Genomic DNA, 69,129 nt, shown 5'->3' on the forward strand with positions numbered 1-69,129 from the left:
GATCCCTGAGAGGAGCCACCGTGCTGCAGATCACCCTGGCCCTGGGATGGAGGGTGATTGAAGGTGGGTTTGAGAGAGAGGAGGCCTGGACAGTGGGTGAGAAATGAAGAGGGAGGTGGTTGGCAGGGCAGACACCCTCCTTTGGGGTGGAGAGCCAGAGCCAGGTAAGGAGCAGATATGCCAGGTTCTTCTCCAGGCGTGACTCACCTTGTTTCCTCCTCCTCTTGTTGCTCAATCCCAAATCTCCCTGGGAAATACCTCCTTGACGGGACCAAGTCAGTGCCTTGCAGGGGCAATTGACTCATGAGGGGTGGAGAAGAGGGAGGGAGCAGAGGATAAATAGCAGCCTTGCTTCCCGGGCTCCTCTCTGCATCCCCCCACCTCCCCAACACCATGCGCCTTGCCAGTCTTCTCAGCTCCTGCTGCCTCCTACTGCTCCTGGGGGCCCTGCCCGGATGGGCAGCCAATGATGACCCTATCGAGAAGGTCATTGAAGGGATCAACAGAGGGCTGAGTAATGCAGAGAGAGAGGTGGGCAAGGCCCTGGAAGGCATCAATAATGGAATCACTCAAGCTGGAAGGGAAGTGGAAAAAGTTTTTAATGGACTTAGCAGCATGGGGAGCCAGGCCGGCAAGGAGGTGGACAAGGGGATCAACCACGGCTTGGACAAGGTAGCCCATGGGATCAACAATGGCGCCGGGCAAGCAGGAAAGGAAGCAGAGAAGTTTGCCCATGGGGTCAACAACGCTGCTGGACAGGTTGGGAAGGAGGCAGACAAAATGATCCATCATGGGGTCCATCATGGGGTCAACCAGGCGGGAAGTGAAGCAGGGAGGTTTGGCCAGGGGGCCCACCACGCCATGGGGCAGGCTGGGGATGAGGCTGGGAGGTTTGGCCAGGGAGCCCACCATGCTTTTGGTCAGGCTGGGAAAGAGGCAGAGAAGTTCGGTCAGGGGGCCCACCATGCTTTTGGTCAGGCTGGGAAAGAGGCAGAGAAGTTTGGCCAGGGGGCCCACCATGCTTTTGGTCAGGCTGGGAAAGAGGCAGAGAAGTTAGGTCAAGGGGGTCACCATACTTTTGGTCAGGCTGGGAAAGAGGCAGAGAAGTTTGGTCAGGGGGCCCACCATGTTGCTGGTCAGGCAGGGAAGGAGGCAGAGAAGTTTGGTCAGGGGGCTCAGAATGCTTTTGGTCAGCCTGGGAGGGAGGCAGAGAAGTTTGCTAAGGAGGGCAACCATGCTTTTGGTCAGCCTTCGAAGGAGGCAGAGAAGTTTGGTCAGGGGGCCCACCATGCTTTTGGTCAGGCTGGGAAGGAGGCAGAGAAGTTTGGTCAGGGGGTCCACCATGCTGCTGGTCAGGCTGGAAAGGAGGTGGAGAAGTTTGGTCAGGGGGCTCACCATGCTTTTGGTCAGGCTGGGAAGGAGGCAGAGAAGTTCAGTCAGGGAATCCGCTACGCTGCTGGTCAGGCTGGAAATGAGGGAGAGAAGTTTGGTCAAGGGCTTCACAATACTGCGGGCCAGGCTGGGAAAGAGGCAGAGAAATTAGGTCAGGGGGCCCACAATGCTTTTGGTCAGCCTGGGAGGGAGGCAGAGAAGTTTGCTCAAGAGGGCAACCATGCTTTTGGTCAGCCTTCGAAGGAGACAGAGGGGGCCCACCATGCTGCTGGTCAGGCTGGGAAGGAGGCAGAGAAAGTGATCCCAGCGTCCCAGCATGGACTTAGCCATGCAGCAGAGGAGGCGCTGCAGTTTGGCCAGGATCCTCATCCTGTTGCAGGGCAGGTTGGGAAAGAGGGAGGCAAAATGACCTATAGTGTCCATCCTGGTGTCAACCAGGCTGGGAAGGAGGTGGAGAAGTTTGGCCAGGGAGTTCACCATGCCGTTGAACAGGCCGGAAAGGAAGCAGACAAAGTGGTCCAAGGGGTCAACAATGGGGTCAACCAGGCCGGGAAGGAGGCAGAGAAATTTGGCCAAGGGGTCAACCATGCTGCTGGTCAGGCCGGAAAGGAAGCGGAGAAACTTGGCCAAGGTGCCCACCATGCTGCTGGCCAGGCCGGGAAGGAAGTGGACAGGTTGCAGAAGGATGTTCATAATGGGGTCAACCAAGCCAGCAAGGAGGCCAACCAGCTGCTGAATGTAGGTGAACAGGGGCGGGGAAACTGGGGAGAAGGGGGTTGTGGGAGGGAGAGGTTAAACCCTGGGATATTTGGGGAGCCCGTATGTAGCCTTTGGTGAAAGATGCCTGGGGCAGCCATATAACTCTGTTCCCCTTCTTCCTCTGCATCTCCCTTACTAAGGAGCTGGTGGTCAGCTGGTCAGCTGGATTAAGCCATTTTATCTGTAAAGTCCCACCTCAGATAATGTGGAAGGAGCCTAGTCCCACCTGAAGGGAGTTTCTCTCCTAGTTAAGGGGGCCTGCAGTGAGGGTCACGGGGCTTCTCCTGGAAACAGGAAACAGTTATGAAATCAGATCTCTGAAGTGCAAACAGAATGAGTGTTGAGAAAACTCAAGATTGTAACAGGGAGGGTGAGGAACAGCTTTGGAGATGAGCTCTGTTCTGCTTCATCTTCATAACAACACTCTGAGGTAGTCAGGGTGAGGATGCTGACTCTCCGATGCTCAGATAAGGACAGGGAGGCCCAGAGAGGCTAAGGGCATTTGCCAAGGTCATGTGGCAAGTGCACAGCTTTGGCGACTGGCAGGTCAGGTTCTCCTTCCTCTGCACTGCTGATCAGGGAAGGCCTCTGCCCACGTATGTAGAGGAAACACGTTGGAGGCCAGGTAAACAGTGACACTGACAACAGAGCAGGTGACAAGGAGGGACCTGGAGGACAGCCTTCTCCGACCTCCACCAACAGTCCTTGGGATCAGCAAGCTGGGAGACCATCTTGAGGATGGACCCAGTCTCAAAGCCCAGAGTCACATCCGCTGTCAGGCAGGAAGCCAGGGGTTGAGGGGAGGGAGAAGGGGGGAGAAACAGGATAGAAAGGGAGGCAGAGAGGGTCTGGAGTCAGGCTGCCCAAGCAGAGCCAGGAGAGGGTGGTCTGTTGGAGGATTCTAGGTGGCCCTTGCTAGGGGGCGGGTGTGGCTAAAGTACCACTGCTGAGTGACTGGGGATGGGGACAGGGATAGGGATCAGCCCGAGTTAGGGTCGAGGCTGAATTGTGTGTAGACGTGTTGATTTGGGGTCGAGGTCTGTGAAGGTCCTCGTATGTGCACGGGGGCTCTGGTTCTCCTCCCAGTGAAGCGCCTTCTCAGTGGCTGGGAGCCTTTATCTAGCACCAAAGCCAAAGGGAGCCTGGGAAAGACCAGTCGGGAGATGACAGATCTCCTTCCTGGGCTTATTCCCATCTCCATGAAATCCTCATGGCAACATGGACTTTGGGTTTTCTCTCTGGACAGTGAGCGAGGAGGCCAAGGGGTCAGACTGTGCCTCCCCCCAGCCCGAGTCAACCTAGATGGGGGCAGGTCACTAGGGAACAGGAACTTAGGAAACCCTCAAGGGTTGGGGGGTGGTAGTGACCATCTGGGCTTGTCCACAGAGCAGTCATCAAGGAAGCGGGGCTACCGGCCAGCACGGAGGGGGCGCAACCACTACATTAGCATCTGGAGTAAGTCTTCTGGGCACTGCATGCACTTGGTGGGGGGAGCGGGGAGTCCTGGGGTTCCACCTAGGATGGGGTGGAGGCTGGGGACTAACCCTCTCGTCCTTGAATTTCAGGCCTCGGTCAACAAGCCCTTCATCAACTTTCCAGCCCTGTGGAGGGTGAGTGTCTGCAGAGTTTCTACCTCCTGCCTTGCATCTGGAGAGAGAGCCTACACCCCTTTCCCGTTGCCTGCTCGTGGACGGCTTTCCTGTGGGCAGACTCAGACTCTGCGGAGGCCACCCGACCTGTTCTCCCAGCTCTGGTCTTCCCCTTTGTCGCCTGCTCTCATGCCTGTGCTCAGCTTTTGGGTGCTTTCCATTCTCACAGAAGCTGGCAGAAATAACTTCCAGAACGCTCGCACAGAGGCAGGGGGCGGTGGGGGTACAGCTGCTGAGTCCAGCCTTTATGTGGCCACCTTGCTCCCCTCCATCTCTCCCAGCTGGCTCCCCTCCGCCCCCGCCCCCCCCCAGTGAGCCCCTCTGCTGCCCTGCTCTTGCTGCTTTGCCTCAATGTGCTGGGTTGTGGGAACTTGGGGCTCTGTTCTCTGGTTGAGAGTGTAAAGGCTCCTGTGGGGTCCTGGTCCTCTCTCTGGGCTAGAAGTCCCAGCTTTTTCTTTGTATTTAGTGCATAAGTTGCCTGAGACTGGGGTGCACAGCTGGGATGCCCCATCTAGGCACCTGGAGCTGGAAGACATACCCTTGTGGATCCCCTGGCTCTGGGGTTGACAGAGGATCCTCTGACATAAATGCACAGGGCTTCTCCATTCCTACAGAGGCGCCCAGCCACTCGGGAGGGCTAGCTCCCTGTCTTCCAAAAATCGAGATAACACCTTCCTTAAGATATTCCCAGAACATAAACAATTCCCAGGCCATAGTAACCAGTCTTCCTCTCCGTGCCCGGGGAGGGTGGGGCAGGGCTCCTGCTCCTCTCAGCTAGAATCCTACACTCACTTCCTCTCTCCTCTTTTCTAGAGCGTCGCAAACATCATGCCCTAAACTGATGCCCTGGCCTTCCTGAGCAGATAAATGTTCCTCTTGTCACACCAGCTGAAATAACCCGGAGGAGCTGGGGGTGGGCATAGATTCTCGGAGTCCCTTAAGGGGGCTGTACTAAGATTTGTGAATAAAAGTGACACACTGTCCTCTTCTCATCATGGTCCCCTGTGATCCCTAAAGAGGGATGGGCGGGGATGGGAGGGGGGACTTGTAATTCTTCATCTTGTTCTTTGCTGAAGGAATTGGGGGATCACTGCTCAGGATGGGTTGCACTGGAGATCTCAGGCTTATTGACTTGAAGAGGGCAGTTCACAGGGACATACTACGCTTTGCTAGTGTGCTTGGCACTGGGAGGGCACCCATGCAGGGAAGCCACTGCCTGTGAACAGCGGAGACGGGAGCACCCAAGAGAGAATGGAGGAGCCTAGGTGGAGCCCAAGCGGGTAGCGTACTCACCCAGGGGGTGTGTGGCACCCAAGGAATAACAATAATAGCTTGTATTAATTGTGCAATAAAGACGTGCGGGGAGCTTGGCATGAATGACATCACTGAATCCTCCCAAGCACCCAGTTAGGTAAGAGGTACTGCCACTGCCTCCAATTTATAAGGAGGCACGTGGAGGCTTGCACAGGTTGGGAAACATGGCCAAGGTTACATGGTCAGTAAGTGGACCCAGTGAGTAAGGAAAGAGGACAGAGAGGCGCGTGGGAAGGTCTCTCTGGGGAAGGAGAGGGGAGGGATGAGAGGCTCAGGCAGGAGACACATTAATGACCTGAGGGAGGGACTCTACCAGTGACAAAAGGTGTCTGGAGGCAGCTCACTGCCCCCTAGGGGCTACAGTTTCCTGCTGTATAAAAGGGGAGTGAGGCATCTGCAGGGGAGGACCGCCATGTTGCTTCCAGCTTCCAGATTCCCTCAGTGGTGAGCGGCCCCAAATAAGATCCAGTGCTTTTGCCTTTGGGAAATTGGCCTTCCCAGAGATGCATAGCCTATGAAAACAAACCTGAGACAGAGCACTAAGTAAGTGACCCAAGAGGGAGGGGAGGGGCCTGCATTTGCACAATAAAGGTGATATTCCTGACACTTGAGATTCACTCTCCTTTTCCTTGTTGGCAAAATAACATTTTATTCCATCTGTTTCTTCTCTGGCCTGCAATATTTTATTTTGAAAATATTTCAAACATACCAAAAAGATGAAAGAATTTTACAGTGGACACCTGCTCTCACCACTTACATTTGGCCGTTAGCTTTTTATCATGTTTGTTTGCGCACACATCTATGCATCTAACTGTGTTATTAATATATTTTTGATGCATTTCAAAGTAAATTGCAGACAGCTGTTGGCTGCACTTTGATAAATAGAATCACTCATTCGTATGAGGCATTTATTGAGTGTCTCCTTTTACGGCACTGTTTCCTATGCACTGGGGAAGTCCTTCCTGGAGGCAGGGATTACATTTTCAAAGACAGTATTGAAGGGTACCATTCATTCTCTTATCAAGTAAAAGCTTCCATTAGCTGGATTTTGATGCACACTTTCTGGCCGGCTCTGTTTAGAGGGGATTCCTGGAAGGACAAAGAGACATGAAACAAACTATGAGCTGATGATGGTCCCTGGAAAGCGAGAGCTCTGGGCTGATTTTGAAGGGTAAAGGAGACACACAGGGTCAAGGGTCTTCTCCTGCCTGGAGGCCTTTACTTCCGTCCCCTCTGTGGGGAATGTTCTCCATGCCTCTCGGTCTCCCAGGTTGGCTCCTCCTCACCCTCAGGTCACTGCTGCCTTGGCCATCCATCCCAAACATCTCCTGCCCTTGTCATTGTCTCTCCAGGTACCCTGATCTTGTCCTTCAGGTCACTTGTGACAATTTGTAATTGGATTACAAACATAACTTGTCTAACATCCATTCCCCACTAGACTAGGAGGTTTAGAAGGTGAGGTCAAGGTCAGCACAAATACCTGGCATTTGAGCAACTGGGCCTGAGCAGACTTGGCAAAGGCCATGGAATAAGGGTGAGCAAGAACTGGGCTGCTTGGCCAAGAAGGGTGGGGATAACAGAAAGGGCCAGTTTCTGCAGATGATGAAGAACAGGGAGAGGAGTTTGGGAGGGACTCTCGTAGCGTCTTTATTGGGTGCTTACTGGGTCTGCGCTAAGCACTTACAGACATGATTCATCCCTTCCCCACAACCACCTCATGGGGCAGGCACCACGATCACCTCTTCCTGGATGATGGGAGATAGGCTCAGGGAAGGGACAGAGTTGCCTGAGGCCACTCAGCCGGTGGTGATGGCAGGGCTCTAATTCAAGAGTGCTTCCCTGCTAGTAAACTGCTAGTGAGGTGCCTGCTTCCCCATGATCTTCGGCAAGGGAGAGGGGCTATTTCAAAATAAGTCCTCTTTTAAATAAAAAGCATTTCTGCCTTTGGCCTGCTCAGGACATGCACATGTGCATATGTAAATGTCAAAATTAAACAATCACCAATAAAGTATTCTAGCAATACCAACACCCCAACAATCCCAAGAATACGTATTGAGATCTTCTGTCTGCCAAACCCTTTTCTAAAATCTGTTACATGTGCTATCTCAGTTGATCCTCATGTTCGCCCAGTTTGACAGACAAGGGATAAAGACGGATAAAGATCATGACTAATAAATCAAAACTACATTGAGGTTCTATCTCACCCCCGTCATAATAGCTGCTAAAGAGAGATCTGCGTTTATCGTGGCGCTGTTCACAATAGCCGACTCATGGAATCAGCCTAGATGCCCATCAACGAATGAATGGATTAAAAAGATGGAATTTCATTCAGCCATAGAGAAGAATGCAATCATGAAATTTGCAGGAAAATGGATGGAACTAGAGCCCATTATATTAAGTGATATAAGCCAGACAGAAAGATAAGTATCACATCTTTTCTCTCCTTTGGGGAATGTAGGGAGGGTGGAGGACGACATAAAAGATGAAGGGTTGATTAGGGAAGAGGAAGGGGACTCAGGAGAGGGGAAAGGTGGGTTAGAGAGAGAAGTAGGAAGGGTGGGTCAATAATAGCATATTATATACATGTATGGAAAGGTCACAATGAATCCTATTAATTTCTATCATTAATATGTGCTAATAATCATATTAATAGGAAGAAGAAAGATCAGAAAGTAAGAATAAATTCTAGAAAAATAAAACAAAAACAAAAAGATCACGGCTAGTGAGTGATGCAGCTGGATGGGAACATGAGGTTCAGGGCAGGTGCCCAGGAGGCAGCTAAGCTGCAGATGCCAGTGTGAGGCCCCGACCCGCAGAAGGGAGCAAAGGCATCCCCCAGACCCAAGGCCTCATCTGCACACTATACTTGAGTCCAGCCTTCATGCTGTTCCTGACGTCTCCTCCTGGTCTCTTATTCTACAAGTCTGTCCCTGCAAAGAACTGCACCTGCGCCAAAAGTCAAAGTCCTTATCTGAAGACAGTTTTAGATTACAATCATAGATCTATATGTACATTTTTGGTCAAGTACTTGTGTTTATTGTGCACAAAGTTCATACTACATTTCATAACATCCAAGCTTTCTAGATGTCCTGAGGTGACAGTGTATCATAAAAAATAGAGCCAGTGAATTAGCCAACTTGTAAATTTTACATCTTTTTGTTATACCTGATGGAAAAGATGCATCCTGGACATGGAATTGTGATGCCCTGGGCAGTGAGTATGAGGACTGTCGATTAGGCTGCAGCAGAGGGGCAGAAGGAGCATGTAGGGAAAGGCAGGAGCAAGTGCTCAAGGATTTACATTTTGCTGTGACCACTGGTGTGTGCATCTTCTGTACTGTAGGAGCACTTGCATTCACTGGGAACGTGCTTTTTTGCTAATATTTTGATAGTAGAAATCTCAAAATGAACCCTCTTAGAAACATGTTTGGAGTACTCTGTTGCTTTGTCTCATTGTAAATTGAGGATTAAGGGAACACATTATTTTAGTTGTAATTCTGCCAATATGTCTCTCTAGAGGCTTGTTGCCATTTTGGTTTTCAGTGAAGTTTTTGTCCCCAAGAAAGGCAGGATTACAATTTTTCTTACAGGTTGAGTTGGTATAGTATATTCTTGATTATTAAAGCTCCTCATGTGGCTCTGGGATTTTGATTTGGTGATATTCATGGTGTATGTATTGGATATGGAAAATGACAAACCCCCAAATAGTGTGGCCTGGGGAGAGGGGATGAGGGAGAAGGCAATTGATCCTTTCCTTGATCCTTTCCCAATACATTCTTTCCCAGTGATAAGAGGCCAAAGCATTGATCCTTCCCCAAATAAATCCTTTTCCAGATACTGACCATTGACCCTAGACACCCCCATCTTGCCCAGTAAAACAGACCCAAAGTTCCTGAGTGCCCAAATTGACATATTCATTAATTAAGTCACCTCTCAGTGTAACCTGTGTAAGCACAGCTCCCCCTGGCCAGGGGCTCATTTTCCACCAGGAAAGTGGGTCCATCAGAGGCGTGACTCTGTTCCCGAATAAGAGCTTTTGATGATCCATGAAGTTCGCATCCGGTCTGATCCTTTTGTGCTAACGGTATGGAAAAGCTCGATACACACTGTGATCTCAGTCACACAAAATGGGACCCTTGTGTGTGCACACAGGACACATCTAACTAAGTTGCTTGTGGATGACTCTGTTCTTTGCTTGTGTTTTTCTGTTTCCTGTAATGCACACATTAACTTTTAAAAAAACAAAAGATCACAGTGGTCCCCCAAATCCCAGAATCTAGCCCTTTGATGTCTTTTGATCTCAACTCATCCCCCACCCATTCATCCTGTGCTCCAGCCATAGTGGTCCTCAAATAGAGTAAGCAGACTCCAGTCTCAGGGCCTTTGCACTGCTTGGAATACTCTCATTCCTGAATATTCCTGGTTTGTTCTCTACTTCGTTCAGGTCTTAGCTCATTTGTCACATGAAGCAGCCCTTCTCTGACTACCTTATTTAAAATACTCCTCTGTCTTCTCTATTCCCTCCCCACCACTATATTTTTCTTTTGCAGTGATCATTACAATCTGATAATCTTATTGTCCAGCTTAACCCACCATGAACTGGAGCTTCTCAAGGAGAATGATGTTGATTTTGTTCTAGCTGTATCCCCAGGGCCTAGAGTACGCACGGCACAGAGTGACTGCTCCATAAATCTTCGTTGAACCAATGAAGTAGTGAATGAGAGAGAAAAGCTGAAACCAGAGGTTTCTTAGACAAGACATGAGCGTGTCAGATTGGGGGATGTTACTAGATACAAGAAAAGAGAGGCCTGGAGATGCTGGAGGAAGCTGTTTGGAGGAAGATCTGGGTCATGGTTTGACCTCCTACATCTTCTCACATACGATCTTTAGTGTGGTGTTTAACCACTCTGGATCTCAGATAACCCATTTGTAAAATGGGAATGACATTGATTTGTGGAGGTTATAGTGAGGGTTCAGTGACATCATGAGTGTGAAAACACCTAAAATTCCATTTGGTTCACAACAGAATTGAATAAAAAGCCTTCAGACTGAGTCGAGCTGGGCGTGGTGGAGCACGCCTGTAATCCCAGCAGCTCTGGAGGCTGAGGCAGGAGGATCGTGAATTCAAAGCCAGCCTCAGCAAAAGTGAGGTGCTAAGTAACTCAGTGAGACCCTGTCTCTAAATTAAAAAAAATACAAAATAGGGCTGGGGATGTGGCTCAGTGGTTGAGTGCCCCCGAGTTCAATCCCTGATACCAAAAAACAAACAAACAAACAAACCAAAAACCAACCAAACAAACAAAAATCCCTCAGGTCCAGGATGTCTAAGGGCAGTTTTTTCCAGAAGGAAGAATATGATGGTTTGTGAGAATTTAGGTGGTTTGTGAGTGTGAGTTTGAATAATTCTGAATCACACAGTAAGAAACATATTCTCAATGAGTTTTCAGGTTATGTTAATGAGGAAGACTCAATTCTGCGCCGGCGTGCCTCTCTACCTGTTGAACTTCCTGCTGTAGTGCAATACCATTGTTTGCATCTCTGTTTTTCTGGAATTTCTATCTGGGGAGAAGTGATTCTGACTTTCCACTTGCATAGCTGATGAAAGCATCCTCTTAAAATATCCTTAAGTGGGAAGGTAAGCTGGCTAAAGAATTCTGGTATCAATATATTACTGATGAAGAATGGAGAAGGAAGGGGACATGGGTACAGCACTGTGAAGGTGGGGTCCACCGAGGGAGTCCGGGACAGTCAGTGTCCTCTGCCCTTGATCCTGATCTGTGGTCGAAGGAAGCAGTAAGCCCAGGGGCTGGGGCTTCCAGTACCAATCTTGGGGGCCCAGATTCCTTCCTGCATCTCATAAATTCAACTCCATTCAGAGGACAGCCAGAGGGTTTTGACAAGCAGGGTGGGGGCATGAGACACTGAAATGACAGAAAAGGCTCTGGGGCCGGGGCTCAAGAGTGAGGCAGGTCTGGGCTGGCTCAGGGTGTCCTCTCTGAGTCCAGTGTCTATGTCCTTAAATGGGATAATAATAGGACCTATTTGTATGATTCTGAATGTGCTTAGTCTGGTGCTGGGCACATAGAAAGCCTTTGATAAACTGGAGTTGCAATTATTGTTATTTTTGTTATTATCCCCATCACCACTATTATCATCATTACAGAGTCAGAGACGGAACAACAGGGAGGTGGGGGCTGAGGACAGGCAGGGAAGGTGTTTACATGCTAAGAAGTGTTGGAAGTTACAAGTCGGGTGCGGGTGTCAGGGTGGAGAAAGAGAGGAAGGGAGAGACTGACAGAGAGACATTGAGAAAGGCAGATGGAAACCGGCCCCTCCTAACCCGGTGATGAATCCCAGTGATACGAGACCGTGCCAAGTGGGAGGACCTGGGGCCCCTGGGAACAGAGAGGCAGCCATACTTGCCAAGCAAGGATGAGGCCTGGGGAGGACTCCCGAGATCCTCATGCAGGCTGGACTGAGGATAAGGGCCACGATGGCTCCCGACCTTGTGCTAACCCTGCTCCCTGACCAGCACTGGCTCCTAAGGGAGGATGAGGGGTGGGTGCGGTGAGCTGATGCGGTCCCTCCCCTCCTGGGTGGCCATGAACTCACACAGGCACAGGGGTAAACAGGATGGAAGCCTGGGTCAGCTACTCCCTCCCTTGGTCCTTCCCTCCCACTCTCCCCTGGGGGTGGCTGTCCCGCCCAGCTCCTCATCTCCACACCCAGCTCTCTCAGCTGAAAGCATCGTGGACACCAACTCAAACATCTTGAGGACCACTCTCAGGAGCCCGCCATTCCTTCTCGAACCTCAGACCCTCCAACACGGCCCCGAGGCTTCCGGTGCCTCTCCATGGGCTGGAAGGGTATAAAGCACCTTTAGGTGGCAGTAGGGGTGGGGGAGATGGGAGCAGTGACGGCCAGCTGACACTGAGAAGGGCCGAGAAAGGGCACCTGCCTCTCCTCCTAGGCCTGCACGAGTCTAGGCCAGGGCCCTCCCAGGGGGCTTCCCCTCCTTGCTGTCCTGCTGGGGTCCTGCCTTGATTCCTGTCTCCCATGTGCCCCCCACCTACCTCCAACGCCTCCAGGAGATACCAACACCTATCTCCTTAGATGCCCCTGTCCCCACCCTGCGCCCCAAATTCCTGGGTTGGGCAACTGGAACACTCTTGTATCCGTCCCATTCCAGTTCTCCCTCCCTGTGCCCGGGCTCCCTCTCTGTTTCGACAGACTCTCAGACTCACAATTACGGCTCATTAGCCTATCGGTGGCTGGCCCCTGAGTCACCGGGGGAGGAACCCTGGCTGCCCAGCCCTGTCACCTTCTCCCAACCTACAGTATAAGGAGTAGTGACAGGGAGGAGGACTCTGGGAAGGCAGGGGAGTCTGGGAAAGGAGAGAGAAGGCTGTGAACCTGGAGGGAGGGAGAACAGGAAGGCAGTGGAAGAGGAAGGCAGAGGGCACGGGCCAGAGGAGGGAAGGGGTGACAAGAAGCAGATTGGTGGGACAGAGACGCTCTGGGGAGAGAGAGAGGGAGCCGGACAGAGATGAAGTCACACGGGTCCTTGGCCTGCCTCCTGCTGGCCCTGTGCCTGGGCAGCGGGTCTGCTGGCCCACTGCAGGGTGGAGGGGAGAGCGTGGGGCAAGGGCTGGGAGACGCTATTAGCAATGGAGTTGGGGAGGCCATTGGCCAAGGAGCCAAGGAGGCAGCCAGCTCTGGAATCCAGGATGCCATTGGCCAAGGGGGTGGAGAAGTTGCCTCTAGAACCAGGGAGCTGGGGGACACTGTCAGCCACAGGCTTGGGGAAGCGGCTCGGACCCTGGAGAACACTGGGAACGAGGCCGGCAGACAGGTGGAGAACGCCATCCACCACGGAGTGGATGCGGCCCGCGGCGCTGAGGCTTGGGTGAGTGGCTGGGAGTGGGCAGTGGGCTGAAGATGCTGGGGGTGACTGAGGGATGAATGGGTTTCTTATCTGTGGCTTCTGGGCAGTTTTTTGCACATTATGTACCCTTCCTCTGCGTCTATGCAGCCTCTCAACCTGGTCCCTGCTTTTTTTTTGGCTCCTGTCCATCTATGGCTGTTTGGTTCCCCCCCCCCACACCCCCCATCAGAGTCAGAGACGGCCACACTGAGTGCAGATGTTCTGTCTTTGCAGGGAACATCCGGAGGCCATGGCGTGTTAGGCCATAATCAGGGCAATCTTGGAGGCCCAGGGTCTCCCTGGGGTCAGGGACACCCCGGAGGCTCAGAAGGCAGCTTCGGAACCAACTCTCTGGGAGGGTACTCAGGCCAGGGAGGCAGTGGAGGGTCACAAAGCTTTGGGACAGATGCTCAGGTAAACTGACCACCCCGCCCTGCCGCCTGCCCCGCCCTCCTCCGAGTCCTCACTTTCCAGCCTCCCTGGTTCTTCCGGATCCCACAGTCTCCCCTTCCCTGCAGGGAGCAGTGGCCCAGCCTGGCTATGGTTCAGTGAGAGGCAGCAGCCAAAATTCAGGGGTAAGAAGGAGAGTCTGGGGACAGAGTGGGCATCTGGGTGCAAGTGACAGAAAGAGGGGGAGTGACAGAAAGGAAGGAGAGGGGGAAGGGAGGGCTGGGGTGGCGGGAAGATTGACTGGGGAGAGGTGGGTACAGGAGGAGCCTGGGGAGAAGGGAGGCAATGAGAGGGCGGAGAAGAAAGGAAGCCGAGCCGCAGGCAGCGGGTGGGGCCGGCCTGGGAGAGGAGCGATGGACACTTAGCCAGGTCGGCCCCTTCCTTCTGCAGTGCACCAACCCCCCACCCTCCGGCTCCGGTGGAAGCTCTAGCAACTCTGGGGTAAGAGGACGGGCCGCTGTGGAGGGAGGGGACATTCGGCTCCCCTTGCCCTGGCCAGAGGCAAGCGGAGGAGGAACAAATCATGGTCCCTGTCCCCACCCTCCATCCTGCCCCTCAGGGAAGCAGCAGCTCACAGTCAGGCAGTGGCGGCAGCAGCCACGGTGGCGGCAGCAGTGGTGGCAGCAGTCACAGTGGCAGCAGCAGTGGCAACAGTGGCAGTGGCAGCAGCTCTGGGTCCAGCCGGGTAAGTTCTGCCCCTTGTCTGAGGGCAGGGATGGGATGAGGGTCCTGGTGGCGCCTGCGGAGGAGATGGGCTCTGGGTCCCCTGGAAGCCACCACAGCTCAGGGGTGGGTGGCATCATAGGCAGTCATCATCCTGGGGCTCCCCCACCTTCCCAGTCCAACCACAGGGCTCCTCACTCGGGCACGTCCGGTTTACACAAAAGCTTCCCTATCTACTCCTACCTACTCTACTTCCTTCCCTCCCACCCTACCACAGCAGGGAGGTCCTACCTCCTGTCTAACCTCTATTCCTTGCCCACGGCAAGTCTGAGTGGAGTTGGCAGTGGGGGAGGGAAGAAAAGAGATGGGCACAGAAAAATACGATAGTTGTTTGGGAAGCTCTCAGAACACGTGAGGACGTGCACAGGGCTGTGGTGTAGACGGCACTAATAACTGTGGCCACAGGTGGGGCTCCCGCATGGTGCACGAGAGGCCAGGAGGGGTCTGCCTTAGATGAAAGGCCTGGAGACAGGGGGCCGCACAGGCTCCTTGGGGGTTTGGGAAGGGTGTCAGGCCAGAGAAGGTCAGAAATTATGACAAACCCAAATAGCAGCTGCTTTAACTTGCTGCCCCTTATATCTCTCCCTCTCCCCCTGGCTAGGAACGACAGCCAGAAAACTCCAGGGAATTGGATCAAAGCTTTTCAGTGTCCAAGGTAAGGACTCGACAAGTCCCATTTCCTTCCTGGGTTCCAAGGGGAGGGCTGGGGCAGAAGGAGCCCACCTGCCCCCTGGTGGCTGGATGGCGGCTCCTGGTGGGGGCGCGGGGCAACAGCTGAGATTCCCCAAATCATCTCCGGCTTCCAAATACACACCTGGTCTTCTCCGTGCTCAGAACAACTTCCCTCAGTGACCAACTGGCTAAAGATTGACTGGGGAGAGATGGGTACTGGAGGCGCCCATCTCTACACCACAGCCCTGTACCCGTCCTCACGTGTTCTGAAGGAAGAGTGAAGTCTCACGGGAGGGTGTTTCTCAAAAATCCATAAAATGACTGGAACGCCCTGGTCCCTCTGCCAGCGTGTGACCCTTGCTTTTCCTTGTAGGGATCCGACTCCGGCCCTTCCTCAGGCAGCAGCAGTGGTGGATACAAGCCCGAGGTCAGTGGCTGGGGAGTCACCTGGGCACAAATCTCCCTCAAACTGTGGGAGAAAAACAAGAGGGGTCAGCCCTTGCGGGCTGAGGAGGGCCAGTTAGAAGCCCCGTTTTGGGGCTGGTGGTTGGGAGGGGACAGAAAGTCTTCCCTTTCTCCCACAGTGTGACAACCCAGGGAATGAAGCGCGACAGGCTGGAGGATCTGGGAATCAGGTGAGAGACAAACCTGTCACTGTGCCAGCTCTCAGGAGTCCACTGGGCTCAGCCCTATTCCCTTCAACTTGTCTCTGGGGGACTGACAATTTAGGTGGAAGAGACTGAAGGCAGATTCTTAATCATACCAAGAGCCTCCAGGGTCATAGTTCGTGGTGACTCTTTTGTGATACACCACACTGAACACCACAGATGGGCCGTGGGGCACGCCATGTGAACCCGTGTTTGGGAAACAGAATCATTTCATTGTCCCATCCCCGGCCAGGGAGCAGAATGCAGTGAACTCTGGCAGAGAAGTTTCCTGGAGAACACATTTCCTCCTAGTTGTTCTGGGAATCTGCACATTAGGGTCAGCGGAGTGTGAGGCACGCACACTTAGAGCCCTTGTGCAAAGGTGGGTTCTGACTCAACAGGTCCAGGTGGGGCTGAGCTTCTGCAGTTCTCACCAGCTCCCAGGGATGCTGCCCTGTGGGACCACACATTGGTGGCAGCGAGGAACAAGGCCAGGAGGGAGAGGATGGGGTGGTTGTGGGCAGCCCTCGGATAAACTGGCTCTCTGAGAGCTCCTCAGGTATTAGGATGCTAGCAGCCCCCACCCTTCTTGGGGTACTGGAGATGAGATCAGGGGTGCTCTACCACTGAGCTACATCCTACAAAAAACTACAAAAGATAAGCCCTTTTTATCTTTTGACACAAGGTCTCCCTAAGTTGCCCAGGCTGACCTTGAACTTGTGATCTTCCTTCCTGTCTCAGCCTCCTGAGGCGCTGGGATTACAGGTGTGCTGGAATCTGCCCAGCAGGGTGCTAACCTTGCGTTGGTTTACAAGTTTAAAATTTTTTTATCTCAGTTTGTAACTCTTTTTTTTCTAGTTTTTTATACCCCGATGTCTTAAGGACATCGAGAGTCAAAAATCTCCCTGTTTTCCTCTGTGGTTTCTGCTCTTGGTGTACAGCTTTCAGGCCAACTCTTTTCCAGTATCATCAATACTTATATGATTTCATTTTTCCCAGTGTAACTCTTTAATCCCCCTGAACTTTACTTTGCCTCTAGTGCTCTAGCCCCACCCTCAGCCTAGCCAGACAGGTTCGCTGATTGGAGCTGGGTGGGCCTTCATGAGGGGCAAGCAAGCCAACAGCAGAAGGGAGGAAACGGATAAGTGTGACTGATGTTTCCACCACTAGCTACCTGATATTTCCAGCCTCAAGTGTCACATCATTTCCACTGCTGATTTCAGATGCCACTAATAAATACCTTCATGTTTGGGGGGAGCTCCTGGGAGTTCTGTTTTGCTGAATAGATTCGTCCGTCCTGGCGCGGGAAACCACACAGCTTTCCTTACAGTAGCTTATGGCCCATGACTGTCTATCAGCACCAGTCCCCTGCTACCACTGATCTTTTCCAGTGTTTTTCTACCTGCTCCTAAATGCTTTATCCTTCCAAATTAATTTTAAAATTATTTTGACAACTTCCCAAGTACTTTTAGAGGAATCGCATTGTCAACACATATATTTTTGAAGATGGCCCCAGGATCTGGAACAGGGCTCTGCATCTCACTGTCTTATCCTCTGGGGCTTCGGTGGAGGACAGGGAGGGCCCAGCCGTTCCAGGAACATCAGGGTAGAGAGGTGGTGGCCTTGAATGTAGCGGCTGAGTCCCTAGTAAAAGGGATGAATGAAGGCCAGCTCTCTGCAGCAATGTGAGCAGAGCCTGCCTTTCACAGCCCGGATTGCATGTTAGCTCTGGGAATGAGGAAGTGGCAATGGAGGAACCTACCTCTAATTTGGGAGGAGACTAAGGGCTCTGCTGGGCCACCTGGGCTCCCACTGGCTTGCCAGCTGGCATCCCCTTTCTTCCCAGTGCAGACATTAGCCCATCTGGGGTCCTCCGGTTTGAATCAATTCAGTCCAACAACCTGGCTTGTTCCTGCTTTGAAGCCAGGGGAGAAATGAGACCCTCCCTGTTGCATTCTGGGCAGCTTGCAGAAGCGAATATAAACAGAGAGGGTGATGTTATCCATCAACACCATAAGTGAGCAGTGACTTGGTCCCTCATGGGAGGAGGCTGAAACAGGATCTTCCAGGGAAGATGGAGTTCCATGGAGAGAAGGAGCTCGTTCTTGGGGTCCTGGGAAGTCTTCCGTCATGCTCGTGTCTTAGTCCCCTGATTCCTGAAATGTGTTACCTGCACCCTGCTCTTCTGCCTCTCCTCCCCACTGACTTCTCCACGTTCTGTCCCCCTAGGAAAGCAGAGAGAACAGTCACCTCCTTGGGGGGTCCAATCATCAGGTGAGCCGGGGGCAGCCAGGACTGGCTTTAGCAGAAGGAATGGTGGGGCAGGGGACAGAATGCCAAGGACCTGGGGAAAGAAACAAAAATGTCAGTTTCTTCTTGTAAACTGCTTTGAAACTGTGTCGGTTGACCATTGGGAGACCAAGAGGGCAGTCGGGGATCTCCATCCCCCGCCTTCATTCACTCATCCCCTCCCTTCCTCCCAACTGGGATCAGAGCCTTAGTACTTTTGCAAGGAGAAAACATACTAAAGTAACAGAAGAATGGCCAAGGAGTCATTGTTTAAAATGATATTTAAGAGGTCAGTGTGAAGAAGTGGAAAGTTGCTGAACTTTGGGTTAGAAATGGGGGTTCACTTGTCATCTCTGCATCCTCAGGCAAGCCAGTTAACCTCTCTGAGCTGAGGTTTCTTTGATTGAAAAGGGGATAGTGAAGTCTGACTCGCTCACCTCCCACAGTTTTTATAGAGCTTTCTGTATCATAACCAGACCAAGGTAGTACAGAATCCAGACAGGGAGACAGATCCTGAGGCCAGCTGCTGGACACCTCTTGAATTTCAGTTTCCTCATCTGCAAAATGGACTCAGCTCCTGCATAGGAATATGGCTGGATACCGCACAGTGCTTGGCGCATGCCGGGACCACACCTTAGCTGCTCTTGTTATGGATGTGTTTTGGGATAGGAGAGTGTGGAGGCAAGAGTGTGAATCTGATTCCACGGCCTGGGTAGGGCTGTCTAGACTCATCCTAGGAGGGCTTTTTGAGGTGGGACTTTTAGGTAGCATGTAATGAAGAAAAGCAGGTCAGTTTCCAGAGAGGAGCAGAGAAGTGTGCGCAATGGTGGAGACTGGGCCTGCGCAGGTGGGCAGATGCATGCCCAACAGAATGTGGGAGCCTTACACTGAGCAGTCCCTTTCTCCCACCCAGGGGCAAGGGTCCAGTGGGGACAGTGGAAGAGGTGATGCTGTCAGCGGTCTCAATACTGTGGTGAGCAGAGGCACTCCTTCGCCTTGGGCTTGGAACATGCTGTCAAGCCCTCTTTGCCTCCCCTCTTGATACCCCATCTCCTGCCCCTGCCTCTTGTTCACAAAGTGACTTCTTGATCTCATCCCATTTCTCATTGGTTCCTTAGAACTCTCAGACGTCTTCTGGGCTCTTCAATTTCGACACTTTCTGGAAGGTGAGTTCTGTAAGATCACTCTGCCCTGTCCCTTGGTCCTACAGTGTAAAATCCTCTTTCTATACCAACAGTCGGCAGAAGTCCTTGACTTCTCCTGGTCTGAAGCCCTGAGCCGAGTACATCCTGACGTGATTTGGACATTCCTTTTGTTTTCTTTGCAGAATTTTAAATCCAAAATGGGTTTCATTAACTGGGATGCCATAGAAAAGGTAAGTTCTGGCGGGTCTTGCAGTCCTGATCTTAGTGGGAGGGGAATACAGGTTAGAAGCGAAACCTTTGCTTGTTGAGCCAGGGGAACAATAATGATGGCCACTAAGAAGGTATTCAGGCAAGTGCAAAAACTCAAACCCAACCCACCAACAAATCTTGGGGAGGGCCAGCAGAGACATGAAAAGACAGGGAGAATTTGGACACAATTGGGAGTCGGGAAGAGGGCGTGGGATGAGCCTCTTTAAGGCCTCAACATGTAGACCTGACCCAGTTCTGAACCTCAGGTTCCCCTCTAGAGCTGGAAGGAAGTTTAAGGAAAAGGAAGTTTAAGGAAAAGGAAGTAGGCCTGATCATAAGGCACAGATTGCATGGGAGTCAAGTAGCCCTAAAAGGCCACGTGGGGACTGACACACCCACAGGAAAAAAGGCAAAGGAAATAAACAGCTGCCCAGTGCCTGATGGGTGACAGGCATTAGTCTGGGTCCTGTGCATATGTAACCTTAGAAGATAGTTGGCACCTAGAACCTCTTTCTCCTTCCTTCCTTCCCACCCCTCCCTCTTGGAGCGGAACCGCCCGGCCAGGCCCATTTGACACCAGAATAGCAGTATTGGGGGTGCTGGATGGGAAGGGAGGGGACGCAGGGGCAATGAACAATCCAGACACACTCCCTAGGCAAAAGCTGTGACTTGGTGGCCCACTGCTGTGATTTGTTTGAGCCACTCTTTTGGATTGTGTTAAAGAATGTGAATTAGAGAGCTAGGGATGAGGCTCAGTGCAACAGTGCTTGCCTGCCTTGCATAGGCCCTGGGTTGGATTCCTAGCTCCATTAAAAAAGAATGGCTGGGCTCAGTGGCTCACATGTGTAATTCCAGTGTCTTGGGAGCCTGAAGCAGGAGGACTGCAAGTTCAAAGCCAGCCTCAGCTGGCTAAGACCCTAAGCCACTTAGGGAAACCCTATCTCAGTAAAAAATAAAATAAGGAATGGGGATGTGGCTCAGAGGTTAAGTGCTTCTGGGTTTAATCCCTGGTTCAAAATGAAAAAAAAAAAAAAAAAAAAGAATTATTTGCCAATATTTAAAAGCTGAGACTTCACTTAATGATTTGGGTTTCTGTCCTCTCTTGAAAAATGTGATGACCTGAGGCCTCCTTTTCCCTGGGGCAGTAAATGACAGGTGAAGGGTGAGGAGCTGCTACTTTTTGCCCTGGGCTCTTGATTTTCAGGGGTGACACTACCCCACTGACTCCCCTGGGAGCATGAGGTTCTGAGCCCTAGTGTAAAAGGGTAAAGCCTCTGACCCCTGCCTTCCCAGGACGTGTGGTCTTTCTGGGAGAAAGGGGTGGTGATAAGTAGAATGACCCAAACCCGGGAAAGGTGACTCTGCTCTCTTGGGAATGAGGTGGAGTGAGAGAGGAGAGGGCAAAAGGTCTCCGCTCCAGGGAATTTCTGGTTTGAATGAACAAAATAAATTCTCTAATTTATAGAGAACAGTTTCTGGTAGGGGAAAGACTCCTTGCTGTGGTGCTTAGGGGCTGATGGGAGAGCCAGGGGACACATCACACTTCCCACAGGACCAGGACAGACTGCCAAGCATTTTTGTCCATCTGTTGGGGCAGCGAGAACGTGATCACAGTTAGGCAGGAGGGCAAGGGCCAGTCTCCTGGAGAGGCAGGTCCTGCAGGAAGAGGGACAACAGGGCAGAGAAGGTGTGGAGCACGGTCCTCCTTCACAGTGAGGATAGGGAGCTGAGGATGTCCCCAGAGTGAGCAGTAAAGACAGAGGAGCCCCATGTAATGCTCCAGGTGAGGCGTGAGGGTTCTCAGGCCAAGCTGGGCTACCTGGATTTGCCTAGTTGACAATGGCAGGCTAAAATGTCCCTAGAGATTTCTGGAACATGCTCCATGTTACCCTGCCTTGGCCACCATGCCCCCTAATTCATGTTCCTCAAGCTCCCTCTTAGAACCTATTTCTTTGCCCAGGACCAGAGGAGCTTTCGCATCCCGTGACCTCCAGACAAGGAGCTACCAGCTGGATGGGAGCCCCCGCTCCCTTCCTAAACACCGCTCCCTCATCCCCAGTCTAGACCCTCACCCTTGAAATAAACCATAGCTGCCCCCCCACTCTGGTCTCTGGTGCTTTCTTCCGTCTCCACTGTTGTCTGGGGCTGGGGAGGGGGGTGCACACCCACAGCTTTGGGAGATGCCAGGAGGTGGCACTGCAGGCAAGAAGGGGTTGTAGGGGCAGGTCCTGGTCCCGAGGTTCATCTACAATTATGTTGTACCCCTAAACCCGGGAGGGGTATGGGGAGAGAGACTAGAGGCTCTGTGTTAGGGGAGGGCAGGTGGGTTCATGGCTCAGAGATCTAACTTCTCTCTCCCTCTGTTTCGAAAGCAGTTTCTGGTGTCCTTAGACTCCCAAGTTCCCTCCAAATCTTAGTCACAGTGAGGTTCTGAAGGCTGAGAAGTGTCAGGAGCCCGAGTCAGGGCTCAGGTGAGCAGGGTGGGGCACCCTGCTAACCTGCTCCCCACCTTTCATCCACAGGGCCGAGTCCCGTCCCCCAGCACCCGAGCCCTCCTCTACTTCCGCCGCCTCTGGGAGGTAGGAGAATTCCCACGTTCTGAAGAACTGGGGATCACGGTCATCATGTCCTTCCCCATGCCTCCCTCAAGGCAGTTACCTTCGGTTCCTGCCCATTTGTCCCCAAATTGCCTTTCTTTTCATTTTTTGAGATGGGTCATCTCACCCAAATCTTATCACCAATGCCATCTCAAAATGACCAGCCACAATCTCCTACAAGCTCATCTTCACTAAGTTGCACCCAGCCTCTCAAGTCCATTCCAAGGCCACCTGGAAATCTGCCCCTTTGCTGCCACTTCCCACCCTCTGGGTATTGCCCCCTACCCCAAGCCTCTCTCATGGCTCCTTCTCCCTCCAGAATTTCAAACAGAGAACTCCTTTCTTCAACTGGAAAGAAATTACTGAGGTAAGGGGGGGCAGAAGTTCTTTCAAGGTGAGGAAGCTCAGCACTAGGGGACCTCAGGAGCTTGGGGCCTTTGGCAGGTGGCATGCTGATGTGGCTGTCCCAGTTTCTTCCCCTCCCTGCTGAGGGAGGGTGCCTCCTTCCTTCCCCACCCTCCTAAATTTATGCAACCTTGAGTCGGGGTGGGGTGGGAGAGAAGCCTTGCGTCACTGAAGGAGCAGGGTGGGAGGGCCTCCCCAGGATAAAAGCCCAGGCTCCAAGGCTGAGGCCTCCAGAGGCACAGAATCATGAAGCTAGCCACTGTCTCTGCTCTGCTGCTGATCCTGCTAGGCTTGGCCTGGCTCAGGGGGAGCCACAGCTGGGTGGGTATTTCAGGGTGAGCAGGTGCAGGGAGACCATGGAGGTGGGGGGGAGAAGAGGGATCTGGGGCTGGGGTCAACACCTGTGCCAAAAAGTGGCACTGGGGAAGAAAGACTAGGGGAAACTGGAGGGAGAATGAGAGTACGGGGATCAGATTAGGTTCAAGTGTGTGCAGGTGCAGGATGTCTGAATATCTGAATCTTGGGGAGGATGAGCAGGACCTTTGGGGCCTGTAGAACACCACACCTTGGTTCTGCATGGCCATTGGCCTTTGGGAATTAGAACCTTTGGGCCCCAAGGCAAAGGTCGTCCACCTGGGCCAGGCATGTGAGACTCTACAGGTGGGTTAAGGCCCTCGGCTGAATGTTGTTATGCATGCAGGTAGGGCCACTGTTGTTATGTCATCTGATTTTTCGAGAAAATCTAGAAATATGATTTTTAATTGTTTGCAACTAGTCTTTTTTTTTTTTTTTTAAATGAGCCCTAGCAAAAAATGTCTGAAAGCCTATGGACAACCAGTTTGTGACCTCAGTGTCGCAGAGTAAAGAGTGGGGTTAAGAATTCAAGTTAGGTGTGAATAAGGCAGAATTAGGTTAGGCAGGATTTCCTGGTATTGTTCCCCCCTTTTTTGACTAGGAGCTAACCTAATTATTTAGCTTCAGTAATAGTAACTGGTCCTTCCAAGGACCTTGCAGGGAAGATCATTGGTGCAGGGATTAAAGGGCCTATAAGGGAGTAGCAGGGGTTGGTGTAGACAATTTTTTGGTAGGCTGTGGCTAAGGGACCTGGGTCTGCCCCAGAGGAGCCTGTGTGGACTCAATTCTTGCCTTTCTAGTGCATTCTCGGGCCAGAGTTGCCAGTGCTCCCAGTGTGTGGGTGGGTGTGGTGTTGCCCAACCTGACTCTCCACCATCACTCCCCAACCCTGAGTGTGGATATTTATGTCCTACATCTATCTAGGCCACTGGCTTAGGATGGAGGGGTGGGTTGTGTGAGATGGGGCTCCAAGAGGAGGGCAGGTCCTAGGCAGCAGGATGAGAGAGCCCTGGAAACCCAGCAAGGCTGAAGGACCATGAAGATGCTACTGTGGCTTTTTTCTCCCTCCCAGGATGCAGACGTGTACACATTCCAGAAGAGGGCTGGCGGTGCTGATCAGGTGGGTGTCTTTGTCCTCAGACTCCCCTGGAAGGCCCTTGGTCCCTCTCAGCCCTATTCCTGAGTCTGGCCGATCTGAAATTCTCTCTTTTACTCCCCCACCCAATAGTTTCCTCAGCCTGGCTCAGGAAGGCAAGAGGTGCCAGCCGTAACTTCCAAGGCAAGACCTGCCCCCTGATGGCTTGATTTAGACTTCTTCCTTGGTCTCCGACCCTCACATCCCAAGTCACACTTGAGGAGTTGGGAGAAGTACCAGGGAGGGAGGAGGCAGGCCCTTTGGGCTAGAGAGTGCAGTGGGGCAAGGGCTGGGCTCTGGCTGGCTGGAGCTGTCTATGAAACCCATCACAGAGGGGAGAAAGCAGGTTTCAGGAAACATCCAGCTGGGGCAGGGCCGTGGGGGGTTTCTTCCAGAGCAAAAAGTCTTCATCCTTCTCCTTCCCTCCCACACCCCACTCCTGTCCCCGCCCACTCTTGCTCCCACAGAACTACAATTACAACCAGCAGGCATATCCCACGGCCTACTACGGGCAGGTCAAGACCCCTGCTAAGGTGAGACTTGCCACTGCCCTGATTTCTCATGGTGGGGGTGTCTCTGCAGCGGGGAGAGGCAGGGGCATTTACTGTAGGGCCCATCCTGTTCACTTTGACAAACAGGCCTCCACGTCCCTTCATGAGGGAGACTCAGGTGCCCTGAGAGCAGTTTGGAAGTGGGGGGGCAGAGGGAGTGGTCACTATTCCTCACAGTTATGGTCTCAGAGGAGGTTCAAAGGGGACAGTTTAGAGCAACAGAGAAAACTGGGAAGGATCTGAAGATCTTTTCGGAGACAGAATGTGGCTCTAACAAATTATATCCCGCCAGGAAAAACACACAGGTGGCTTTTCTTTCTTTGTAGTGTTTGCTCTGTGTCGACTTCTTTTTTTGTGTGTGTGTGTGTGTGTGTGTGTATGAGGGGGTAGGAGAGCAGACTGGCACTTTGGGGTAGCTAGCCCAGGAACTCTTGGTGGGAAACCAAATCCTTCATGCCTTGAAGGAAATAAAAGAAAAAAAAAATACTTACGAGGTTTTTTTCGCTTAGCTGTAAGGAAAGCAATCTTACAACAGCAGGAAAAGAATATGCTAGATACTAATTAGCCTGGCAAAGAAAAATAGGTCAGGGATTTTTCTCTCCATATTTCCAAACAATAAAGCCCTTGTCCCTCCTGTGGTCATGGTGTCCTCAGGGGCCATATATGTATGGTGCTTTCCTAGTGTCCTAGGGACATCATGGCTCTGTATATACTTAGGATGATAAGTCAACTGTGGGAACAAAACCATAGACTCAATGTCCAGTCAGACTGAAGGTCCTTGGTGATAATCCTAGCTTGTGCCTGCCCCTGCCATTGGGCTCTTGGTGATCCCTGAGGACAAAGCAGTGTAGCCGCCACTGTAGCCCCATGTCACCTCCTCTGATCTTCTCTTTCCAGGGAGGAGCCACGATTTCTTCCTCGGTGAGTAGGGGGACAGAGAGAATCAGGGTCCAGACAGAAGGGGCCTGAGGCTAGAGAGGGTGGAGGGGACAGTGCAGTGTGCACTCAGCCACTCTCCTCATCCTTCAGGCTTCCCGGGTGCGACCCGGCCTGCTGCAGTGGGTGAAGTTTTGGTAGGTAAGTGTCAAGCACAAGGCGGCCTCCTCCGAGCTGAGGCAGGGTCACCTCTGGGGCGGGCTGGGGTCTTGACAGCTCCTGGAACCTCAGTCAGCTACCTGAAGTCAGTTTTCCTCTGGGTGGATGCTGTAAGGAGATTCAGGAGAAGCAGACGCCATTGTGGGGTGTGGAAAGAAAAATCACTGAGGACACAGGAGAGCACCTGTGAGTGCCGAATGAAGGGCTGGAGAGAGCGGGCACCGCACAGCGAGGACAGGGAACAGTCCGGGGGACTGTGGGTAGAAGTTCCCAAGTGGGATGAAGTGAGGCTCTAGGGGGAAAGCTGTTATTGATTAACTTGGTGGAGCCACAAAATCTGTTTTAGGTAGGAGCTAAACGTGAGGGAGCTGCAGGCGGAACAGGCAGGACAGCAACGAAGCTGCTGAGCCTGGAGCCAGAGGAAAGCGGATCAGCCTCAACAGATTCAGGGGGATCACATTCGATCACTTGATCTTTTTTTTTCCCCCTAGAAAACCACTTTCAGTCACTACTGAGACCTATACACACCTGTCGGCAAGGAGTCTGACTGAGCTGCTCTCCAGCTGCCCCAGCCTGAGCCGCCCCGGCCTGGGTGCTGACCTCCCATCTTCTGGGCCGGACCTGGCTCACCTGTTCCTTGTTTCTTCCCACTCCACCGTGGTGTCTCCGTCACCACCAGCCTCATGGGAGAAACCAGATGCTTTCTTCATTTGCTCCATTTGTGACATGAAATCACCGTGACAATTTTGCAGGGGGAATTTTCTACTCTTGGGTTTCTCTGGGAAATAAACCACGAATCTGGTTTCCCTGAGACTTTCTCAAGTTGTATTCTTTACCACAACATCATGGCCTGAATCTAGGAGGATGGGAATGATTTAGGGTCCGATGATCTGCTTTCCTGCTGAGAGTAGTATCCAACATGGTGTGCTGAGAGATAAGACCTGGGTTTTAGTCCTGACTTGATACAAAGAAGCTAGCTGATTACATCATGCCTGTTTCCCCATCTATCAAAACAAAACAAAACAAAAAACTTTGACCAACCTATATCTGAATACCATGCTTACTTTATTTGAAGCAGTCACAGGTGTTAATTGTGGAGCAGGCTGAACAAATGTTAGCTCCAGGGTGGCCTGAACACTCGACCCCCTCTGTCTGGTTCCCTATCGCTTGTTTGCCTCAAGTCTGAACACTCAACCCCACTCAAGCTGGGACACTCAATCCCACCCGTCTGGTGCAACAGAAGCCCACATGTAGCCCCTGCCCAGTCTGCCTGAAGGCAGAAGATGACACCCTAGCAACTACTGTGTGATCCAGTCACTGTACACCAACAAGGCAGCTTGCAGACCCAGAGACCCTGTTAGATTTAAGCAGCACAGCAAAAGGGATATAAGACCTTCTCCTGCCAGAACTCTCTAGCTTTCTCCCTCTCTCTTGCTTTGCTTCCCCCCCCCACCTCTTTTTCTTCTCTCTTCCTGCTTTCTTTCTTTTTTTTTCCTTCCTTCCCTGTCAATCAGACACCACCACAATAAAGATCTCTTGGAGGGACTGGGGTTGGGGCTCAGTGGTAGAGTGCTTGCCTAGCATGTGCGAGACCCTGGGTTTGATCCTCAGCACCACGTAAAAATAAATAAAATAAAGGTATTGTGTCCAACTACAAAAAAAAAAAAAAAAAAAAAAAAGATCTCTTGGTCGCTCCGAGTGTTGTGGTCACTTTCCTTTCAATAGGAAGTTGGATGTTGTTCAAAATGAGAGGACCAGTTACACAAGGCGGGATGTAGGAGCAAGGGCTGCCTGGGACTATGCCTGGGCCATGTGAATTCATAATGCAGAAGGAGATGCAGTGGGAACAGGGTCAAAGTCATTACCTTATCAATCATACAGCCACTCCGATTTTCCAGGATAGAGAGGGAGGGATGTAGAAAACTTCTGCTCCATTAATGTACCAACGAAAGAGGCAGAAGTGCCTGGTGTGGGCTGAGGAGCCCTTGGGACAGGGCTGTAGAGTCTGCAGTTAAAAATCTGAGTCCCATTGGGCTGATACATCATGCCCCAATTAAGAAGCCCCCTCCACTGCATCCCCTGAACATCCCTGCATTAAGCAGGAAGTAAAAGGAAGACATGAACCCCGCTGCCAGCCTAAGTGATCCCTCCCAGATTGAAAGTTCTCTAAGGGCACAACACCTGTCTTCCTTCTGAGCTGCCCCAACCTAAGCACAGGGCCTCAAATAATTGATGAATAAATGAAAGAAACTCAAACTGACTCAGGGAAGGCAATCTGTTCAAATTCACCTGCCTGGGAGAAAAATCACAACTACTCCTTTGCTTTGTGCCCCTTTCATTTAAATTGTGGCCACTGGTTGGTAGTCATTTACTGTTCCATTCGGTATGGAGGGCCTTGCAGTACCAGCTTCCAGCCACAGGGGGGAGAATGCCAGCCTGTCCCAGAGAGGAGACTCAATCCTTACCTAATAGCACCCTTTCTTGGGGGTGGGTTGGGGAACAGTCAGAACTCAGGTCTCTTCAAGCTAGTCTCTGAGATACTGAGGGAGAAGCAGAGGTGGCCAAGATGGTTCCAGACTCTTGGGATGTTCTTGGTCCAAGGGGCTGAAATTAGTTCTTTCAAATTCCAAGTAACATGTGAAGCAGGCTGCTGTCCTCTGGGGGAAGGGACCCTCCAGTAAAAGGCAGTCTCCCCTTTCTCCTGCCAGGGCCTCTACAATAACCTTCTGAAGCCCCAGTTTTCTTTTGTGTCTTCATAATCCATTCTCCCATGACAGCCAGAAGGATTCTCTGCTCCATAAACTTTTTCATTAGTCTTAGAACAAAATCCCAGCTGCTCACCCAGGCTGTCATTTGGCTCTGGCCTTCCTCTCCAAAGTCAACTGGTTCTTGCTGGGAAAGACCCTCAGAGGACATTGTTGTTACCTGCCTCTGGATCCGAAGATATTCTGAAGGGCAGTGCTTCAACTAAATTCTGGTTTTTTCCCCCCTGAAATTTTATTTTTAATTTACTTTTTGTTTATTTTTTTCAGGTCTCAATTTAAATTTCCCTCCCAGGCCATCATCTCACCCCGTTTTCTGCACAGCACCTGTCATTCTCTAAAGTTGTTTATTTATTTTTTAATTAGATAGTGACCTGTCTTCTCCCCTGGAACATAAGCTGCACAGGGCAGGTACCTTGTCCATACTGTCCATCCTAGCACCAAGAGCTCAAGTAGCCACTCAATAAATACTTGTGGATTAATAAATGGGAGGCGGGATTGGAATCATGTGGGATCAATCCAGGAAGTCTTCCGGGGAGAAGTTTAAACAAATGGCACACAGGGTGGGTGGCAAAGGAAGAAACCAGACCTGCTGGGCAATGTGGCTTCTTTCTTGGGTGTGATGATAAAGTTGGCAGAGGGATGAAGAAGCGAAGGGACAGGGTTCCCTGTTGTACTTCCTAGTACCCCACACCCTCTCTCAGTACCCAGGCCCCAGCTCCCCTTCTCTTCAGGGATTCTAGGCTTTTTACCCACTTGTTCACTAAGGCCCCCGAGAACTCAAAGTCTATCCCTTCAAAATCCCCTCCCAACACCCAGGAGGTTGGCTCCAGCCCCGTGTGTGACTGTGATGTAGCAATCAGGGTTGGGCTTCACCTCCTACCCACACTCAAGTTCTGGCAGATTAGGGGTGGGGTGGGGGCAGGCCTGTGCGAAAACAGGAGTTTACTGGTATTTCCACAGAGGAAACGGGGAAATCAGCCATACCTGGAGATAATGTGTTATGGAACCAATCTGGGTCTCTGCCCAACTCCATTACCCTGGGTAATGCATCCAAAGCAAAGCCAAATGCTGGGTGAATTCCGTGCCACCTATTGCCCCAACTGCTGTGACCTTCCCCCATTGAGAACCCTCTACACCCTCTCCCCCGATTCGCCCAACCACTGGACATTGGGCACTTGGGGGAAAAAACAGACTGAGGCAGTATAGATGGGGGGGGTGGTGGGGGGAAAAGGAATGTGGAAAAGGGACACTAGTTTCTAAGGTCAGCACTTGCATCTTGTAGAGACATTATGCTTGAAACTCTCAGGAAACTGCCAGATGGAAACAGTCACAAGTCCAACACAGAAGTTTAACTTTTTTTCTTCCAGCACAGGAACAGAATTTCTTTGGTTGAGCACCTGAAATCGTTGGCTAGTGTTTACCAGTATCATGTCAAAAGTATCTGTCTTTAAACACCAGTACCAGGACTGGAACTCTGTCTTGAAACACATACTTGGAGTAGCAAGATGCTCAGACCAGAAGAGGCATCTGGAAACGGAGGCAGCTGCAGGTTCATTATGGGTGCATGGTTGTTGGGTGCTATTAATCTCTTAGGTCTTTGTGTTCATTTGCTAAAAGTGTATAGTTTAATCCATTGAATTAATGCACATATGCTTGGAACAGCCACCTGTGGCTGTGCAGGCTGCACAACACAAAGGACATCTGGCAGATGTGGCTAATGAGGCTTAACTGCAGTCTCCCCCTTGCTCTTGGGGCATGCATAGACCCTTTGTAGGACACTCCCCACAGTATAGCAAAGGACCAATTCAAGTTCAGACTCTGGAATCCCTGAGTTCTGATGCCGGCCCCGCCACACACTGGCTGTGTGACCTTGGGTAAGTTATTTAACCTCTGTATGTTGTGGTTCTCCCACCTACAGAATGTGGGTAATTACAGTACCCAGCTCATAGAATCTCTGTAATATTTCAATGAGCTCATGCATTTAGCACAAGGCCTACCACATAGCAAGCCTTCGGTAAATTGGCTAATATTACTATTAATGCCATTAAGTGGAAAGAAAAACAACGAGAGGTCAATATGTTGCAAAAGATCAGACTCCAGAGCCAAACAGATGATGGTGTTTGGAGCATCTGTGCTTTGGAGTATCCATGCCAGAACTAAAATTGGATTCTCCATTTGCATGTCTAAATGAACTTGATTTACATAATATCTGTTCTCCTTTGTGTGATTCTTCATTCCCTCCACTCCTGAAGTTGACCCTCTGCTGACAGAATGGTGGTTAATGAGTTTCTCCAGTCTCTGTTTATTAGTAAGAGTCTCTTATACATAAAAACTTGTGTCCTCCAGAAAACTTTTTTTTTATTGGTTGTTCAAAACATTACAAAGCTCTTGACATATCATATTTCATACATTTGATTCAAGTGGGTTTTGAACTCCCAATTTTACCCCAAATACAGATTGCAGAATCACATCGGTTACACATCCACATTTTTACATAATGCCCTATTAGTAACTGTTGTATTCTGCTACCTTTCCTATCCTCTACTATCTCCCCTCCAGAAAACTTTTTGAGAGGAACTCCACCCACCTCAATCATTCTTACTTGTCCCCTCCAGTAGCACCAGCTGTACATGACATCTACTGCCACACGGTCATCTATACTTAGTGAGACTCCCCAACCATTGTCTCCTCAGGCGGCTCTGGAAAGGGGGAGATACCACCATACAAACAGGGGAGGCTTCCCTTGGTTAAAGAGGGGCAGGGTGTCTGGGGCTGGGCTATGGAGGCAGCATGGGGACCGAGGTGCCTAGTCTCTGGGGTTCATGAAAGTTGTTCATGATGACATGGAGCCCTTCTACCCCAGGCCTGCCGCTGATATGTATTGCATCAGGTTGGGGTAAGGAGACCCACCCTCAGATAAGGGCTTGCTTTGCCCTGACAGCACCGGCCTCTGTCCCAGCGCCTCCCTGTTACACCAGGAACTGGTTGGGCCACCTGAACTTCACTGTGGAGAAGGTTGCTTCATTAGGCTGTTTTGTCACTTTAAGGTGATACAAATCCCAAGCAAGGGGTGGGGTGAGCTCAATGAGATGGATAAGCTCAATGAAATGGAGTAGGCACTCAGAGTTCAGGAGATCTAGATGCCACCTCTAATCCGGCTCTCCAAGGCTTGTTTTTGCCTCTTTGTGTTTCTCCGTCCCCCTTGCCTTTTCAGGTCAAGGCAGCCATCCCCCTGAAGACCCAAGAGTAAAAGATGGATAGCTAAATCATGGGAGGGGTCCAGGCACAAGAGAGGGGAGCAGAGAGCTTGGTAGAAGGCTGCTTAAGAGTCAATTCTAGCACCCTTAACATGCCTGTGTTCTGCGTAAGGCATGGTGCTAGGGGAATAGAATGGTGATTAAAATATAGTTTCTGACTTTGAGGCAGTTACATTCTAAGAAGGAAAAGAGACGGATATCATTTACTCCAGGTACAATACTGGAGAGATACAAATGAACTGATAATTTCAAGAGGGTGAAGGTGTGTGCGGGGCAACAGGGGATGGTGGGAGAAATCGAGGCGGCCTCAGCCAAGGGGAATGTTGCATTATGAGAACTGGAGATGAGGGAAGGGCACTTTAGGAATAAGGAACAGCACAGCCAGAGCCTGGAGGAGGAAAAAGGGACGTGTTTGTAAGGAGTCCAGGGTTCCGATATATGGGGCATGGGGTCGAGAGGCAGATTGGACCTGAGCATGGAAGGCCCTCAGTGCCAGTCTAAGGACTTGAGAAAGATTTGGAAGGGTGGGAAGAAGAGATCGAAATAACAGAGGAACGAGAGTCAGAAAGAAAAGAGACAAAGACAGGAGGAGAGGTTGCTTGGATGGCATTGCCAACGCTTTGGAGGGACAGGTCCAACCTGTCTCCATCCCATCTTCATTCGCATGAAGAGACCCATTCCAAATGCCTGGGGCAGAATGTGAATTGAGAAATCAAAGGCAAATGGGGAACAGTCCATGCCACCCCCTCCTAGGCCCCAGGGGTGGGCGACATGATCTGGGGGTGAGTCAGTGGGGTGGGGACCCCACTTCAGCTCATATCCACCTTCTTGTGAATATAAAGGGCAAGCGGTGAGGCCCCGCCTCAGAACACCCAACTTGACATCATGAAGGTCCCAGTTCTTCCAGCGGTGGCTCTTCTCGCTCTCCTGGCGCTCCACTCCACCCAGGGGGCTTCTCTGGGGAGTCCCGAGGTGAGCACATCACCAGCATCTGTTTTGTTCCTAAGCCCGTTACTGGCCTACCTCTCAGTTTCTTGACCTTCTATCCACTGCGGGATAAATGGCTCTTATTTTGGGGATACTGTCAGGAGCTGAAAGGAAAGCGGGGGTGCTGAGGAAGGAAGGAGAGGAGGAAAGGAACAGAGCATTCCTGGGAAGACATTTAGGGAGAGAGACACTTACATTTCTGGAAGGGATGGTGCAGTGTGGGGTGGAGGCTAGCTTACAGAATCGGGGAGCAGATGATCTGGGTTCAGCCTGATCTGTTTCCTTTATAACCTTAGGAACTACTTCCAGGTGACAGCAGGCTCCCACCACTTTATGATCTAGTCACTTATGATCCAGACTCCTTATGACCCTGTGCCCATCCAGTGAGGAATCCTGGGGGCCCTTGACCCCTATCTTATACCAAGGTGGGGGAAGGATATCCCTTCTGGATTTAAAAGTCTAAAATAGGGGTCCCAGAGTAACTGCTAAGGATTCCAGCAAGTGGGCAGTGATCAGGGTTGATCAGAGTGATCAGAGCACTGTTGGGGTCTCAGACGAAGGGAAGCAGACTTGCCCAATCTAAAGGGGGGGGGGTGGACAGTCTTGATTCCATTTGACAGCTGCTTGGTGGGAAATGGGCCTAGTTTGGTCAGAGTTTTAAAAATTTCAGGAGAAACTGGAAATCTGGATTTATTTACAAATTCTTCCTTATTAAAAAACATTTAATTCAAACTAAAAAACAAACATGCCAAACCACTATGATGATATCTAAGCATCTGGATCTAGCCTGGGGGCTATGTGTTTGGGACTTCTGAGGTGGGGAGGAAGGAATGAAGAAGTTGACAAGACTGGATGCCCTGAAGACTGGGTACCAATTGAAGGAGGGAAATGGAGAATCTAGTATTGGTGGCAATAAAGCCACAAAGCAAACCAATCTCAATCAATTAAAGGCAGGTAGCTCACCTCTGTAGCTTGGCTCCTAACTGCATGCTAATCTTCCCCACCCAGATCTATGTGCTAAGCACGGGTGTTTCCACAACACCCCAAATCAACTATTCTTGGAATTAAGTCAGCTGCAGAACAATCCGGGCTAGTTTTCTTGGAAGGAGTCCTATTTTCTCCACCCTTTCCATCTGCTGTCTATTGGGATGTACTTCCTTCTACCTGCCATTCTCCAGGGCCTCCTTCCTCACTTTGCACATCTGCCAACCATGTGCACCACTGGAACATCACTGTCCAGTGGGTGAACACTCTGAGGCCCTGTGGTGGAGAATGGGTTGTAGGCCCTTGGGGAATGGCTGGTCAAGAGGGACATGGTAGAGACAACTGCTACCATGTGATCATTTGCCTTTAACCCTAACCCTAACCCTTTCTTCTTCTAGGAAGAAACTACCATTGGTAATTATGCACTAGGACCAGAGGTAAACAATCTGTTTTCCCATACACCCCAACCATGAGGGTGTCCCCTACCTTTGTGCTCTCAGCAACTTTTTAAACGCTTTTTTGTTGTTGTTGTTTTTGCCTAGGACATTAGCCCTCAGTTTCTGAACATCGACAAGTTGCGATCTGTAAGTAGGCCTCCCTCAGTACTGCCCCCAGGAATACCCACACCATAGAGGGGATTAATAGCTTACAAAGTCTGCCTTTTTCAAAGGGTGGGACAAGTTCTGTCCTCCCCTGGAACTCATCTGCTTCTGGCCTCTCTTTCTTGCAGGCTTTTAAGTCTGATGAATTCCTGAACTGGCACGCCATTATTGAGGTAAATGCTTGGCGCCCCCCCACTCTCCTTGTTTGCCAACTTTCCAGGGCAGTGGCACCCCATTCTAATTTAGCCCTTTGGGTTTGTCCTGAGTTCTAAGAGAAAGTAAATGCCATGCTTGGGTGCTTCCCAACACGTTGTCAACCAAAGTTTCCCCAGGAGGCTGCCTTGGTTACACTCTATTTTCCTAAGATGGCGATTGGGAGACAGAGCCACAGAGAGGTTCAAAAATCTTGACCCTAGTCAGGATTTTATTTGAATCCCCTCATCCTCTATGGAGAGTCAGTGACAGAGTTGGACCTAGAGCTTCAACTCATGAAGTTGACTTTCAATGTGACTTCATGCAAATGTCTTCAGTTCCCTGAGCCTCAGTTTCTTTCCTCTTCTGTGACAGGATGATATCAGTACTTACCTCAAAAAAAAAAAAAATCGCTGTGAAACCCAAATGTGATCATGCCTGCAGAGCAGGTGGTACAAGGCAGACACAGACTAAGGCCTCTGGGGATACTGGCTCTAACTGTAATGGTAGAACAGAGATCCAGGTCACTTCAGGAAGCTCATTCGTTGAGTGCTTACTGATCCCTGTATGTAGGACATTATTCTTATTTTCTTATCTTCGTCTAGGCCTTCAAGAGGACATTCCCTTTCTTCAACTGGGATGCCTTTCCTAAGGTAAGGGGGTATCCATTAGGAGGAAATGGAGGTTGGGGTGAGGGAGGAAGTAGAGGACCTGGGAGGGAGAGTGGGGACAGTGAAGGGAAGATAAACCTTTTTATCACCAAAGCTAAGGGAAATCTCAGCTGTTACATTCAGAGGAAAAAGGAAACTTTGACTGGGCCAGAAACTCATTTCCATCAGTGCCCCATTCTATATTTGCTTCCTCACGGGGACTCCAGCACCCAAGGTCCTCAATCTGACTCTAGCTCTTCTCCTTCCAGTTGAAAGGACTGAGGAATGTAATTCCTGATGCCCAGTGACCATTCTATTAAAGACTCAGGACTGATGAGCCCCTGCTGGAAGAGGGGATTGGAGTGGGATCTGATTCCCAGGCGAAGTAATCAGTGGTCTGCACATGCATAATCCAAAAACACTCCTTTCTGGCTCAATAACTCCAATAAAAAGTATTCCATCCCAAGAGCTCCTGAATCTGTGTCTCTGTCCTTATTGGGCACTCTAGGACTCTCACTAGTATGCTTTAGACAGGAATTATGGCCAATAGGCAGAAATCTTGAATTCTGAGAGAATAATAGGTAGAGAGACAGGAAGAAACAGTAAGGACATTCTGTTACTGAACCAGGTCTATTTTTCCTGCTGCATAGAAGTGACAAGTTTCACAAAAGAGAGGAACCAATTTTGTGGCAATAGGAGACAAGCTACAAATCTGCCTTGCTGAGAATAGGGTTTAGGGTGTTTATGGGAAAAAAAAGGGTGGTGTGAGGCACAGGGAAAGGCAACTGAAGGTAAGGAAAGGTGAAGTAATCAGTGATCTGCACATGCGTAATCCAATTTCATGGCTCTTCATAGGACTCATTTTGAAAATGTCAGTGTTGGCATGGTCTGTGGGTGGAGCTTTTGGCTTTCCGATGTTAAAAGGTCACCCATTAGACACCTGTGTGGCCCAAGGGAAGGGGTAGGTGGCTTCAACTGGTTTGAGCTAGACTAAGCTATCTCCAGATCCCTAAAAAACAACTTAAACAATGGTCACCAAGGTGATCATACATCAGAGGTGTTATTTTCAATAAAGCTAGCAGGGTCTATAACTTTATTGTTTAGCTAAGGAACTCGTAAAATCAGTGATGAAAGTGAGTAACTAGAAGCAAGTGAAGCTAGAGGGTTTATTTATATCTTCTCTGGGTTTAAAAGAAAGAATGTGCTCTTTCATTTAAAAATCTTAAATGGAGGAAGGACAATGGCTTAAACCTTTTACAAGAGAACATTTTTCTTTTATTAATTTCATTATGGGGATTTGGGTACAGAACCAAGTTGGCCAGAGATACCCTTGCATCTTGGCTCCTTAGTATTGGCCAAAGCCTTGAGGAGAAGTCCACCATGAGGCCTGCGCATTGGTTTCATTAATGAGGTTCTTGGCATAAAAGTTAGCTAGCAGAGATCGAAATTAAACACACAGACTCAGTTACCTTTTTCTATGACCAGGTCCGAGACGGCTCCCCTCTCTGGCTCCAACCTCGAACCACCCGTAGGGCAGCAAGGATTACTCAGGGCTAGCAGGAGAGAGAGCGAGCACACCAGGGAGTAGCCTTTTATTGGGGAACAAGAAATTCAGGGGATAATTCCATCCGATGAAGGTTGAGGGGGGGCCGCACTCCAAGGTCAGGGTCAGTGATTGGGCCCCCGGGGTCAGTGGTCAGTCACACCCCCAACGGACAGGTTCTCTCATCAGGAGAGGGCCGGGAAAATTCCGACACAGCCAGAAGCCTCAGACCCAAACTGGGAGTCACCCAGTCACGCGTGAGGATGGCTCTCCACAGAGAAGAAAACTGAGTTTCTTAGTAAGATGCCCAAGAAATCAAACCTCTTCCCTAACTGTAGGTACCAGAGCCTTCCTACCTTCTGAAAACTGGATTCATTTTATAATGGCCATTTTTCAGAATAGATCTGTCTGCAATTCAAGGTTCAGGACCAAGCTGAAATCATGTGAATCCCTATGAAATCCCATTTTTGGAATTAGGTAGATCATAAATAAAGAAAACTACTGGTGTGACCTTGGGCCTTTCTAAGCCTCTATTTTCTTTACCTATGAAATGAATGAGGAAGTAAATGAAAAATGATAAAAACAGCCTTGTGGTGCCATTATGAAGGCCAAATGAGTTAAGTGTGTAAAGCCTCCTGCAGAGGGTCAGGCTAGGAACTCAACAATTTCTCATTTCCTCCACTCACCCAGTTTCAACTGGAGAATTACCATAATGACCTATATTCATTCACTCACTCACGCACCCACCCATTCATTAATTGCAAAAAAGTCATGAAATAGATTCAGTTTGGGTTCCTGCAGATATATCTTGTATAATCTGCTCCCTGTACTTAGAATGTTGAATTAATTGGGATTACCTCGGGTTTCTCTTGAAAAAAGGGAGAAACTGGAGAGCCCTGGGCCTGCAATTGACTTAAAGCCAAGTGGTAGCTGCTCTCTTTGCAGAGGACATGGCTTCCATCTGGCAATTGTCACTTATTTACATTGCCTTTTGGCCTTTAGTAGCCACTGAATTTGCAAACTTGGCCTGCAGTTTAATTGAGGAAGTGGGTTTTCTCTTTTGTACTATTGTTATTAACCAGAAGGGATAATACAAGCAACATTTGTGTGTCTTGTTCATCTTTCAAGGAGCTTACAGACTAGCTAAACAAGACACAAAAATGTTGTTTATATTATTCCTTCTGGTTAATAACAATTATACAAAAAAGGAAACCCATAAATGGGATGACTAACACAAAACAAAAAACTGGAAATGTTCAAGTTAAAGAAAAATCAATTAAAATACTGAATAAAGACTGAACACTCACAAACCGGGTGACAGAAAATGAGGTAGAGGAAGACGGGGACGAGGTCCTTAACAGACATTTATTGAGTGATTGAGTTTTAAAGGAGAACTAATGGGTCCTAAAAGGATGTTGATCAATCTAAGTGCAGAAACTTAGAAGTAAAGAAGAACTTTATTTGGGGTCTTAGGAATGGCAATTTGGGAGACATGGGTTCAGATAGCTCTGAATCAGTGTCCTGAGGAAGGCAGAAAAAGTGGGAGCTTATATGTTGAGAAGAAACAAGGGCTATGTGACCTGATAAAAGATAAAGAAATGAATGTAGAAAGAGAATGGAAATGTCTGTAAATCAAGAGTCCAATACCCTCTGACTATGCATCTGGAGCCACTGGATATAAAGGCATCTACCAGTTGCTTTGGTTGTTCCAGATGCCTTCCAGTCAAAGGATGGAGGTGACCAAGTTCGCAGTCCCTGCAGGAGCTGAAATCCTGCAGGAGTCCTGCTTCCAAAATGGCCTCACAGCTCCATTTTGAGAAGTGTTTCCAAAGAAATTCTCCTTTTGTCTTCATGAGTACTAAGAATCATCATACACAAGTTAAATAGTATCACTGAGATAAAGCAGTAGTTCTCAAAATGTTTTCCCCATATCAGCAGCATCAGCATCATCCAGGAATTTATAAAAAATGCAAATTCTTGAGGTCCACTCCCAGATCTACTAAATCAGAATTTGGGGGTGGGACCCAGCAATCTGTTTTAACAAGAGCACCAGGTGAGTCTGATGTACTAAAGCTTGAGAACTACCGAACAAAGGACAGTTAGAGAGTGATTTATCTAAAATTCAGGCTAGTAGTTACCTCTAAGGCAGAGAGATACTTATGTAATAGAAGGGTGGCACAGGGGAACTGGAGGAGTGACAGGAGGTTTCTACCATATAATATTCCACTGCTTCCTTAAACACAGTCAGCCCTCTGTATCCATGAGTTCTGTATCTATGGATCCAACCAACCAGAGATTGAAAACATTTGAAAAAAAATTCATCTGTAATAAACATTTACAGACTTTTTTTCTTGTCATTACTCCATAAATAACGTTACAACTACTTATATTACATTTACATTGCAATAGGTATTATAAACAATCAAGAGGTGATTTAAAGTGTATAGGAGGATATGTATAGGTTATTTGTAAACACTACACCATGTGTACAAGAGACTTGAGCATTCAAGGATTTGGGTATCCTTAGGGAGCCCTGGAACCCATACACCAGCAACTGAAAAACAGCTGTATACACATTTTACACACACTTAAGCATGCTGTTTTTCATAATATATTATCAAAACAAGATAATGTCTGACTAACTTGTGAGTGCTGAGGGAATCCAGAGTAAAGACATAATTGGAGTCTAGAGAGATTGGAATCTGAAATAAAAGAAAAATGTAGCTGCGCGCAGTGGCGCATGCCCAGAATACCAGCGGTTTGGGAGTTGAGGCAGGAGGATTGTGAGTTCAAAGCCAGCCTCAGCAACAGCAAGGCTGAGCAACTCAGTGAGACCCTGTCTCTAACTAAAATCAAAATAGGGCTGGGGATGTGGCTCAGTGGTTGAGTGCTGCCGAGTTCAATTCCTGGTACTCCCCCCACCCCAAGAAAAAGACAGAAATGTAGACATGCTTGTGTAAATGAGTGATGGATGTGAATGGATAAAATGAAATGGACAAAAGTGCACCAATATGTTGGCCAGGTTCAATGTAAGACAGGACACCTGTTCTCCCTGGGGAATGGCCTATATGGGATAAATGGCCTATATGGGGAATGGCCTATATGTTCTCCCTGGGGAATGGCCTATATGGGATAAAGATGTCAGGAACTAGCTACTCTTCACTGTATGCTTTATAAAAACAACAACCCATGTAGATATTGTAACACCATTATATTGGAATTAGAGATATATGTTAAGATACGGAACGGTGTGGAGAGCAGGCTGTGCCCTGCCCTGAGTTACTCCATTTTATAAAGCAGAAGTTCGCCATGCACCACTCCATTTTGAGGTGAATGCTAAGGAAGAATGACTTTGTAAATTTTCTGGCAAGTAAATAACCACCAGACATGTTGGGCACACAGAATTTATTGAGAAGAACAACCCCCAGGGGGCTGGGGTTGTAACTCAACGGTAGAGTGCTTGCCTAGCATGTGTGAGACCCTGGGATTGATCCCCAGCACTACATTAAAAAAACTATTTAAACAGAATAAAGGTATCACGTCCATCTACAACTTAAAAAAAAAAAAAAAAAACAACTCCCAGCTGCACAGCAGAACCATAAGGAATGGACTGAAAAATAACTTATTCATATAAATAAAAAATTACCACTTGTGAACTTATCAAATTAAATCAGGAGCACATAGGTGTATGGACTGATCAAACGATATCAGAAAACCCAGGCACCCAAGCTTATCAAACATACCAGATGCAGCCTAAGACCCATAAAAGGTGAGGCAATGCAAATGGTGGCATGGAATGCTGACTCACCACCTTGTCATTTGTCACCAGCCTTGCCCAGGAAAATCACCAGAGATGAACTCCCAATTCTCTATCCCTGGGCTTCTGCTGAGTATGATTTTTCCTGCCTGTGATGCTGCTCACTTTGAAACTGTTGTGGGACCCTTTCTTTGGTGCCTTGACAGATCTGCCAGCTGGGTTCATTAATCCCTTATCTGATCACCTTCAGTAACTGCATTTGTATGACTCTGGTCTTTGATTCCTTACACGATCTCTTTAAATTCTGTGGCTGCCTTAATCCTTTCTCAGCCTTTCTGTAACCTATATGTCATTGTGTGAAGTGTGATTAGAGTGTTATAGATATTATCAATTAAGATTGGAATGGAATAAAACAACTTGTGAATGCCAACTATCAAGTGAAACCTCTGGGGAGTGATATACTTCCATTGTGCAATATTTTGAAGTAGATACTATACTTCTTACTGAATGAATAAAATAGATTTCTTGTGAAAAATTTTTCTTTATGGTGTACACTTTACATTTCAAAAAACCAAATTAAAACTAAAACTCCATAAAGCAAACAAACATGCAAAAGATCTTTTGCATTTTAAGATACTAAGGCCTTGTCCATGGTCTGAGTAGATACTATACTTCTTACTGAATGAATAAAATAGATTTCTTCATTTACCATACCCACTTGCTACTCAAAGTAAGATCTGTGATCCAGGAGCATCAGCATCATCTGGTGCTTGCCTGTGAGGCATTTGGAACCTCAGCTAACCCCAGAGATAATGAATCTGAATATGAATTTTAACAAGACCCCAGCTGATTCATATACAGATGAAGCTTGAGAAGCACTGCCTTAGTCATTATGCTGAGCGCTATGCAGTATGCCTTCAAGGAGATTATGGTCCAGAGAAAGATATAACAAGGAGAAAGTGCCGTCCACCTTAAAAAGATGTGTTTAAATCAAACAGAAAAGAGAAACAATTTTGAAAGGCTGAGAAAACTAAAGGAAGGATTTTTTTTTTTTTTTTTGCAGTACCAGGGATGGAATCCAGGGTGCTCTACCACCGCGTTAGAAACCCAGCCCCCTTTATTTTATTTTGAGACAGGATTTTATTAAGTTACCTTGAGTTTGCAATTGAGAGACAGTAACTTTTGAGCTGGACATTCAAAAAGAGACTAAAAACCAAAAGCAAACTCCTTGATTACCATTTGAGACTGATCAGACCCAGATCATTTAAAAAGCTGAAAAATACAGGGAATAAATTAAGTATTTATTTCATCTTCCCTGTATTGATTGTATTTCAGGATAAACAGAGTCTTCTTTATGTAAGGATCTGAAGCTAATAAATGCAAAAGAACAGAATTATAATAATATCATTTTCAAAACTTAATAAAATGATGTATCTTTAGGGGGAGAAAAATATTTTCCTTTATCTTTTTGGGTCTACAGATGTGGCATCTAAATTAAGAAGACACGAGAGATTATCAGGAGAAAAGGTTTATTAAGCATGCACATGGATGGATGCTTCACAGAAAAGAAATGAAAACACAAAGAAGTAGTCAGGCTTGAGAGCTTACATACCATTTTAACAAAGGGCAATAAATTGTGGAAAAATGAGAAAACAAAGGAAAAGGGATTTAAACTTTTAGGAGGAGTAAACTGTTGGAAGGTAAGTATACAGGAGAAACTAATGGAAGATAAGATTTGTTTATGCAGACTCAAGTATCTAGTGATGAGTCTTCCCTTCTTGATATAAGAGGTGGGGGCAACCTCACAAAGTTTCCTTTAAACCTGCTTTTAGGCAAGAAAGTGTGAGGGCAGAGTTCCTGTGGTGTCTCCTGTTTCTTCATTACCTTCAGCCCAAATAATTCTTTTATTATGGAGTGGTATTTTCTGATCCTCTTCACATTAATAACTGCTGATGGGGAAAATTATAATGGTGAATCAGGCTGACAACCCGTAAACCTGTGGATCTATTCAACTCTGAAAGAGAGGTAAGGAAACATGCTTCTGCAAATTTGATGTAACTAAGAACGTCACCTACATAATATTCTTGCCAAAAGTCCACCTTAAATCTGATTAAACCCCTAAAATCTAGATTTAAGTACTAGATTGCAGAAAAGAAGATAGAGCGGAACATCAGAAAAGATTCTGTGGCAGATATTTTAACAAAACCCCAATGTTTGTGCTTTGAACTAAACAAACCAACTGGGGAAGAAAAAGATTTATGAGATGATGAAGAAAATCTGAACACAGACTGGTATTAAGAAATTATTAATTTTTAGATATGAAAGTGTTAGTGTAGTTAAGTAAAAAAGACTTTACCTTAGAGATATATGATGATGAATGATGACCTTTGGAACTTGCTTTGAAATAATTTAGTTGGGTGAGTTGGGATGCATAGGAAACAAGACCGGTAATTACTAGAGCTAAATTATAGATACATGAGGGTTCGTTACGCTAACATTTTACTCTTGCATATTTTGAAAAATTCTATAATAAAATTCCAAAACTTTTTTTTTAAACTATGCTTTTGGAGCAGGGGGAGTGAAGAGGAGTTCCCCTTAGTGAGTAGAGAGCACACACAGAACAGGAATTGCAGGATACTGCATTCAGAACACTGTAATTCAGCTTGGTTACAGTGTAGGTGTTGAAGGCTGGAAATGCAGGTCGGGTCAGATGATGGAGGATCATGGATGCAGGGCTGAGAAATTTCCACTTGATCCTGTGGTCAGTGAAGAGAGTCCTGAAGGTGGTGACTACTACAGACATAACTGCGACAACAGTCACTCTTTTTTAGTTCTTACCACAAGGCAGGCATTATGCCAAGTACTGCACATCTATTATCTCAGTTGAACTGCACAATGATCTATAACACTGGACCATTATCTCCATCTTAGAAATGAAGAAACTGAATCTCAGAGAGATGAAGCAATCTGTTCACACTTGCACAGCCAGTCCCTGGTGCAGCCAGGATTAACCTGTGCCTCTGGCATTACCCCTCTTTAACTGGAATAGTTCTGCCATTGTTTGCTTTATAACTTGGTTTTACTTAAGACTTTGCTTGGAAAAAATTGCTTCCATTCCTTGAAATAAGAGTCTGGAGACCACTGCTGAGGATGATGGGCAGCTGCTGAAGGCATTTGAAGTATTATAGCTTAGTGGTTAGAACATGAATTTTAAAATCAATCAGACTGGTTTTAAATACTATTCCCACAACTTTACTAGGGATGTGACCTCTGAATGGCCATTCTATTAGGGCCTCTGATTCCTCATTTGCAAAATGGGAGTAATACTAATACTTCATAGCAATGAATAAACCCTTAATAAATGTTAGTCTAGTTTTATTCATAGTAATAAATGGTAGCTGTTGTTATTACATGCTATATAACTCCAGTCAGATCATGACCCCAATAGGTTCATACTTAGGGAACTAATAATTTTCCCTTTTCTAACAGATGAAGAAGCTGAGGATGGTGAAGGGTGAATTGGCTTTTTCAAGGGACACTCAGAGAGGTGCCAGTAGAGCCAGGTTTAAACACAGCTTCTGATGAACTTCAGAACCCAGGAATTTCAATTTTAATTTCCTGTCCCATAGGCATAGGAAAAAACTCTCCCAGGTACTGAGCATCTACAATGTGTAAGATATTATATTAAATACTTGACATTCATTATTTCACTTAATTTTTGTGACTTTATAAAGTAGATACTATTACCATGTTTATTTTACAGAAAGGAAAACGAAACTCAAAGGAGCAAAAGCATGGCTGAGTTTAACCTGTCACTTAAATTTCTCATCGGATTCCTGAACAATAAAACCAAGACTGAAGTATAAAACTGTGGATAAGTGTACCCCAGCAACTACCATCTCTACCCACTAGAGAGAAACTTTTGCACATGTATAGGCAAAGAGGCAGGCGCAGCAGCAATTCTTGTAATAGCTCAAAGCTGGAAACCAGCTACATGACCATTAATAAAAGAAAGGATAAATAAAATAGGGTGTGTTCATACCAGTATCTAGCAACAAAAATGAGAATGTTAATATATCAACTCAGCTTAGTCTGAAAAACAAAATGCTAAATAAAAACTCAAGTTGCAAAATGATACCTGCAGTGTGAAACTTTATGTAAAAGTTTTATGAAAATTTATGTAAAGATTAAAAACATGCAAAACAATACTATATGCCTGTAGGTACTATATTTGCAATAAAAGTGTAAAAACATGGATGGGAAGAATCTTCACTTACTTGAGGATTGTGCTACCTCTGGGAGGGGGCAGAAATGGAATCAAGAAAAGTGCAACCAGGGTTTCCACTCTATCTGAAATGTTTTATTTTTAAAATTTTTTGGAGGGGGAGCAGTATTGGGGATTGAACCCAGGGTGCTCAATCACTGAGCCACATCCCCAGAACTTTTTATTTTGACAAGACAGAGTCTTGCTAAATTGTTTACGGTCTTGCTAAATTGCTGAAGCTGCTTTTGAACTTGTGATCCTCCTATCTTGGCCTACAGATTAAATGTTTCATTCCTTTAAAACAAGCCTGAAGCAAATTAACCAAAATTCTAAGAAGGATTAAGCCAGGTGTGGTGGAGGATTATGCACACTTGTAATCCTAGCTGCTGGGGATTACATGATCCTCCTCCCAGGAAGATCGTGAGTTCAAAGCCAGCTTCAGGAACTTGGTGAGGCCCTAAGCAACTTAGTGAGACCCTGTCTCTAAGTAAAATATAACAAGGGCTAGGGATGTGGCTCAGTGGTAAAGTGCCCCTGGGTTCAATCCCCAGTACTAAAAAAAAAAAAAAAAAAAAGGAAAAACAAGGATTAAGGCTGGGGAATGTGTTCATGAGACTTTGTTAGTATGGTTTCTCATGTTTTTCCATGTGTTTGAAATATTTCATAACATCTTCTAAAGCAACAACAATAAAGACTGCTGAAGTTCAAACTGCTCAAAGCCATTCAGCTGTGAGGACCAGGCTGAGGATTCTGGTGGCTGACATGATGCTCTTCAATCCACTGCCTAAAAACCATCCCTCCAGAGGGCCTGGTTTGCCTAACTATAAACCCCATCAATGGAAATGTGGGCAGCCCAAGAACTTTGAGAGGGTGAAAAGTCCTCAGACTGCCTGAGAAGTGAAAAGAACCTCCTACCTTGCATGACTAATCTCCCATGGCATTTCACACAGATAAACCCTTCCCCACTATAAGGCACCTCATTCCCCACACATATCATTCCTCATTACTCAACCCCACCATCAGGGATTGACCTGGATGTCCCTCTAGCACTGGTGGTCTATCAAGAACATCACTCAGGAGAACTTCCAATGATCACATATCTCCCTAACAGACTATTCTTAGGATAGCCCTGCTCACTAATTCCTAATTGAATATGTGGAGACCCTCACCCATGGGAGAAGGAGCTAAGACTAAATTTTCACTTCTCAAGTTATCTTGAAATAGGATTGTTCAGGAGTCACAGAGGCAGGCTAACTGGATTGAGACTGTGGTCCCAATCATTGTACCACTTAAAAACTGTGTTCTATTACCAGACTACCTTATGGTTTCTTATAAATAGAACAGACTGTACAACCACCTTGTCCTGGGTATGTTTTGTCTGGTTGATTCAGTGTCAACATTTATAAAAAATGCATAATTCTTGCAACAAAATTTGCTTCCCCATCTATTCATCAATGAATAAACATCAATGAAACCTCCCAAGGCCTCACTCATGCGTGTCCAGCCCCTTCCCACAAAGACCCTGACCAAGAATCCATTCTCCTCCCCTTAAAGCCCGACGTACAGTTCTTGCTGCTCCCAGTGGAGAAGTCCACTTGGCTCCCAACTGCAATGCTGACGTCTCTTGGCTTGAGGACCTGTGCGGGACGATGGGCTTCATCACCCGAGTCCATACCCTTCCACTCATCAGGCGCACCCCAACTCTTGAGAGTTGTGCTCGGCACTTCCGGTCTTTGCTCGGGTACTTCCTGTCTCACATGCGCATTGACTCTGGGCCGCCATCTCTCTCCTATTTACTTCTGCGGGCACCCTGAGTCCTCACTGAGGGGCTGCCCTGCCCTCTTTGCAGACCGTGAAGGGTGCATGCATATTGAGACTGGTACAGAAAAGGCGGGAAAGGGTAGACACAGTGTTTGGGGCTTTGAGGTTCAGCCCTGAAGTGGGAGCCTGCAAATATCCAAACTTTGAGGCAGGCCTTCCAGAGAACTCACATTTTACACAGAGTGTACAATAGCTTTATCAATCATGTGCTGAGATAAAGATGACAATGCTCTGAACATGTTGGTTTTTTTTTTGTTTGTTTGTTTGTTTTACTTCTTTTACTGTGGCTATTAGATAAATTTTTTAAAATGTCTTACATTTTATTTCTGTTGGAGAGTGCTGGGGTTCAAAAAGTTGCAAAGCTCCTATCCGGGTGACTAACTCATAATAAATGTCTGATGCATTCTCTAATGTACTTTCACAGATGGCCTCCCCATGAAAAGCTTTCTGCCCTGGGGAGTTCAGTTCTATTTGCAAAGACACACACAATACAGTGAACATAGAAGGGACATGAAGATTATGATAAATAAGTGCTGTAAAGAACATAAAACAGGGGCAGCAGGAATTGGTAATGTCTCTCTTTAATCAAGTTGTCAGGGAGGGCCTCACTGAGCTTGTTACCTTGGAGCTGAAACCAGAATGATTGACAGAAGGTGCTGGCTCTGGACAGCCTGGGACAGGGGTTCAGGTCAAGGGAACAGCCCCTGCAAAAGCCCTGTGGCAGGAGTAAAGTGATTATGATTGCAGAAAGAAAGAGTTCCTTGCTTAGGAGAAGGGTAGTAGGAAATGAGCCTGCAGAAGTGGAGGTGTGGTGGACAGCAGGTCACAAGGGGCTTGTAGGCTGTGGTCACTGGTATTGAAGTGTGACCAGTAACTTTTGCAACTGTCTCCACCCAGTCCTTGGAAGAATTCTAGGACTCTAAGGCATTCATTGCATGTAATGAATGAGGTTATCTCTTATTGTGTTAGAGACTGGTACTAGCAAGTATTATCCTTGGGAAAATTGAGGAGGTCACTCAGCATTCCCTGAGGGGTGTAATTCTCTAAAGGCTGCACCGGAAAGTATTTAATAAGAGATTTGAAGATCTCTTTGACTGCAGAGAGTGTATAATGTGGAGGCTAAGAGCTAGGAGTGGAGGCAGGAAGGTCAGCGAGGAGTCTTTCTTAGTGGCACAGATGAGAGATGCCAGGGGCTTCTACTGTAGTGGTAGTAGCTGGACAGTAAGTGAATATGTACTTTGGAACCAACAGAAACCAATGGATCAGACACAGGAAGGACATAGAAAGAGAGGAAGGAATCAAAGATAACTACTGAGTTTTTGATCTGAGCAATTGGGTGGACGCCAGTGCTTTGTTTTGGTGATTCGGGTTCTATTCTCAGTTGTGCTTGGTGACCCTGGGCAAATAAGTGACTTCCTCTCTGTTGAATCTCCATTTTTCTTCTGTAAAATGGACCCAGCTATAGCTATTTGATGAGATCTAGGAAAAGCACATTGTAAATACTTAAAGTACTGCTGTCATCTTTGTAATTTTCTCTGTCCCATCCCCCACCAGCATAATGAAGTAGATAAAAACATGCACTCAGAGACCAGTCAAACCTGAATTGAGTCCCAGAAGATGTGGCCCTGGGGAGGTTCATTCTTATCCCCGAGCCTCACATTTCTCCTTAGTGAAGGGGATTATCATAATATCCTCCCTCCAGACACAGTTGTGAGGATTCAGTGAAGTCTTGGATGTGAAGTGCTTAGCACTCAGTATAATACACAGTAATTGCTCAATAAACAGGGCCTAAATGCTAGAGTAATTTGAGTTTCTATATTTCAACTGAAAATAAGTCTTTTAAATATTTTTATGAAATAATCTATGCTCATTGGAAAAATATAAATAGTACAGGATTATGTAAAGTAGAAAATGAAAGTTGACCTTCCCCCCACTTCCCCGAAATCCCTAAACAATTGCTTTTGACTGTTACATAGCCTTTCAGATATGCAAACACACATCTGAAAGGCTATGTAAAGGCTATGTAACATACAAACATTCATGATGTGTACAACTATTAATGTTCTCTTTGAGGAGGATGAGAATTCAACTCCAGAATCATAAATATCCAGGTCTAGTCCTTCCCCTGCCACGTATTTGCTGTGAGATAGTGGGAAAGTCTTAACTTCCCTTTCTGAGCAGAGAAGTCATAGCAATACCCATCTCATCATCCTTTGGGAGGAAGTCACTGAAAGGTGTGTGCAGAAGGATTAGCTCTGTGCTTACACATAACAAGATCTCAGACTCTCAGCTGCTATTATTAAATATACTTATTTTAAGACTACAGAGAGTACTGTTTTCTGTATGCTGATCTGCAGCTGTTTTTGGAGCTTATTAAGATATCTTTAACCTCTTTCTATGCCAAATGTTAGTTGACTTTCCATTTTTGTAACAAAATACCTGAGATTATCAATTTAAAAAGAGGAAAGGTTTATTTTGGCTCACAGTTTTGGAAGTTTCCGTCCAGGATTGGTTGGCCCTGTTGTTTCCAGCACATTATGGCTGGAAAACATGGAACAACAACCTGCTCACATTGTAGCTGGAAGCAAAACGATAGAGATAGAGATAGAGATTGGGGGAAGGGAGGGAGGGGGAAGGGGAGAGGGAGAGGGAGAAAAGGGAGGGAGCAGGAAAAGGGACTGGGGTCCTAATATCCCCTTCAAGAATCTGCTCCCAATGATCTAACTGTCTCCCAGTAGACGCCACCTCTTAAAGGTTCCACAACTTCCCAGTAATGCCAGAGGCTGGCATATAAGCCTTGAGGACACGGACCTTTGGGGGACACTTATCCAAACCATAACACCAAGACTCATCTTGATTTGATATAGGATTAAAAACTGATCCCTTTTCAACTCTGCATCACTAGGTTTCTGCTTCTGAGCAATCCCCTGCCTGGATTTGAATAACAGAGCTCCCCCCACCCCCCATCCTGTGTGGTACCTCAGCATCCCAGGCTTTGGAGGCAGGTAATAGCCTATCTGTCCAGGAGGTGGCAGACAGAATCCAAGGGAGGTCAGCAAATAGCACAAATAAAGTATGGGTATTTTCCAGCCCCTTTATCTCTGAGGCCTGTGTCCTTGGGACTTGGTGTGACTTCTAGGGGCACATCTTGTTTCCTTCAAGGGGACAATGTGCTCTACTTTCACTTTCCACTGGGGGCCCAAGGCAGAGTTCAGGCTGTCTGGACACCAAGCTAGCTGGATCCTGAGAGCGTGATGCTACTGTTTCACAGACCCTTCTGTCTAGAATGTCTTTAATTGGCTCTATGGTTACCTTATAGGGTTATTTTCATTTTTTTTTTCTTACAAAGGGAATTTACTAGTTACGATAAATGGTTATTTTCATCCCACCTCTCTCCACACCATACACATACTGACTGCTCTTTAGTTCTGGGACTTACTTCTTCTCTTTCCAGTATCAAACCTCCCTCCCTTCTCCCATGTCCAATCCTTTCTCTATGCTCTACTGATTCAGCATTTCACGTTCCTGCTTTTCTTTGCTCCAATCTTGTCATAAAACTCAAATGTTCTCTTTGCTCAAAGGCCCTCCTATCTGCACCTGCTTCTCTCTTGATGAAAAAGCTGATCCTGGATTTGAGAGCAGACAAACCCTAAAGTCCCATCTGCAGAGGAGATTCTGGGAGGACCTGGACAAATGTTGGGTGTCCTGGGATAAAAACTCGGGAATGAGCATGGTAATGTTTGAGGCACAGGCTAGTTACTATTTTAGAAACCATTTCCCATCTGGCCCATGGGTTATTGTCAGGATCAAGTGACATGTTTCTGAAACTACTTTGTAACATGTAAAGCACGTTTAAACTAGTTAATATCATTGGTTAACAAAATCACCCATGCCTCACCCATGCCGCGGTGGTAAGGGCACTGCATGGCTGGTCGAAAGACTTAGGTTGACTACCAACTTTTAGATAGTGAGCATCGAGTTTGCTGCAGCAAATTGATCTGTTCATTTGTTTAATGCCTACTGTGTGTCATGTGTGGTTCTGGGCTCTGGGGATGCATAAATAAGCAAAATAGACAGGTTATCCTAGACCCTAAATTCAAGAGGGGAAGACAATAAATAGTAAAAACAAAATAGTACTATAAAGAGGAAGTACTTAGGTCAATGGTAGTGGGATGTATATATAAATCTTTTTCTGCCACCTACGACCACACTATAATGTCAGTAAATATCTAGTTCATAGAGGAATACCCATAAATTTAGGGAGAATATAAGAGGATGAAATACCACCAAAATTTTGGAAGCTGGAGAAAAGACAAATGACTTAACAGACCATTGAAAGTTGGACAAAAACCAATGTTTGGAGAAAACCAAACATCAACCAAGTTTCTATTGTAGAATCCACATAAGGCCCGTGAGCTGGTGACAACTAATTATCTCTGGAAAAGGAGGCAAAGGGCAAATTAACACAAGGAACATTGGTTGGATGCTTGTTTGAAAATATCCCCAAATATTTTCCCCAATTCTGTGATGTTAAGTAACTGCCCCTCACTCAGGAAAAATTTGGAGTTTTATTCTCTGGAGAGGATAGCACAGAGGGTTTGTGGAATGTGGGACACCAGACACAGTTGGAAAAGGGAGAAATGTAAATAGGAGATTAAGGGGATGAGATTCCTGGCCTTCTCCATTTGGCTTCTAAATTGCTGGCAGTCCAACTTTCACCCTCTAGCAGATTAGAGGAGTCTCCTCCGGGAATTTGATCAATCCAAACACTGACTCTGCAGTTCTCCAGCTAAATAGTCCAGTTGAATCACGCTACAGTGTAGCTTGATTCCTGTGCTCACAGCCTCCATCAGCACGTTGAGCCTGTGGATAGGTTACTGTGGAAGGCAGGGTGTAAGATGGCCCGGGAGATCCTGCCTCCTGCTGTTCACATCCTTTTATATCCCTCTCCCTTTGAGAGTGGGATGAGCAAGAAACAATGGAAAGTCAGTTGAAAGATTATGTTTATGAAGAGCCTGCGCCTTCTGTCCTGCCCTCTCTTGCTTCCTCACTTGCTTGCTTCATGGAATCCATCTGCAAGATTGTGAACTGTGGAGAGGCCCAGGTAGCAAGGCAGTGGGAGGAGCCTTTAGCCCAAGGCAGTGAGCAACTGGGGCCTCAGCCCAACAGCCCTCAGGAAACTGGATGCTGTCAACAATCATGTTTTTATTGTGACTATTAATAACCATGATCAAAAGTAGAGGAGATAGTGTGATAGAACCAATTTATCCATCACCCAGATTCAACACCAAATTTTTGCCATGTTTGCTTCTTCCATTCCCTTTCTCCTTTTCAGCAATTAAAGAAAAGTCTAGGGCTGGGGATATAGCTCTTTGGTAGAGTGCTTGCCTAGCATGCACAAAGCCCTGGGTTCAATCCCCAGTACCACCAAAAAAAAAAGGTAAAGAAAGAAAAAGAGAAAGAAAAAGAAAAGTCTAGACATCAGGTCATATTGCCTTCATATACTTTTTATGTACCTAAAAAAAAAAAAAAAAAAAAAAGAGCACCCTTCCTTCTCTTCAATATGAGCAGAAAACCAAAGATTATCAGGTATCTGATGACATTTCCAAACATAAAGGACAGAAACCAACACCAAGAAGGGCAACTCAGAGCAAGAAGAAGAAAATTCTCCAATGAGGTCAGAGTGGATATTACAACCACAAAATAAGATCAAAATGCCATAAAAGGTAATTAGACCTTAAAAATGATAGCAAAAATAATTAAATAGAAAAGCTGGAAGATAAACTCAAGGAAATCTCACAGAAAGCAAATAGTTGCAGCAATATACAATGGGAGAGAAGGGAAAATTAGAAGCTAGGTTAGGGGTTCGCACACGTCCAAATAATTGGAGTTCCCGAGGGAGAGAAGAGAAATGAAGGCAAAGAAATCATCCTATAGCATTTCAAGAGAATCCCTTAAAACCCAAGGATATTATTTTGCAGACTGAAAGAGGCTATTGAGTACCTGATACAATAAATACGATTTTAGGATACTGGTGAAGAAGGAAAGGACCCTATAAGCTTCCAGGGAGAAAAAGCCACGTACCAAAGAAAGGCATCCGAATGTCTTGGAGACTTTCCACAAGACTAGAAGCTGGAAGACCACATGACAATGCCTTTCTAATCTCAAGGAAAATGATCACCAGTCAGGATTCCATTGAGAACCCAAATATCTACAAAGCACCAAGGTAAGATTAGGGCATATTCTGACATGCAAAGTCTCAAAATATTTGTTTTCTTAAGAACTTACTAGAGAATGTAAACCAAAGAAGAGAAAGACAAGGGCAGAAAAATCAAAGAGGCTTTTGATATTCAGGGGCCAGCTATACCCTGGCATCAACCACCTCCAGGTCAGACTGGAGCAGGTCAGGAAGTTCTGGCTAAGATTTCCTCAGGAAGATGAAATCTGAGTCCTAGGAATACCTCTGAAGGTCTTGAGAGGATATTAGATCGTGGGCATCACTTTTTGCTCATCACTTTTTGCAGCAGGATCTTTGGGGCCATCTCACACACAATTTGGTGTTGAGATTAATGCTAAGTGTATAAAAAACTAAGCAAATGATTAAAAAAACAAACACAAAACACGTATTAATTCTAAGGAATGGAGGAAAAATATATGCAGGATAGAAAAAGTAATTGTATATCATGGTAGAGTTCCACTGTGAGTGACATTTACATAGTCACAGTAATGTGACCGTTGAATATTGTTCTAACATAATTGCACTATAAGTTTATTAGGAAGATGCAGGGTAGAAGGATGCATGCATGCTATATGTATTAGGGAAGAGAACGAAATCTCCTTATCCACAGGGAAAGTGAACAGATAAAATCTGATATCAAAAAATGAAGAGGTAAAAATAAAATAAGCAAGTTCCTTAAAGAAAGGAAGGAATAAATATTTTGTTGAAAAGAGGTGGGAACTGTGGCCTCCAGGAAGTGGTTAAGGATGATGGTAGAGGGAGAGGCTAAAGGATGCTATCTTTTACAGCAAACCCTTTGACTCATTAAACTATGTGCACGTATAACTTTTCCAGAAACATCAAGCAACACGATTGTCGGCTAGGGATGCAGGCAGTGATAAAGTGAGTGCGGCCCAGGGAGGCAGCTTTGGAGTGGGTTGAGGGGAAAGTCCTATGAGCAAGTGAAGTTTGAGTCAGAGGCAGCTTGAGAGATGAAGATGGCCCTGCGGAATCTGGGGGAAATAGGGCCCTAGGAAAAGGGACATCGAGTGCAAGATTTGAGGCAAGAATGAGCTTAGCAACAGGAGAGACGGAAGAGGAGTGGGCTGGTAAGAGATGAACCTGGGCAGATGGACAAGTGTCAGGTTGTGCAGGGCTTTGCTGGCCCCCGAGAGGGCTTGGGATTTTATTTTGAGGATCAGGAAAAGCATTAGGAGGACCTCAAGCCAAAGAACGGAGTTATGTGTTAAGAAGATTTCCATGTATAAAGGTAGTATCTCTAGGGCTCTACAGACATTGTTCAAGTACTTTGTAGGGGCGCTATTAGACTTTTTAAATCCTCCTAATAACGTAATGATGTAGGTGCTGTTGGCTCCATTTTTGTTGTTCTTGTTCAGTAAAAAAACGAAAGCACAGCCAGGTGAGGTGGTGCACACCTGTCATCCCAGCTGCTTGGGAGGCTGAGGCAGGAGGTTCATGAGTTCAAAGCCAGCCTCAGCAACTTAGTGAGGCCCTAAGCAGCTCAGTGAGATCCTGTCTCTAAATAAAATATAAAAAGGGGCTGGGGATGTGGCCCAGTGGTTAAGCACCCCTGGGTTCAATCCCTGGTACCCAAAGAAAAACCTGCTGCCTCCCTGGAGACATCTCTGACTGGCCCAATGGAGGAGCAAGACTAGACAGAGTGATTCCAACCTCACGTGCTCACAGGGATCTAGAGACCTTTAGGAAAAGCAAATGCCCAATGAATGCACTGGTGATTTTAGAATCTCACCTGGTGACGGTGAAATGCAACCATTGTTGAGGCTGGAGACTAAGATTCCCCTGAGCTCCGCCATTCACCATTCTGTCCTCACACTGTCCCCTCTGTTGCAGGCCATGGGGCCTTGGAACAGGATGAGGTGGCTTTCAGTTACTCCTTGGTCCCCCAACCCTTTCTCCGAGCCCAGGCATCCTGCCTGTCCCCAGTCGTGACAGCCTCGTTTTTTGCCCTGGTCTCCACTCTGCCATCAGCATCTTGTTCCACCTTTGTCACCTTTGCTTTCTCAGAACCTCAACCATCAGCCTCCATCTCTGTCCCCAACTTTCTATACCAAAAAACCGCACTCTGTGGTGTGAGTCATGCTTCCTGCCCTCCTTTCCCTCCCTCAACGAGGTAAACAGGTTGAGAGGGAGAAAGAAAGAGGGGGCGTGTTGGGGAGGGAGTCGGGAGCCGGGGGCAGAAGCCCATCTTCCCTAAGACTTGTGTCACTTCCCATCTCTGAGCCTCAGCTTTTCTTCTTGTGAAGCGAGGCGATGGTATCTACTGTGCTGCTTATCCTAAGTTTGATCTGACAGTTTTTCCAGCGGTTCCTAAGCTCCAGCCTCCATCCCTGGGTCTTTCTTTTCCTTGGCACATGCTCAATTTTTTGAGGCCTGGCATTGGCCTTAAACCCGTGGCTTGGAGCTTTCTCCCCACCCCCCAGTTCTTGGCATTTACAATTCCTTCCTATCCTTCAGTCACAGTTCAAATGTGACTTTAGACTGGCCTTCCCAAGCCCCTGGTTTAGAAGTAGCCACTCACTTTCCTCTCCAAAATCATTCTCTACCTGTGACTTACTGTCTCCACAGCACTCAGCGTCCCCTCCCAGTGTCTTCTTTACTGGTCTGTCTGTCCGTCTGTCTGCTGGAATGCCGGCCACGTGAGAGCAGGGGTCAGCCCTGGCGCTGACTAAGCCTCAGGCCGTGTCTGTGGATCAATGAACACCCACAGCTGTGGAAATTCAAACGGTCCCATGTTTGCTGTGGCACTTTACAAACTTGAGACTGCCCTACACATGGATGGCTTTTCATGTAAAACATCTACATTTGGGAGCGGTGTATTTACTTTTCTAACTCTGCTTCCTTGAGCTGGTCACAGCTCAGACTGACAGATGGCAGGGGATGGTGGGTTTCTGACTGTGCTCTGTGTCTGCGTCTGCAGAATCGACTCCCACCTCGGCAGCTTGAACTCACATATTCTACCTCAGCAGATGTTCCAAACTTTGCCAAGTGGGTTACTGGACTACAGTTTCGAAGGGCTTAGAGATCTTTGGCCTAATTTCCTGGTTGGGTGTGCAATTTGTAGATGAGAAATGTCCTCATTTCCTGTAACCAGAGGAAAATAATGAAAAGAAGAAAATTGGGGCAAAAGTGTTTAACCACAGGAGATAAAGCAAGGTGAAAACAGGGGCGCTCACAGAGACCTGGAGCTCCAGGCAGGGAGGTTCAAGGGAGGGAAGTTGGAGTCTTGGTAGTAGGTTTTCTTCTAGACCCTCCTCATGGCCCCTGCTTCTCTGACTTCAGTGATTATCACAAAACCACATGACTTATGAATTCTGGCTGTGGTCAGGTGAGAAGTTCAGAAGCAGGGGCACAAACACATCTTTTCCAGAAAGGGGAAGTGAAATAGTCAATGCCACCTTCCTTATTCCTGTCGTCTGGGCCTCCAGGTCCAGCCCAGCCAGCTCTCTCTCCACCTCTGTTTCCTGGTAGCAGCTCTAGGCTGCTGTCCACGTTATTCATTAACCAGAGACTAATATTCCTGTTTACCCATCTGGCATCCTGCTTCAGGGCAGGGGATTCAGACGAGCCCCACAAACATACAGCTACCCGGATGCTCTTGGATCAAGCCCAGCCAGCCGCATTTAGACCGTGTTAATTGTGTCAGGAGCCTGGGGCAAGAACCTTGCTCTATCTGTAGCCAGGGAAAGATAAAGCCTCCCCCCAGGAGGATGCGATCAGCCTGCTCTTTGAGCATATGCTCAGGGATGTGTTCCAGCCGGCTTAGAGGAGCTGATTAGTAGCATCTCTTGCCAAACCCATGTTCAGTATCCTCACGTTGGTAGAAATTAACCCCGAGGGACATGTAGATTGCACAGAAATTGGCAAGGGCTATAAATCAGGGCCTTCTTTCTCCTCCACCCTCCCACTTCTCCATCCTATTCCCCCTTACTACCAAGAGCTATTTTTCAGTGCATCACCGGAAACATCCATCTATTATGCATCTACCGGGTAGATGCATGAGAACTTGTTAAGCTGCCTCCTGTCTCTTGGATCCTTGGAGGGCTGATTCCAATGAAGAAGGAAACAGCCCCCCACCCCCACCCTTCCAGGGAGCTGCTAGCCTGATGAAACTTCTGCATGTTTGCACAATGCTCCATGTTTCCTAACTCTCTCATGCATATCATCCTCTTGATCTTCCTTTCAAAGGTAGGCACAGCTCTCCCAGTGACCTTCTTAAAATGGAAATCAAAACTGGGGATACAGCTCAATGGTAGAGCACTTGCCTAGCATGCACAAGGCTCTGAGTTCGAATCCCAACACTGGAAAAAAAAATCAGATCATTCTCCTCTCTTGCTTGAATGGCTTTCAGAAATTCTTAGAATATATTCAAACTCCTTTCTCTGACCTAAAGCCTTTGGATCATCACCATTGGCCTTCTGAACTCCATATTCTATCACACTCTCTTTATTTCACAGGATTCCAGCTCAATGATTCTCTAAATGTGGTCCCCAGACTAGCAGTATCAGCATCACCTGGGAACTTATTAGAAACTCAGCCCAGACCTGTTCAGATGGTTATTTTTACATGTCAGCTTGACTGAACCATGGGATGTCTAAATATTTGGCTAAACATTATTTCTAGGTGTATCTATCAGGGAGTTTCTGGATGAGATTAACATTTGAGTCAGTAGACTAATAAATCAGATTGCCCTCTCCAATGTGAGTGGACATTATCCAATTCATAGAGGGTTTGAAAAAGAATAGGCAGAAGAAGAAAGAATTTGCTCCCTCTGCCTAATTATATGAACTGGGGTACTGGCTCCTATCATCAGTCTAAAACTTATACCATCAATTCTCCTGATTCTCAGACCTCTGGACTCAAACTGGGATTAACCATCAGCTTTCCTGGGTCTCCATCTTGCAGATGGCAGATGAGATTATATACTTGTCTCATCTTTTCCTGGGCAAGGGATATGCAGTATGATCCTCTCTTGCATATGCATATATATCATATCACATTGGTTCTGTTTCTCAGGAGAACCCTGAGCGATACGCCTACTAATTCTGAAATGCTGGGGGAGGGAGGATGGTGATCCATGGTTCAGCAACCACCCCCGCCTCCCGAATTAATTCTAACACATGCTTAAGTTCAAAACTACTCTTCTAGCCCCTCTGGCCTTGGGATGCTAAGGTTTTCTCTCTCTTAGGATCTTTGCATCCATTAGCAGTTCTGGTTTCTGGACTGTTCTTCTATGGGCCTTTGTATGGCAAACCCTCTTTAATACTCTATGGTTTCTTAACTCTCTCAGGCACAATATACCTGGCCAATATGCTTATTGAACATCAAGGGCATCAGGTGAGCATCCCTGTCTCAGGGAATCTTCCAAACCTCCTCAAATCTCCATGTGCTTTCTCCCATAATCTTGTCTTGTCCCTTTGAAACCAGTTTCCATTTGCCACAGTCTGAAAGGACCTGAGGGTGCATTTGTTTACTTGTTTCTTAACTGTTTCCTGCTACGTGAATGGAAGCCCCCATGACAGGACACCTACCTTGTCCTTTGTACATTTGCAAACTCTGATCCCCAGAAAAGTGTCTGACCTCTACAGATGGTCCCTGACTTACGAAGGTTCGACTTAAGACATTTCAACTTGGAAATGGTGGGAAATTCAAGTGCCCTTGGTAGACACCATCCTGCACACTGTGAATTTTTATCTTTTCCTGGGAGAGTGATATGCAGTATGGGACTCTCTTGTGAGGCTGGGCTGTGGCACTGAGTGGCAGCTCCCAGTCACAAAGGGAGACAACTGTTTGTCTGTAGAGCACTATGCTGCCAAGAGGTGATGTTCAGTAGGTTAGGTCTCTTAAATGCATTTTTTTTATTTATAGCATTTTTAAATTATGATGGGATTATTGGGAAAGAACCCCATCATAAATCAAGGAGCATCTGCAGTAGATAATCCATCTCAATTTGTTGAGCAAATGGATGACTAATTTCCCGGTAAAAAAAAAGGGCTGATGTATGAAGTCACTTAATCAAGACTAGGTTCTTGTGAATAGCTAAAGCCTCACCCTGAAAGTCTCAAACCAACTCTGATGATTTTCTTATTACTCCACTAAGAACAAAATGACTTCATTTTCTACTTTCCTGGTTAGCGAAAGTAGCTGCTTCTCTAAGGAACCTGAGAATCTTGGAGTTCAAAGGGGTTTAGCAGTTAACTGGTTCAATCCTTATCATACATGTATTTCCTCACTGTCCTGAGATAGGTGGTTGCTATCTGTTACTTGAGTATTCCTGGAAATTGGGGAGTGACTTACCATGCTGGGGGAATCAGTTCTATTTAAACAGCACAAGCTGTTTGAAATTATCTTCCTGTCATGATCTTTGCTCTTCTTTGTGGGGCTACAGAAAATGCATCTTCTGAAAAATGGAACTTATCATGTCCTGGCCACAGAGCCACACAGCCATTGCTCTCTTGCTTCTTTCTCCCTTGTCAATGAAAGAAGCAGGCATTTCGGAGTCAGAAGACCTGGATCCAAACCCTCTTTCACCTATTAATCTTGGAAAATCGCCTTCACCCTCTCTGTTTTTTTTCCTATGTTACTGTCTGCCATTTAACATGCTCTATTGACGACGACAACAACAACAACAACTACTACCACTGCTACTACTATAGAGTTTTAAGTCTCCAAAACATTTTGGCTAATTTTTGAGGGCTCAATTCCCTGAGTTAGTATCCTTCTTACAAATGTGTCATTTGTTCCCGAGCGCACTACTGATTACACCTAAGTGGAGAGATGTTGTTATCAACTTATTCAATCTTTATTTCTTTTAATGCCACCTAAATCAAATTAGCTTTTTTGGAAGCTGTTATACATCATAGACTCATAACAGCTGGAAAATTCCATATATTTTTTTCACATATCCTTGCCAAACTATCCTAGAGTTGGCTACATAACATATTATTTCCAGTATTTTTAAATTTTTAACTTATATTTCTTTTAAGTGAGAGTACATCTGTGCTTCACATGGATGGATGTCTTAGATTTAAATAATACTCCACAATTTCTCAGCAATTTTACCTCCACAATCACATTTTAAAAAACCTGCAACCATATATGTATGTACATTTGTATTAAACACATAAATAATATTCACATGTACAACGTATCTATAAAGTTGTTTGATACTTAAGATTAAACCAGGGCCTCTTGAATGCTGAGAATGCATTCTCCTGCTGAGCTACACCTCCAGCTGCAATCACATTTGAGGCCTCAGAATAAGCCCAGAAACTATGCATTATCCTCATTATTTCGATAGGGCAAAGGCGGTTGGAGGCTGTGACTCACTCCCTGTCCCCCAACTAGTAAGATGCACCATCACTGGGATCTGGACTCTTACATCAACAGTCCAGCCTTCTTTTGAGGAAAGAAACCAGAAAATGATCTTATAGTTGGGTGGGGGATAATCAGGAAAAGCTTTCTGGAGAAAGTGCACGTTGACTGGGGTCTCATTAAGAGGAGACAAGTGAGGGATCAGAAAATGGGAAAAGGTGGGTGGAGGTGAGGGGGGACATATATGCAAGGAAGGTCTCCCTGAAGAATAATTTCTTGGATGAGTTGGGCTCCTGAGCTATGACAGCCGTTCTGGACTTAGTCATGCTCTGAAGCTCACCTGCTGGGCCCCACCCCCAGAGCTTCTCTCAGTAGGGGTGACTGGCTCTCTCTGTTATTTTCAGATCTCCACCTGTAATTCTAATGTATGGCCTGAGTCAAAAAGGACGAGGCTGGAGGCTGAAGATTAATTCATTCAATTAGAGAGAACAGTTAGGGTTTTTAATTAATTAATTTATTTTTTAGTACTGTGGATTAAACCAAGGGGTGCTTAACCCCTGAGCCACATCTCCAGCCCCTTTTATTTAAAGATAGGGTCTCACTAAGTTGCTTAGGGCCTCGCTAAATTGTTGAGGCTGGCTTTGAACTTGCAATCCTCCTGCTTAAGCCTCCCGAGCTGCTGGAATTACAGGTGTGCATCACAGTGCCAGACCAGGGGGTCCTTATTGCAGAGAAATGAGTTATGCTGGTAGGTTTGGGAAGGGAGAGAAGGCACAAGGCAGGCAAAGGGATGGATAGAAAATGAATTCCTTGGAGGACAAATTTTCATGATAAGGAACAGCAGATTTCAGAGCAGGGGGCACCGAGTTTGAAGCCCCTGTGAAAAACAGATATCTTTGAAACAAGACTCAGCCGCATCCTCTAAGCCATCCATCTAAACCGAATTCCATCAGTATCCTTACTTGCTTCACCCTCTTGACATATTCATCTTAAAAGTTTTCTGTGGTTTCTATAGCATCACCTCCCTCTAAGGCCTCTGGTTCTGCACTCTGCATTTAGCCCCCAGGGCTTGCGGATGTACTACAAAAACTTGTGAACACTCACTTCAGGGTTTTACGGCCTTTATTTTCAATCTGCCAGACCAGATTGCTTTTTCCTGTGCTAATCAGTGTCAATCTCAGGTGGATGGGCACCAAGCCACATCCTGGCCTGCGTGGGGTACCATGGAGAAGGAAGATGAGACCCAGGCCTCACACAGCCCCCAGTTTAAAGGGGGAGACAAGATAACATGTGAAACGAATGGAGCACATTTACAAAGCAAAAGTCAAACTGATACAATGAAACCCAGATCACTAGAGATCTAAGCCCCTGCTCCTCTCTTGGAGTTCCCTTGCTCAGAACCTTTTTGAGACTTTTTGCTCTCAATTAGTATTTCTCTCCATTCTCTTTCCTATTGGCTTTTTTTTTTCTAGCACCAACAACTAGACCAGTATCTAAATGTGGTTTCTAAGTTGTAGCAAGACTTCTTTAGGACTCAGCCTTCAAACACATCACCTCCAAACACCAACCACCTCACAAGGACAAACTTCATAGCTACTACCTTGCTTCGAGACCCCAGCCTGACAGTGCTTCTAGGTCTGTTTCTTCTTGTGCCACCGAGCTATGCTCCCTGGGGAGGGAAGATTTAGCCAGGCAGGGTTACCAAGCAGGTAAGAGAGGTTCTGACCAAGTGTCAGTTGTGGATTGGGTCTGGGGACTCCTGTCTCGGGGAGTCCCCTCTCTCCCAAACTGCCCAACTCCTGTGTAGCCCAGAATGCCCCCAGAAGGGAAATCACTAGTCAGTGGTGAAGTCCGAACTTGGCACTCCCTCTGTTTGGCTCACACCCCTGTCCCCATTCGTCACCTCTGTCCTCTCTTTGGCTCTGCGACCCAACAGGGAGGAGCCCTGATTTCGGAGCAGCCGCAGTCCGTCTCCAAAGGCCCTGCGCACCACCGAGGAGGAGAAGTAGAAAAGCAGAGGGTCCAGACTGGCATTGAGCGAGCTGAACACCACAGCCTCCACCCGCCACGGGGGGCTTTTCTTGGAGTAAAACCCCACCAGGTGAGACACGTTGTAAGGGCCGAAGCACAGCAGGAAATTGAGGAGCGTGATGACAGCCAGCCCCACGGCTCGCCGCCGCCGCTGGGCGCCCACGTGGGGCTGGGTGAGCATGATCCACACAAAGCGCCAGTAGCAGAAGGTGGTGACGGCCATGGGGATGAAGAAGAGGACCAGGCACAGCTCCAGGCGCACGGGCAGCACCACGTCCAGCTGCTCTTTGGTGAAGTTCTCGTAGCAGGTCATTCCGTTTCTATTTCCCGCCTCCCCGGTGGAGTTCAAGTACTGAACCACGATCACGATGGTGCAGTGACCAAAGGACATGAACCAGGCGATCAGAGCCGCGATCACGCCGTACAGGGGCCGGCGGGAGAGCTTGTACTGCACGGGGAAGGCCACTCCCAGGTAGCGCTCGATGCTGATGCCCGCCAGGAGCCACGTGCTGCAGTAGATGCTGCTGTAGAAGCCGAAGCCCGTGAGGGCACAGACGATCTGAGGCAGGTACCAGTGGAAATCGGACGCAGCCTCAATGATCTTGAAGGGCAGCAGCAGCAGGAGCAGGAGGTCGGCCATCGTCAGGCTGAGCAGCAGGATGTGCACGGGCGCGGGATGCGGCTGGCGGACCCGCCCCACGAAGGCGCGCAGGGCCAGGAGGTTGGCGGGGAGACCCGTGAGAAAGATGACAATGTAGGCCACGAGGATCAAGGAGCTGTGCCAGCTGAGCGACATTCTGGAGAAGGATGGAAAAGGGCAGGGTCAGGAAGCTGGAGACCTGCAGCCCCTTCTCTGTCCTGGTTCACGATGTGGACATGGTCCCTGGCACTCTCCCTTCTCAGGCCCAAGCTTTCTGCTGCCACCCCTGCTTGCTCACACCACCTGCCAGAACTGCCCAGAGCAATTATTGACTTTACCTTGGGCGGGATATTAAGCAGCAGTTATTACGTTTGCCATCCTGTGTCTCTGGGGGAGACCAACCCTTGGTTTCCCAAGGGAATTCCCCGCTTTCCCTCCCAGCCCCACAGATACAGGAAGTCACTGTCATCAATTTCCAACCTGACTGAAGGCTTTTCCTTCTCATACACCCGTGGGAGAGGGACGTGGGAGCCAGCAGAGAGCTGTAAGGTATGTCTCAGGAGAAGGAAGATTCAAGAAGCCCGGCACTGTGAACCCCAGGCTGGGTCTTCCAAGCCCCAGGTGCCCAGCCCCACAGCCCAGTCCCTGACCTCCTTGTCCCCTCCTTTTGCGGAACACAGATTTTCCTCCACCTGTACACCCCTGCAAGTCACTCTGGAACTCGGTTGAAAAGGGGAAGCTGAGGCCATGTACACAAGGGGCAACGTGGGAGGAGGGATGAGCCAGCACTCTGCATTGTGGCTTGTCCCCAGAAGACCTTAGAGACATATTCAGAAAAGCCCCCAGGTTCCTGAGCCTGGTGTTTTGACTGTTAAATAGAACCCCTCTTCTTAAGGGGGTGACTCAGTTTCTCAGTGTGGCAACCTTGCTGCCCACACTCAGGCTTGCCCCTGGGTCCTCTCTCCAAGCTTCTGGTCCGTGGCCCCTTTTCCCACTGCCAACTCCAGCCTCTGGGAATGGTGTGCCCCCATTGCAGCTTCTGACCGATTTCCTCCAGCCCTCCCCTCCCACGGCTTCCCCTCAGAGTCTGACCCCAGCATCTCATCCCAGAGCACACGTACGAAGGTGCCTTGCCTGGTCTTCGTTTCAGAGAGGTGGCTTCTTGGAGTTAGTCCCGAAGAAAAGTCTGGAAGCTCTTGGGAGAGAGGACTAGAGCTTTAGCCACTGCTGCTGCCCATTTCACACAGGAGAAAGTCGTGAGGGACCTGGCTGATGGAAAGCTTTTATACCAGCCCAGGTCATGTGACCAGAGAGGGGCAGTTCAGTCCTTGAGCACTGTTTCCTCTCAAAACCAAAGTCAAGGGCCCCGGCGACTCTGTTCTCTCCCTGGAGAGCCTTGTTCCGATTTCCAAACACAGATTTTTCTGTATCTACTTCCTGATTCCTGATTTTTTTTTGTTTTTGTTTAACCCCAGGCATTTTCCCACTTCCATGTCACAATCTCTGCTCCTTTCCAGGCAATTTCCTCGGTCAGTGCCTAGAAGGTTGATTTCACTCCAAGGAAAGAGGCTCCCTGCTTCCTTCCACCCTTCCTCCTCCACTGTTGGGTGGTCTCCCGCCCTTCACCCCAAGGGTCTTTTGCCTTCTTGGTTGAAACAGATTGACTCCTCCCAGCTCATGGCTTGCTGTGGTGGAAATAGCATGGGATTTAGTCATGCAGACGTGGGCTCAAATCCAAGTCCCTTCATTTGGGACTTTGGGGTAGATCAATTTTCTGAACTTTGGTTTCCTTTTTCCATCAAGTGAGCGCGGGAACCCTCAGAAATTCTGTGGGGACTCCAGGAGATGGCAGACACAGAGGGCTTAGCCCTTGGTAGATGTCTTAGACGGTTCCACCTCTCCAGCTTCATAGATGGTGAACCACTTGGTAAATAAAATATCTGGAGGCTCAGGGCACAGGTGTGCCATCACACAGGAATACAGGAGGCTGGAGTTCACGTGCTCAAGTGCTTCTTCGCAGGAGAGCAGAGCTCCATGTATTCCCTCTCCCTTAGGAGAGGATCACCCTGAGGCTGGACCACCCTTGTCCTTTCTCTGTCCCCTTTCTCTCCAGTGTAACTCTAGGTTAGAAGCTCCTCAAAATCCTTTAGAAATATGCAGCTGGGGACACATGATAGTCATGTTTAGTCAGAATATCTTTTCTTTTCTTTCTTTCTTTCTTTCTTTGATGCTGGGGATGGAACCCAGGGCGTCCCCCACATGCTAGGCAAGCACTCTGCCACTGAGCCACAGCCTCAGCCCCCGTGTTTCCCTTTAACCTAGGGGATGGGTTTCAGAATCCCCATTCTTTCCCTAGGACACACTTACTCCCTGTCCACTGCTCAGTCATCCAGTATTTTCATGGCTCAGGTCTCCAGGGTCCAGATCTCTAGGGGTTTAGCTCTACTCCCTTCTAGAATAAAGGCTTCCCACCTCCCTATTTCCTTCCCTCCGCACACAGAGGCACTTTCTAGATAAACAGAGGAACTAAGGCACTAAGAGACCATTCTCTGTTGCTTGCTACCAAATGTATTTGTGTCATTTGGCTTTTAGGATTTTCTATAAATATTCATGAGGATCTGGATTTAGCTGCAAAGCAGAATTTTGCAGGAAGGCAAGTGTAGAGGAGCAGGCAGCCTCTTGGCCTCCGCCTGTCCTCCCCTCTCCTCACGTCTTCCTCTGTCACGGTGGTGTGTCGTCTATGTGGAGGATGCCCCTCCCCCTGCTGATGGCAGTAATGAAGGAAACTTTGGAACCCGTGATTCATGGTGGCCACCTACATCACAGGAAAGGGAAATGTAATCTCCTGGGCCAGATTCGGTAGACTTTCACAAAAGCCTTGGCTTTCACAATTTCTCCCGAGTTCAGTTTCTCTCGTCATATTACACCTTGCCTTGTTGTGATTGGACACATTATGTTAGTGCTGTATAGAGCCAGAGACCGGGGAATGATACTGGCCAAAATATATTGTTCTATCGTGTGCATGTGCGAATATGTGACAACAAGTCCCACCGTTTCATACAACTCTGGCACCGATAAAAGAATGTGAAAAAAATAAATAAATCAAGTGCTATGTCTGCTTCCTAGCTCTCTGTCACCCACCTGTCTAATTTGGGTTCTGACCCTATTTTTTTTCACAGGATCTTCTCTTTCTATTGTTAGTAGTAACTAAATCCAGTAAACATTTTTTTTTCTTATTTGATTAACATTCAATGTCATTTCCAAGGTAACTTTTTGAAACATCCTCTTTCCAAGAAACCTGATGCTCTTCTGGTCACCCACCTTTCCCTCCTTTGACCACTTCTTAGTTCCTGTGTCCGGCTTACCGTACTCACCCATCCCTTACGAGTTGGGGTTCCTTAAAATCTGGTTCTTTTCCTGTTCTCATCCTCTGTACTTTTTGTTGTCTGTTGTGTCTGCTCCCATAGCTTCTGTTACCATCTTCCGCACGCCCACTCTGGCATCTCCACCTTGGGTTTCTGTGAGCTTGGCATCCACGTGTCTGGTGGCCGGAGTGCCATCTGGATGTCCGGGTTCACTCAGCCTTCTTCCTGCATCCTCCATCTCGGGGCATACGATCGCTTCCTATCTCATCCCCTGAGCCACAGTCTTAGTCAATCTGAAAGTCAATTAAAATACCTTCTTCCTTAGCCTCAGAAGATGATCCCGTGTACTTCCCAGAGACCTACTGAACCCACTCCGCCCACTGATCTCCGTCGCCCTATCTCAGTGCAATCCACCATCATCTGTTACCAGGATTTTGCCCGGGGACCATCATTAGCTCCCTCGCAGCCACCCTCTTCCCTAATAGTCAACATTCCATACTGTGGTTAGTGGGATACTTAACTTTAAATAAATAACAAGAGCCTGTAATCTCAGCAGCTTGGGAGGCTGAGGCAGGAGGATCTAGAGTGCAAGGCCAGCCTCAGTAACTCAGCAAGGCCCTAAGCAACTTAGCAAGACCCTGACTCTAAAGAAAATATAAAGAAGGTCTGGGGATGTGGCTCTGTGGTGAAGTTCAATCCCTAGTCCCCCCAAACAAACAAACAAACAAACGAACAAATAACAATAAATGAAAAATTGCAGAATTCCAGAGAGGAATGAAAGTCTGATTATTCTGGATCAAGGGAAGAAGAGGAAGGATGTTTCTAGACTCGTACATTCAAATGGATTTTGAAGTTTCATTGCTGTCCTGTGCCCATACAGTGCACCCAACTTCTGTTTGTCTCTCAGCTTTTTCAGCCCTTGCAGTGTCCTTGCAAGGGCAACTCACTCTACCGTGGAGGTGACAATCTCCACCCTCCTGCATTTGCATGTCCTCTAGAGCCACCGCTTGTCCAGCCTTTCTTCTGTCCTCCTGCAGTTCTGCAGCATTATATAGCCCACCCCCAGCACCACGGCATAGAAAGGAGGGTCTCAGGGTCCTGGGATACCCTTCAGCCGCTGCCAGGGGTGTTCTTGTCCCTTGCTGGTAACCGTATATCCCAGTACGCTGTGGCGATCTCTCCTCCCTTCACTCTCTGTCCACCTATTTACTGTTAATCAGACTCCACTCCTAGCCAATAAGAGCAGCTGTGGCCATCACATAATGGTTCCTCATCCTAATCCCCAGAACCTGGGAATCTTACTGCCCACGGTAAAAAGGACTTCGCAGGTGGGGCTAAGAATGTCAAGATTATTCTGGGTAATTTGAGCTGGCCCTGTCCTCGCAAATGTCCTCATAAAGAGGCAGAGGGAGATTTCAGACAGACACTGGAAGAGAAAGTGATGTGATCAAGGAGGCAGAGATGGAGTGATGTGGCCACAAGCCAGGGAATGTCAGCAGCCACCAGAAGGGGGGAGAAGCAAGGGATAGATTTTCATCTCAAGCCTCTGCTTTAGATATGAGGTGTCCCCCAAAAGTCCATGTGTGGGACAATGCAAGAAAGTTTAGAGGTGAAATGATTGGGTCATGAGAGCCTTAACCTAAGAAGTGTGTTCATCCACTTGAATGGATTAACTGGGTGCTGATTGCAGGCAGAGCGTGTCTCAGGGAGGCAGGTATCTGGAGAGTGCTTTGGGGGTTTATTTTTTGTCCCTGGTAAACACAACCTGACTCTCTGCTTCCTGATGGTCATGTCCTGAGTCGTTTCCTTACCATGTTCTTCTACCTCACGTTGGGCCCAGAGCAATGGAGTTGGCCATCTATGGACTGAGACCCCTGAAACCATGAGCCCCCCCAAATAAACTTTTCCCCCTCTACATTTTTCTTGTCAGGTCTTTTGGTCAGAGCCATGGAAAAGCTAAGATGGTCCTGCTGACACCTGGTGCTCTGTCCCAGCTGAACCTACAGCTGGAATTTCCCCAAAAGACAGCCATAGAGTTCTCATAAGGGACTTTGTTCCCCCAAACTGTCTTGGCACAGGGCCAGTTGGGATTTCAAGAAAAAAGAAGGACTGAATACGAGGATGGCCCGTGCCAATCATTTATCATGGGAACTTACTTAAAAAGAGGGCTGTGTTGTCCTTTTCAGACAATGAAAGAAAGGGATGTCCTACTAACAGAGGGATGTCCCCTTGTGTGTCTGCCACAAGAAGATCGGGGTGTGCAGTTTATACACAAGTTCAAGGGATTTGACTCAGGGATGAGGCCATTTTCCTTCAGTGTTTTGGGGAACAACTTGAAAACCTTTATCAGTGCCCTGGAATGTTCAAGCCCTGGCTTTGGTTCAGTCCCACAGGGAAAAGCTGCAGCTGTCTGGGTCACGGCGTGGTCAAGGTGCTTTGTGTTGCTGGGTCAGGACACAGAACAAAGTGCAGGTGCAGAGATATTGCGCCTTAATTTCAGCGCAGCGATAGTGGTTTTGGATTTCTGCTCTCCAGAACTATGAGATAACACATTTCTGTTATTTTAAGCCACCAAGTTTGTGGGAATGTGTTACAGCAGATGTAGGAAATTAACCTACCGGCCAACTCTGGCTGCCTGTTCTACGATGCTGTGGGTCAGGCTCCATGCTTACAGCTTTACAAAGATGAATTCATGTAACTCTTAAAATGTCCTGGCAGGTTGACACACTCACCACCCTTTATAGATGAGGAAGCTGAGCTATAGAGAGGTGAAGTGATTTTCGCTTGAAGTCACACATCTGGTAAGTGGAGGACTCGATTCTGGAACCCACAGAGAGATGTCTTTATAGAAGGTGCTCTTCACTCTTGACCGTGTGGGTCCAGGCTAGGAGCCCCTCAACCGGACAGAGGGGGAACCACGGGGCCAGGCAGGGCTGTGAGACCATGCCAGTTGCTTCCCCGGATGTGTGTGGTCCCCAGGCCTCTTGCCAGTAACCCTCCACCCTCTCTGAAAACTCAAGATCTGACCCTCAACCCCAGTCCCTCAGGATCCGGGTGATTTGCAGCCGGACACATGTTGTAGCTCTGCTCTGTTATAAGATCCCAGATTTTGTGATCCTCCCTCCCTCCCCTCTCCCCATCTCAAAACAATTTACTGCATCATTTGGCTTTTATGGTTGCCATGAATGTTTACAAGGGTCTGGATTTGATCGTAAAACAGAACTAAGAGCTTGGAAGGAGGACCATGCCTCTGTCCCTGGGCTCCTGGAGAGGTCGTCTGACTTTTCCTTCCCCCTGATCCCCTTCTCCATCCGCCGTCTGTACAGAGTTGACCTCCAGACCAGGAATGGGT

General features: G+C 47.7%; 4 protein-coding genes across 15 annotated transcripts; 3 read left to right on the forward strand and 1 right to left on the reverse strand.

Annotated features, from left to right (window-relative positions):
• Positions 1–349: 349 nt before the first annotated feature.
• Positions 350–8,388, forward strand: Sbsn (suprabasin). 3 transcript variants are annotated; one of them, XM_048791165.1, is made up of 5 exons: positions 350–1,173; positions 1,228–2,130; positions 3,538–3,606; positions 3,717–3,761; positions 4,614–4,792. In XM_048791165.1, exons 1-5 carry the CDS (start codon positions 394–396, stop codon positions 4,635–4,637), a joined length of 1,821 nt encoding a protein of 606 aa, XP_048647122.1. In that variant the 5' UTR covers positions 350–393; the 3' UTR covers positions 4,638–4,792. The 3 variants fall into 3 exon arrangements, 2 of the variants coding, with proteins under 2 accessions (XP_048647122.1, XP_048647121.1); XM_048791164.1 differs by having other exon boundaries at positions 354–759; positions 1,831–2,130; XR_007343109.1 differs by adding an exon at positions 8,376–8,388 and having other exon boundaries at positions 774–2,130; positions 4,614–4,713.
• A 4,084-nt stretch (positions 8,389–12,472) lies between these two features.
• On the forward strand, positions 12,473–26,160 carry Dmkn (dermokine). Of its 9 annotated transcripts, XM_015497175.2 has the most exons (20): positions 12,473–13,019; positions 13,272–13,451; positions 13,556–13,612; positions 13,878–13,928; positions 14,047–14,172; positions 14,812–14,865; positions 15,256–15,309; positions 15,467–15,517; positions 17,759–17,803; positions 18,732–18,791; positions 18,937–18,984; positions 19,146–19,193; positions 21,735–21,791; positions 22,129–22,176; positions 23,641–23,688; positions 23,797–23,847; positions 24,171–24,236; positions 25,152–25,175; positions 25,284–25,331; positions 25,841–26,160. In XM_015497175.2, the coding sequence occupies exons 1-19, from the start codon at positions 12,660–12,662 to the stop codon at positions 25,329–25,331; spliced, it is 1,476 nt and encodes a 491-aa protein (XP_015352661.1). In that variant the 5' UTR covers positions 12,473–12,659; the 3' UTR covers positions 25,841–26,160. The 9 variants fall into 9 exon arrangements, 7 of the variants coding, with proteins under 7 accessions (XP_015352661.1, XP_048647126.1, XP_015352662.1 ...); XR_007343110.1 differs by lacking the exon at positions 25,841–26,160 and having other exon boundaries at positions 25,049–25,175; XM_048791169.1 differs by lacking the exon at positions 25,284–25,331.
• A 6,044-nt stretch (positions 26,161–32,204) lies between these two features.
• Positions 32,205–35,254, forward strand: LOC107151828 (keratinocyte differentiation associated protein). Its single transcript, XM_015497244.2, has 6 exons — positions 32,205–32,343; positions 33,741–33,779; positions 33,885–33,926; positions 34,073–34,117; positions 34,742–34,789; positions 35,056–35,254. Exons 1-6 carry the CDS (start codon positions 32,257–32,259, stop codon positions 35,092–35,094), a joined length of 300 nt encoding a protein of 99 aa, XP_015352730.1. The 5' UTR covers positions 32,205–32,256; the 3' UTR covers positions 35,095–35,254.
• A 25,591-nt stretch (positions 35,255–60,845) lies between these two features.
• Positions 60,846–64,473, reverse strand: Ffar2 (free fatty acid receptor 2). 2 transcript variants are annotated; one of them, XM_015497196.2, is made up of 2 exons: positions 63,534–64,473; positions 60,846–62,569 (listed from the first exon to the last, which is right to left on the reverse strand). In XM_015497196.2, the coding sequence occupies exon 2, from the start codon at positions 62,566–62,568 to the stop codon at positions 61,576–61,578; it is 993 nt and encodes a 330-aa protein (XP_015352682.1). In that variant the 5' UTR covers position 62,569; positions 63,534–64,473; the 3' UTR covers positions 60,846–61,575. The 2 variants fall into 2 exon arrangements, with proteins under 2 accessions (XP_015352682.1, XP_048647143.1); XM_048791186.1 differs by having other exon boundaries at positions 63,547–64,472.
• Positions 64,474–69,129: the final 4,656 nt, after the last annotated feature.

This window comes from Marmota marmota, unplaced genomic scaffold (assembly GCF_001458135.2).
Source record: "Marmota marmota marmota unplaced genomic scaffold, marMar, whole genome shotgun sequence".
Lineage (NCBI taxonomy): Eukaryota > Metazoa > Chordata > Mammalia > Rodentia > Sciuridae > Marmota > Marmota marmota.

Coding starts and splice junctions, on each gene's coding strand:
- Sbsn (XM_048791165.1), top strand. CDS start 394: ATGCGCCTTGCCAGTCTTCTCAGCTCCTGCTGCCTCCTACTGCTCCTG. Junction 1,174..1,227: donor CAGAGAAGTTTGGTCAGGGG/GCTCAGAATGCT, acceptor TTTGCTAAGGAG/GGCAACCATGCTTTTGGTCA. Junction 2,131..3,537: donor AGGCCAACCAGCTGCTGAAT/GTAGGTGAACAG, acceptor GCTTGTCCACAG/AGCAGTCATCAAGGAAGCGG.
- Dmkn (XM_015497175.2), top strand. CDS start 12,660: ATGAAGTCACACGGGTCCTTGGCCTGCCTCCTGCTGGCCCTGTGCCTG. Junction 18,985..19,145: donor ATTTCGACACTTTCTGGAAG/GTGAGTTCTGTA, acceptor TTTTCTTTGCAG/AATTTTAAATCCAAAATGGG. Junction 21,792..22,128: donor ACTTCCGCCGCCTCTGGGAG/GTAGGAGAATTC, acceptor TTCTCCCTCCAG/AATTTCAAACAGAGAACTCC.
- LOC107151828 (XM_015497244.2), top strand. CDS start 32,257: ATGAAGGTCCCAGTTCTTCCAGCGGTGGCTCTTCTCGCTCTCCTGGCG. Junction 33,780..33,884: donor ATTATGCACTAGGACCAGAG/GTAAACAATCTG, acceptor GTTTTTGCCTAG/GACATTAGCCCTCAGTTTCT. Junction 33,927..34,072: donor ACATCGACAAGTTGCGATCT/GTAAGTAGGCCT, acceptor TCTTTCTTGCAG/GCTTTTAAGTCTGATGAATT.
- Ffar2 (XM_015497196.2), bottom strand. CDS start 62,568: ATGTCGCTCAGCTGGCACAGCTCCTTGATCCTCGTGGCCTACATTGTC.